Source organism: Papilio xuthus, unplaced genomic scaffold (genome assembly GCF_000836235.2).
Source record: "Papilio xuthus unplaced genomic scaffold, Pxut_1.1 DF827756.1, whole genome shotgun sequence".
Taxonomy (NCBI): Eukaryota; Metazoa; Arthropoda; class Insecta; order Lepidoptera; family Papilionidae; genus Papilio; species Papilio xuthus.
In genome coordinates this window covers 3882932-3955020 of record NW_013530893.1, presented here as the reverse complement: position 1 = coordinate 3955020, position 72089 = coordinate 3882932, and the positions used below count along the sequence as shown (strand labels likewise).

The window sequence follows — 72089 nt, the reverse complement described above, 5'->3', positions numbered from 1 at the left end:
TTATATATTTGGTATATGTTGTATTATGTTTATTATATATATTTTATTTAATTAGACAAAAGAATAATACATAATTATCACAGTTAATACTGCAATACGAGAATAAATATATATATATAAATCTTACTAATATTATAAATGCGATTTTCTATCTACAGAACTTTGCACGGATCTCGCTGAAATTAGGTATAGATGTAGAATACAGTCTGGAAGAAAACATAGACTACTAATTAAGTTTTTTTTTAATTCAGAGACGGAGTTGATAGCTAGGTAAATAAATAAAATAAATGAATCGTGGATGCGGTGGGCGAAAGATATCGTGCGGATGATTTACAATATTAAAATAAAATTGAATAAAACATAAAAAAGCAATGAAGAAAAAATAAAAAATAAATTAAGATTTAAGCAAATGATTTTTGGTATTATTTTATGAATATATTTACATATAAGAAATAAATACGTAACTTTTTAATTAATAAAATAATTTAAGTTACCATTAATTATGAATAAAAAATAATAATAACTAACTATAAATAAAATAAATAACTTAATACTAAATTAATATAAAACAAATCTGTTCTATAAAACATAAAAAAATACTTATATAAAGTCTAAAAATGCATTTCAAAATTATTTTAAACATTAATTATTTTTAGTTGAAATTTCATCAAAATGTCAATCTATTCGGAGTTTATACTCCGACTTAATAATCTTGATACTTAACTAATATTGTCATAAGGCATATAACTATTGTAATCAGCATCATAAGCTCGTCTATAACCACCATGATGGCCATGTTCATGTTCATGGTGTTCTTCATGGCTGTGTGAATGGTGATGAGACACCTCAGGTTTGGTGATAATCTCATATGTAGTAGATTTATGACCACCACCACCTTTCAATCCTACTAATGCTGATAAAAGGAGTGACATTAACGCCGTCATGAGAGCCTTCCCAGCTAGTAACGCTAGCGCACCTAATGCCGCTGCACCTAATGCACCTGAAAACAAGAAAAAACCTTTAATAATATCAAATATGACTGTTATAACTATTTTTTTTTTTCAAAAATTTAAAAATAGTAAAAACAAAAATAATTGCCGATTTTTTTTAACAGGCGCCTCACCAAATTGCTATCGAAATCAGTTTTAGATTACAATATTTTGTTTTTAAAAGTACAAATTTTCTTTACATTACTACATTGATGATGTATATAAGAACTACGACGTTCTTATATAAAAGAGGTTCTGGACATAATTATCTACTGTTAATATTAAAAATTATTGACTGTTTTATTTATAACATTAAAATGTACTTTTGGAAATTTATACTCATATTTAACTAAACTTAAATAATATCGTTCACCTATTTACTAAAAAATAACATAAAAACATAGGTAAGTAGTCTCTACAAAGTTATGTTCCTTTACTATATTAAATCCTAGAAGTAACTTAAGTTACAAATTGAAGCATCTAACTTTGATTCATCTAAATTATTCTTAAATCACAATAGAACAATATTGATAACTATATCGCTAAAACCCTCGAGTGAAACCATTAATAATTACAATATTATCAAAATAGTGTATTTATAATGCTTTTAAATCTTATACCCACCTTTCATCATCAACGCAGCAGCAAGTAAAGCGCCACCGCCACCTCCTTTGCCGCCACCTCCTAAACCACCACCACCTCCTTTCCTCCCCACTGACTCTCCATCACCATTAGCCATATCTAAGGCCTCTTGCGATGTCTTCGGATCCAATAACTTATATCTCAAAGAGTGACCATCCAAATAATCTTGTAAGCGGTAAATAAGAAACCTATTTAATTTCTCTTCCAGTTTCCCAGGGAATTGGCGAGATAATTCCGCAGCCATTTCCTCAGGGCTAGTATTCGATGTGTAGTTTTCCTTAACAATACTCAATCCGGGTAGAAGTGTTAACTCATCTTTTGAACTTAAATCTTCCAAGAACGATAGTACGTGTATTTTTATACATTTTGCGTTAAGGTTATTATTACATTCTTTATTCAAAGATCTTCCAGATCTTTCGCTAGTGTTAGTTTTTTCTGCTTGAATTTCATTAGATATAGATCCGTCTATTGAACAATTAATACGGTACACACATAGCACAAAGGCCGTTGCTTTCAATAAACTTTTAAACATTTTTGACACTTTTTCACAACACTTTTATTCAATTTTGATGCATTTCCATCGATGTTCAAACTTGACTGATACAATTTGAACTAAGCTAGTTTATTTTATACCAATCTGAGTGGAAAAATCAAACAAGAATTGACGTGATTGTTAAAAAGAGCAATTTAAACGGAATAACGATAGAATGGTATCAAACATCTCGGTTGAATGTTGACAGTAAAAAAGTTGATTTTCACTTGAATTAGTTTGAAGAAAGTGTTACTAAATGTATTTTTATTATAAAACCGATTATTTAAATATTAAATAATCTATTGTTATTCAGAGCGTCGATGGCTAAGAAGTCAAGCACTTGACTTGCAATCTGCAGGTCCTCTGTTCGAATCCCGCTATGTACCAATGTGTTTTTCAATTTCCGATTTACATATGTACATTTATTCGACGTTCTTACGGTGAAGGAAAACATCGTGATGCAACCTGCGCATATCTGAGAAGAAATTTAAAGATATGTGTGAAGTCAACCAACCCGCATTGGGCCAGCGTGGTTGGCTATGACCTAGTAATTCCTAACTTAGGCTAGGCTCCGAGCCCCTTAGTGGGGACGTATAGTGAGCTGATGACGAAACCATATGGAGTAAATAAGCTTAACGAATTTAAATTTCTGTCTAGTCTATTGTCATCTTATGAAAGTCAAATACGATTGTTATTTCGAAAAAGATTTCACGCAATGTCTTAGTTCTTACAAAATACTAATATTATAAATGAGAATGCTTAAATGGAGGGAAAAATGGATTAGGAGAGCACTCCAGAATGGTCAAATAATGTCAATGGTCAATGCTAAAATAGATTACTGTATAGAATAACGCATAAGCTACGTACAAAATTGTTGAAATCCATGCTGACGAAGTCGCCACATAAAAGCTAGTATGATAAATCTTACTATAATTTAAATGAAGTGAAATAATACTGTAATAGAAATAATCTGGATTCGATAATTCATCATCAACCTATCGCTATTGAGGGTCGGCACATTATGTTGTACTCCGTCTTTATATCTGAATCTACCCCCTTCCTACGCATATCCTCTTTCACACAGTCATTCCACACTTTTTTTGGTGTTCCTACCTTTGTAGTCTTTGCTTGATTTCGATGTGATAATTATTAAAACAATTTAACTTTCTCTGATCGTAACAAAAGAAATAAGAATAATGAAAAAAGAAAATGACTGCGCATTTCTCGAGGTCAGTTAAACGAAAAAGCACGAAAACTTTTACTTTTTATTTTTAGTTATTTTTTTATTTTATACTATTAGTAGCATCTTAATAATGTTATAAATGCGAATGTTTGGATGGTCGTTACTTCTTTTTCTTGAAGTGCCTCTCAGACTAACGAAGGCTGGCGATCAATTCTCCATATTTGGAGAAGAGGTCGCATCGCTATGGATGTTTGTCTGAAGGTATCAGAACGGTTGAATTCCGCGCCGACGGAGTCGCGGGCGACAGGTAGTTTAAAATAAAGTCCTTGTCCTTTTATTTGACTTTAACTTAACCAGCTAGGTATGGATTCCTGTCCAATGTATATTAGTATTTTCAGCACTAAAATATAGGTATAATAAGTAAATCTAATATTCAATAATACTATTTTTAACACTATTGGATTATTAATTATTAACTATTTAAAAAAAATATTTACTGCATTATTTATTGTGTTTCTCAAACATTGCTTTAAATCTGGCCTTTACCAATAGCCTTTAGGGTCTTCTTTTTTTTACAGTAGGGGGCAAACGAGCAGCGGGAACACCGAGGTGTTCAACGACGCCCATGGACATCAGCAATACCAGAGGAACCGCAGATGCGTTGCCGGATTTGGGGATGGCCTAATCAAGTAATAGCCTTTGACTTCTCTGAAACGCACTGTATATAACTGTATTTGTTCATCAAATAAACTGTCTGATACTATAGCACTAAAGATAATACGAATCGAATGATAACCTCAACCGTTAACATTGATTCAGCCGTTTAGGCTATAAGCGAGAACACTGGATCTTACACACACGTATACATCCAAATACAAAAAAACTAAGAAAGCAGGATACTCAATTTTAGTCCTTCCCTACTTATTTTATGAAACATTCATACATTGTGTTAGTAAAAGAAAGGAATCTCAAATAACTTTACACAGTTTTTTATATATTCTGTATTTGGTGCAAACAAAACATAAAACATATATAAAAAAAATATCACATATTTTACTTAAAAATATAACAATATAAAAATAATTTGTAATACACATTTTGGTTTCATACACATATATAATAAATAATAAATATATATTTATTTCAAAATATACTATTTATATACTTAAAATGAAATACATAAATTTTAATCATTAAAACTTCATATATACATATATTACACGATATAATATATAATAATAAATAGAATTATAATAAAATATAAGTACATAAATAACATTCCGTTAATACACACGAAAACAAACACAATAAAAAAATGTAAGATATATTCAAAATTATTTAAAAAATATATAATACATAAGATTATTATAAATATTAACAAAAACAAATAAATCTCATATTTATAAAATAAACAAAAAAATAAATAAACAAAATAAAATAATGTTTATATAATACATAAATAATAAAACATAAAAAAGTGACACTTAAAGCTTAATCTCAATAAATACTTTTTATACTTAGTCTACTTTAAAATGCAATAACTGTTCGTATTTGTACTCATTCGATTATACAAATAAATATTTCAAATTAAATACATTCGTAATAAAAGTCAATAAAACTAGGAATAAATAAAATAAATAATTCACAGTTTAACCGTCTCCATTCTTTTGTTGTTATATAATGCTATCCAAACTTTATGACGGTTTGTGATCTCACACCATTCGCACAGAACACTAGGGTGAGTTTTCATCTATATATAGTACAATATTGCCATCTCTTTTATTCTCTTTGAAAACACAGAGACAACAATTATGTCCATATACAAATGTCACATCAATAAAAAATTTCTCCATTTAAATATGTCCAGTCATGCTCTCGTAGCTCTTGCATGAATCACGAACAGCCATAAAGTTTGAATCTTGTTGTCGACTCAATAACATTAACGTCTCCTTACTTTTAAATTCCTACCATATCCAGAATGACCGTAACCTCCGACATCTTCGTGCGCGGTAGAATGGGAATGCGAATGGCTATAAACTGGCTTCGATACAATTTCATATGTGGTCGACTTGCCACCGCTTGTCAGTGATTTCAAACCAATGATTGCTGACAAGAGAAGTGACATTAGAGCTGTCATCAACGCCTTCCCCGCTAACATGGCGAGGCCTCCAAGACCAATAGACATGAGGGTACCTGCAAAGATTAGATTAACAAATTTTTAAATAATAAAATTAAGTTTACATGCCTTAATTAAGAGACATAGTAAAAAGAAGACTTAAGAATGTATGGATGAATTGTTTGAAAGAGGATATGAGTAAGAAGGGCTTGACTGAAAGAGATGTATGGAAAAGTAGTAAATAGTATGACGACCCTACATAGGTACAAGGGCTTGAAGACATGAAATACTTGCTTGCTTGAAAGCCTGGTACAACTTTTTAAGTAGGGTTCTAAGTTATATCGAGGTATAGGTAAATATTACGATTCATTGGGTTTCAGACTTATAGTTGGTTTCTGAGTTCTAAATTTCTTTATAAAACTTATCCTCATTATCTTTGAAAACATTAACCCACGGTTAGAGTAACATAAATTAAATAGACAGCGATTGTTGTTCATTGTTCTGAGGTTCGAATAAACAAATGACAACTGGCCGGATACAATGTTAAAAAATACCTTTATAATAATGTTATTAACGCCGCAAAATCGCAGTTTTTCCTACCGAAGAAGGCACATTTTCAAAAAATAAATTTATCAAGAAAATTGCATCCAATCCAAATTCTGTTCGACCAGAATCTAGTTAAAGGACTGAAGTTACACATACTATTATAAAATAAGACTAACCAAGTCTTTTTAAATGTCTTGTTCTAAGCTTTTTAGTAAGCGCATTTTACCTCTGACAGGGACTTAATGTAAAAGTTGTTCAAGATTGTCGTTTTGCGGTAAACGGTCAATGGTTACTCCGTGGTAATAGTAAAATTTACTCGTCATTTTTCTCTATAATTTTAATGCTCTGATTCCGACTTTGTTATTAGCTAGCGTTAGATTACTTTTTAATATGTTATTCTTTGTTTCTATTGAAAGTTGCCTTTCAATTCTGTATAAAAATCCAAACAACATCATGTGTAAAAAACGTAGTGTATAATAATAAATATACCTTACTAGCTGTCGCCCGCGACTCCGTCCGCGCGGAATTAAAAAAACTAATCAATAAAGTTTAAATTGCTTACATTGGAAAAGAAAACGGCTTTTTAGGGTTTTCCCGGCAATTATTAAAATTTTTCTAACCTTTTTAAACCTTCCCTAGACCTCCACGAATATTTCAAGACCAAGATAGAATAAATCCGTTCAGCCGTTTTCGAGTTGTAGCGAGACTAACGAACAGCAATTGATTTATATATATATATATATAGTTTTTAAAAGATTTTCATTTTCATCGAGATATTTGATCAGTAAATCTTTTGGGTTTGTTTTATATATATCAAAAGTCTATATATATATATATATATATAGTTTTTAAAAGATTTTCATTTTCATCGAGATATTTGATCAGTAAATCTTTTGGGTTTGTTTTATATATATCAAAAGTCAAAACTAATACGTATATGTAGTCAAATTACATTGCCGAATCATTAGATTAAAATTTAATATTAATAGTCGTATAGGGAACATATCACATTGTCGTAGAAAATTAGACGGATTACAAGTTTTAGTAACTTTTGGTAATAATTTTTTCGTCCGCTGGTAAATTTAGTACCATGATTATGTAATAGGTTTCAATTTGAAAAAATCAGTTGTTTATTTTTCAATTAAAGTATTATTAGGACTAAAATACAGACGTTCTTGGGTACATGAACTTTTTAGATGTTCAAGCCACAATTGACAATCTCAAAGAATGTTTTAACTAATATTTTTACCGTTTTCTACTTTTATTTCACGATTCTTGACTATATATTTTATGTATCTATTTAGTAAATTGGTTTTGTATTTATGCACAGTGTTTTAATTATTATATATTTAAATACAAAACACTTATTTACTACATAAGTATAACATCTCAACTGACACACAAGAAAACATTTAACTTCACTTGTGTTCTGATGAAAGCTCGAAACTTCAACTAAAATATTCACTGAGTTTTATTGGCAATAGAGCACTCACCTTTCATCATAAGAGCGGCAGCTAATAGTCCACCCATACCTCCTTTCTTTCCACCTCCAAGTCCACCTTTACCTCGTCCTTCACCCATCAAAGCCCTAGCATCCTCTGACGCACCATCATCTAACAGCCTTAGTTTCACTGAGTGTGTATCTAAATAATTCCCAAGTCTATACAAAAGATATTTATCCAATCTTTCATCAGGCTTCGATGGTAAAGATCTTGCCAATTCCGCGGCAAACTCCTCAGCTTTGCTGGCATTTTCTTTTTCTTCCTTAACAACACTAACACCTGGTAACAGTTGCAATTCTTCCTTTGAACTTAATTTCTCCAACATAGATATGGCTTCGATTTTCAAACATGTCGGACTGAAGATACCTCCTGAACAATCTTTTCCTAATACTCTTGCTGAAGATTCTACTTCTATGTTATTTTGTATTCCATCTCTAACTTCAGGATTAGGTAGAGCTAATGTATATCCAATGATTAAGGAACAGATATATAATTTAAGATACATTTTTTTTAATACCAGCCACTCACGTCTGTATGGAAACGAAGACGGTTACAATTTGATAAGGCGAGTGGATCGGTCCGCTTTTATATGTTTCACATAGTTGGATGATTAGTACTGTGTACTCTTGCTCCATTATATTTTCATAGAAGGCTGATTGCAAAAAGTTTAACGTGTGTACGCTAAATTATCCTCTCTTGTTATGTTTTAAGGTTTATTTTTGTTTACATATTTATTTAAAAGTTTTACTTTATTAACTTACGCACTCAGTAGAGTAGAGGGAATGTCCGATTATTTTATTTTACAAAAAATATGTTTTTCTTTTTAATCAAGAATAAGACAAGCATTAGCTGCCAGTGTTAGTTAATTTTATTTTTAAATTAAATAAATAATTTAATAACATAAATGTTTATTTAAAAAGGTTTTAATAAAAGAACTTTTATTTATCAAGTAATGAAAACAAACTTTAAGAATAGTAGAACTGCCATTCAATAAACAACTTTAAAAGAACGATGTAAAACTCATTTTAGAATGGCAAAACAATATAATGTCACGGTTAAATGCATTTGCAATAAATCAACTAAAACTTAACTCTACATAACAGAATGTCGTTGCCAATGTCAAAACCTGAGGACATATAAATTTCTTATTATTTTAAAAAAGGGCTGTAGTAATAGTAATATGTGTTTTGGCAGTAATAACTTATCTATACTAATCTTACTAATATTATAAATGCGAATGTTTGGATGGATGTTTGTTAGAAGGTATCTCCAGAATGACTGAACGGATATCCACTAAATTTTGCCACTAATCATGTGTTTTTATTCTGTGCGGACGGAGTCGCGGGCGACAGTTAGTATTAATATGAATATTTGATTGTTTGTATTGAATAGACTCCGAAACTACTGAATCGATTTGAAAATATTCTTTTACTGTTGGTAAGCTACACTAACCCCGGATGACATAGTCTATATTTCTCTCTACATTTTTTTAATACCGCGCAACGAAGTTGCGGGCAGCTGCTAGTGTTATATAAATTAAATTTAAATAACATTTGCATAATACACTTTCGATAATAAAAAAGGACTACAGAAAATACTTATCAGTTTCTAACATTTTTCCCCTAACTGTAATCAGGCATTTTCCCTTCAAAGAGTCGGCACATTATGTTATTCTTCCAGATTTCTATCAACCGTCATATTTGAATTCGCTCCATCCATCCACACTTATTTAGGACTTCTAAAGCTTTAGTTTCTTTGAAGATCTTAACATTAACATGCATTTCTCATCAATAGCTTATAAGATTTTCTTTCTATTTTTCATTAAATTTAATCCGTAAACTTTCAATATGATTGTAAATCACGACATCTTTGGAAGTCTGATTCGATTAAAAATTAATTGACTGTGTTAAAGTTTCACTTGATTTTATCTGAATACAGATTATAAATTTTGTCTCTGTAGTAAGTGTTTTCATGGTTTAAAGAAGGTGCGTAGTTAGGACTATATAATTTCATCATCAGCTCACTATACGTCCCCACTGAGAGGCATGAGCCAACCTTAAGTTAGGGCGACTAGGCCATAGTCAACCACGCTGGCCCAGTGCGGGTAGACTTCACATATATCTTTTAATTTTTTGGCAGAGATGTGCAGATTGCATCATGATTTCTTTCACCGTAAGAATGTCGAATAAATGTACGTATGTAACTTCACATAGGTAGAATCGAACCTAGGACCTGCAAATTAAAAGTCAAATATTTAACTTCTGAGCCACCGACGCTCTTACCGAGGAGAATTATGTGTCTTAAAATTTTAAATATTTATCTTTTATGAATTGGCAAATATTACCTGCTTTTGTAATCACAATTGTTGATATTAAGTAGAATCGCGTCATAATTTGAATTCAGAAAGCGATACGAAAAATGCCAGGGGCATTGAATGAAAACTGTTTTTATACACATTTTGATACTATGTTATTAACAGTGAAAATATTTTATACCAAACATATCTCTCTGCACACCTTCATTTATAAACAGTCCTAATGTTTGATTAAAATTGTGCAATTGATACTTTAGGCTTTATGTTTCAGTAAATTGCGGAATTAAATAAACACATAATTAGCCTATGTGTTCTACCAGATTATGTCATATATGTATGCCAAATTTCACCAAGATCCGTTCAGCCGTTCTGGAGATACCTTCCAACAAACAACCATATAAACATTCCCATTTATAATTTTAGTAAAATATATGTAACTCTGTCTGAACACTTTCAGTTATGCAGTTAATACTAAAGGTTTGTAGATGGCTTTATTATTTATTAATTTATTTTTAAAATAATTACAAATTCTACAAAAATGTTTAGTAGAGTTTGTTGAATTTATTAATTAAAGCATGGAAAAATAATAAAAATTATAAATTAGCAATTTTCTCCTAAGACATTTCTGCTGTTTCTGATTGTAGGCAGTCGTGCATTAAATATTAAGTTTGGTGGCGATTCGCTCTATATACACGACGTTTATTAAAAGAGGTGAGCAGAAAGTTTGTCAACTCTCTAATAAAATAGATGTTCCATTGAAATATATCAAGATTATTATGAATACTAGCTGTCGCCCGCTACTCCTTGCGCGCGAAATTGAAATAAACTTTACTGACCTATGTGTATGCCAGACTATAGCAAATTTCAACGAGATCCATGCTACCCTTATAAAGATACCTTTTAACAAACACCTATCCATTTATACATCAAACATTTGTATTTATAATATTAGTAAGATTGACAACCTATGGGGTTGATTTTTCCTTTATTTCATATGATAGATGTTAGGGTTTTGTTTTAATTCAAAGCCATACATGAATTCAGAACAGCCTTACTTAACGCGTAGACTCAATTTCGGGATATCTTTGAGTGACCCTTGTTATGTAATTTGTTAGAAAAATTAACCCGCTGGCGATGTGTGAAGGGGCGACTAGCACGTGTTCTTTGCGCTGTTCCGTGGTCTACGCGTGGTCCGTGCAGCGACTAGTTGCTCCCGGGAGGCGTAATTATCTATTAGTTTTAACCTTTAGGCTTCAAACCACCGTCATCGTATATCCAATAATGCTTGCCTTTTCATACATGTTAAGAATATATGAATTTACTAGCTGTCGCCCACGACTCCGTTAGCGTGAACTATTTTTATTATATGTAGTATGTGTTCTTCGAGGCTATGTTCTACATCTATGTTAAATTTAAGCGAAATCCATGCAACGGTCATGGTACCTTCTAACAAACATCCATCCATCCAAACATTCGCATTTAATATTAGTAATATCTGTTGAGTAAAAACAAATGACAGTAGTCTCGTTGTTTGATCTCAAAGAAAATATAAACTTGATAAAAAAGATCTTTAGTTGTAATTGGAAACTGAATGAGCTGCATCATTGCGTTGTTTTTGCAGTTGTCTCGTGCGAGGGTTATCATTAATCGCATACGATGACTGAAAGTGAATGCATCCAAGGAAAGTGGCATATAGTTTGTCTAGAAACTGGTCGATCATTAGAGTAAATCACATCTTTTACCGTTTGATGTCTGTTAGCGTGATAGATATTGATGATATTGAAAATCACTAAATAAACAAGTGATTAACCGTGGGTTTCTCAGACCAAAATCCATGTATGAAACATGTCATCATCGTATTCATATTCTTTGACAAAAACAAAGGTAACATAATGTTTTAATTAGATATTTTGGTTTCAGAAACCAACGATAAGCTACTTAAATTAGATGAGAGCTGAGCTTGTAGTATATTTTTAGTATAGTACTAGCAGCCGCCCGCGACTCCGTCTGCGTGAAAAATACATTATAAATAGCCCATGCGTTCTCTCAGACCATATTCTACATCTATGCTAAGATTCATCGAAATACGTTCAGCCATTCCGGAGATACATTCAAACAAACATCCATCCATCACAACATTCGCATATATCATCATCATCATCAGGTCACTGCATGTCCCCACCGAGGGGTTCGGAGCCTACCCTAAGTTAAGGGTGATTAGGCCATAGTCAACCACGCTGGCCAAGTGCGGGTTGGTTGACTTCACACATATCTTTGAATTTCTTCTCAGATATGTGCAGGTTGCATCACGATGTTTTCCTTCACCGTAAGAACGTCGGATAAATGTACATATGTAAATCGGAAATCGAAAAATACATTGGTACATAGCGGGATTCGAACCCAGGACCTGCAGATTGCAAGTCAAGTGCTTGACCACTGAGCCACCGACGCTCTACTATCTACTTATTCGCATATATAATATAATATTAATAAGTAAGATTTTTACGGGGTCTTTACTTGAGTTTTCAATTTTGACCAACAGATGGAGCTTTTAAGCCCTTAAAAATTTGTTTTATTTACTTTCATATTGAACCTATTTGAAAAAAGATTGTGTATTAAGCTGAGTTTATTAAATATTACATTTTTAGACAAAAAATATTAATGGTTACCTTATAAAAAGAAAACTATTTGGTTTAAATCGTAACACCGCAAAACTTTAACCCAGAATTCTGTTATTATTGTAAGAGAAACGTTGGATAGAGTGCGGTCTTTTTTTACATTATCTACGATTTGCAATAAAAAGAAAAAAACAACACACTCTAACGTCCCGTTGCGGTTTTATTTCAAGCATTCAATGTTTTGTTGTGTCATGTTGAATCTCACCACGAGATGGCGCTGTTAAACGAAAGTGGTTTACGTTTGCGTGATACAGATTGCGCTAGTTGTTTTTTTCTTTTTGTGCAACTGCAATGAATGGTTGATGCGTAAATGTTTTTTTTCTTTATTATTGTGATGTTTATTTCTTTTTAAATTATTGTGGCCAGTCTTCATAGAGTTATGGTTAGTTTTAGAAATTATTCTATTTTAACAATTTCAAATTAGGAATAATTTCAAATAATATTTTTGATAATTTTTTATAAAATTATTCATTTAAAAGTAATTAGTTTTATAGTTATTAAATTTAATGTTATTAAAAAACTGCAATATTAAATTTTATTATTCTTTAAATCTTAAAATATTAAAAATAAAAATATTAAATATTACAACATAATATTTTAAAATCGTTTAAGTATCGTAATGTACTTACAAGTATTATGTAACTTCTTAAACATTTTATTCCCCGTACTTTGATTTACTATTCAAAGTGAAATAGATTTTATTGCTAACAACATACAGGTCATATTTAATTAAACATATAAGTATGATAAAACTGAAAGTTGTGAAAGCTCGTCACTTGCCTGTGTTACGTAAGTGACGAAATTTGACGAATATTATTGAAGTATTCAAGTGGATATATGTATGAATTTGTACATTCGATTTTCATCTATATTTTCTATTATTTAATGAACATAGTTTCGCCTTCAACAGTAAAAGAATTTTAAAAACTTTTTAGTACTTAAGTATTAGTTAATAGACTATTCAATGACAGACAAATAAACAATCATATATACCCATTTATAATACTAGTAGAATTAAAAAAAACTTAATCCAAACTATGTTCTACACGTGTGCTAAGTTTCATAAAAATCAGTTTTACCCGTTCCGGAGATACCTTCAAACCAAACATTCATTTATCCATCTAAACTTTCGCATTTATATGCGCTGTTTTGCGCATTTTTATGCGATTAGCTGAACCCAGCATGCATTGTAATTTTTATAAAAATAATGTAATTGCAAGCAAAATAATTAAATTCCACGAATATACATTGTTATTTTTTTTATAATACTTTTTAACACAAGTTCTGGTGATCTTTAGAAAATGCTACCAAAGTATACAAAACATATACTAAAAACAGAACACCACCGTTTTAGCGTAAAATTTTATCAAAGCGTTGCCTCCAAAACTCCTATTGTATTTCAAAAGTCAATTGCATACATTAGCCCCTAATAACCATTAATCTAAACAAGGTATTAGATAGAATTGTCGCCTCTCTCAACAATGTCTAAGCAATTATAGTAGAAGCATAGTGTAACCGTGCTAGTAGGCCCCGCATTCCATTCCATATCCCAAATACATAAATACATACGCAACGGGATGGAAAATCAGGTCGATACATACTCGGTATGTTACCGTTTAATTGTAAACATTGCCATTTTGTAAGCGAGCAAGACAAAAATTTATAGTAAATTGTATTTTAATCGAAATAAATGCGATATTTTTTTTTAGTAAGTAAAAACTTTGTTTTAAATTTAACATAAAAAGAACATAAAAATTTCGTAAGTAATAACGCAATCAAAATATATATCTACCATTTGGTGATTCGACTCCAATCTTACTAATATTATAAACGCGAATTTTTAGATGGATGGATGTTTGTTAGAACATTTCCAGAACGGATTCATGAATCTCGATGAAATTTGGCATAGATGTAGAGCATAGTGTGAAAGAACACATAGACTTATTTTGTTTTTAATTCCGCGCAGACGGAGTCGCCGGCGACATCTAGTAGCTTATAATATGTCAAGAGAGTAAATTAAAATTGTTGTTAATTATCAAGCCAGCTGTGAGTTCTTCAATAATTTTATATGCTTAGTAAGATTACAAAATGACAAAGCCTACAATTTATGATGGAATGATATATGTGTGAGTAAGTAGCTAGAATGTGTGTGAATGTTAATATCACGCACACAAAGGCACAATGGAAAGTGTAGACGTTCCGTGACTTCCGATAGATTGAAGTTTCATTATTATAAGATTTCCGTAAGTTTTTCTCTGTTATATACTGTTTATTTTTTATAGGATTGGTAACTTTGTAAAGGATGATTAACTTTAGAGCGTCGGTGGCTCAGGGGTTAAGCACTTGACTTGTAATCTGCAGGTCTTGGGTTTGAATCCCGCCATGTACCAATGTGTTTTTCGATTTCCGATTTACATATGTACATTTATTCGACGTTCTTACAATGAAGAAAACATCGTGAACCTGCACATACCTTAGAAGACATTCAAAAGATATGTGTGAAGTCAATCCTCACTGGGCCAGCGTGGTTGATAATGGCCTAGTCACCCCTAATTTAGAGTAGGCTCTGAGTCTCTCAATATGGATGTATAGTGAGCTGATGATGATTTCTAAAACCAATATCTCTGTACACAACATACTGTCCAAGTAAATATCTTTGACATAATGGTTTTTGTCTCAGAAACCCATGCTTAGTGTGACTGCTAGTAATATTTCAATCGTGAAACTATATGTAGATAAATATTCAAGTATGTGTTAAGTGGATACAAAAACGTGATCGCTGTGTGACGCGAGAGTTCGTCGGCCGACTTTCTCGGCGGCCATCTTGGATTCAGAGGAGTGATATAACCTTACCAAGGATGCTGTCACGAATGATGTCATTGCACTGAAACTTTCTCTTACGCTCACGAATTTTTGAACACGTGGGCGTTAAGGTGCTACTTACAAACGAGTCTTGTAATTTACACATGTAGTAATTTTAAAAAAGTTATTTATATTTTAAACCCAATTATTGTAAAAGCAATATAACTTATCTTTATACATTTAACGTAAACGGAGTTATTTTAAGAAGTATATAGCTATAATATAGCACATAATATACGTAAGCAAATTTGAATAAAGATTTTTTCAGTATAAAATACTATAGGATTTTTTCTAGAATCTTGAACTCTACCAAATTATGATAAATTACCTGTAGCTCGCGACCCATTCCTCAAGAAATTAAAAAAAATAATTAGTAGACTATGTGTTCTTCCAGACTATGTTCTACATGTATGCCAAATTTCAGGTTGATTCATGCAACCGTTCCGAAGATACATTCTAATAAACATCCATCCAACTATCAAAATTTTCGGGTTTATAATATTAGTAAGATTTCCATTGAGAAACATAAACATTTATTTTACTTTATACACAACTGTAGCAAATATCTAAGCATATTTTTCTCACTGTTTACTACACATAAGTCTTCTGTGTATGATGAAACAGGCCACCCAAATATCCAAAGGCGTGTCCCCTGTACATTTAATTATAAAATCAACCGGTGTATTTGCTACGTCGCACGTTTGCAAAGAGACTGTCGACTTCACTTTCACAACTTTCGAAGACTTCACTTTGCTTTCACTTTCGACTAGCGAAAAAATACATCCGGCTCACGAAGTTTGAGACACACCTGTTGTGTTTGTTTTGATAAATGTTTTGATAAATGTTTTGAGAAAGTTATAAATATAATGTTACTAAAATGAACTGATAGCGAAGAGCTTCGACCAACATCTCAAGAAGCTCTCGCTACACAGTTGGATTAAGGGCCCGATATAAAAGGCAGTTATCCTAGAAACCGCGCGCATCGTGAGAAGGTTCCTGTCTCTGCAGCCCTGACTACAGGTTGTTTGAGTCATGGGATTCCGCAGCCGGTGGTGTTCTGTTTTTAATATAATATGTTTTGTATATTTTATTTTTTTTGGATATGAAATTAGAAATATGATAAATAAATGTATATGGAAATATTACTAGGTAACATCAGAACGTCTGCAAATATCTCTCTAAAATTTGGCAAATATGTAGATCATAGTCTGGAAGAACACATAAGTTACTACTTATTTTTTCTTTAAATCCCGCGCAGACCGAGTCGCGAGTTACAGCTAGTATTATACGAACATGAATCTACTTCTTATTAGTACAGTTCTAAAGTTGTATTGACGTTTAATAAATGGGTTGACGTAAAAAGGGTCCTTGCACAATACTTAATTGATACTTAATTTATTATAATATTACTTAATTAATTAATACTTAATGGTAATTTACATATGTCATTTAAAAGATAAAAGATATTTGTAGCGATACTTGGAATCCTAAGATGATCTTTGGCTGACAATTTAGTTATGTTGTACACATTGTAATTTTTGTACAAAGGTGATGAAAATTTACTAGTGAATTCCGCCCTTATATTACTTTAAAGGGATAATACTGCTATATTTGTTATAATTTCACCTTTATCCAAAATCGTGGCAAATGTTTGGAGGATGGAAATATATAAATAATTATGATTTTACCACGATGCCATAAAGTATAAATTTTCGTCTAAACAGACTGAAGATATCTAGACATTAATGTCTGCGATTCAATCGTTCTTTAGTTGTTAATTTAAGTTTAATAGTTTAGTAGTTATCAGGGGAAATTAGGGTTGGTCATAAATAGAACTAATTTAGTTTTGTCTACGTACTTATATTGTATATAACATGTACATAAATGTTTCTAGAAGATCTATAGTTGGAATTCGATTTCATTTAATCTTCCCAAATAACGTTCACATTGTAGAGATACATCTCCGAGTTAATCTGCGGCAACTTTCTAATTTGAAAGCAACAATTTTCAATGTCACGCCGTGGAAAGTTGAATTAAAGATCTATATCTGTTATACACTCGCTTTGTAATACTTGATGCAGATTAGAAATAGGAGATTTTCTCAATAGAAATATTATTTTGTCTTACTAATATAAATGCGAATGTTTAGATGGATGTTTGAAGGTATCTCTAGGACGGCTTCATAGATTTCGCTGAAATTTGGCATAGAAGTAGAGCATGGCTTGGAAGGACACATAGGCTACTTATTAAGTTTTTACTTAATTCCGCGTGGACGGAGTCGTGGGCGACAGTAGTTAGTCATGTACTTAAATCTAGCTCCTATACTATACCGTCTGTTAGGTTCATTCCATTTTTATTCAGAGTAAATTCGAACCGGATTACTTTTACCACAAATTATTATAGATGTATCCAATTATTTACACTTTATTAGTTATTATTGTCATCTTAGTAATTTTGTAAATGCGAATGATTGGATGGATGGATGGATGTTTGTTTGAGGGTATCTCCCGAACGCATGCATGGATCTTGCTGAAATTGGCCATAAATGTAGAACACAGTAAGTAAGTCTGTAAGAACACATAGGTTATTTTTTAATTCCGCGCGGCCGGAGTCGTGGACGACAGCTAGTAACTAATAAAGATTAAATTAGAAATAATGATTTTATTTGGAAAAAGATGGAAATTACTAAAAAAGTCAAGTTGAACAACCACACTTGAAATAAAAGCGAGAGACAAAAAAAATTGGAAACTCTTCGTTCACCTGCTAACAAAATAATTACAATAAGACATAACTCATTTAATGGCCAATGTATTTTAAATCGTATTCTTGAAGAATTAAAGGTTATTTTTTTTCGAATGTTATTTGAAGTTATGTCATTTTATAAGGGTTCTTTTGCCATCGAGGGCACCATGTTTGCTCTCTCGATGTGAAAGCAAAGAGAAAGGTGCAGGCAGTAGTGTCAGTGGGCCCCAAATTCCAAAGGCGGTGAGATTTTTTTCTCTCCGCTATGAACACAGGTGTTCCATATGATTTTAACTAATCAAATTATAGTTCAATTGGCTTAATTAAATTAATGTTTAACTGATATTAAGATAACTATGGACGGCTGTTTTTAGATATTTAAAAAAATCTGAAGATGGTGATTCAAAGTAGACAAAATTGTACGTCTTTTATGTGCAAAAAGCACAGAACGATTTTAGTTCTGTGGGTCTAGCAGGAATATTTGCTGGAAAATGTTGGTAGCGTTATCTTAGATATTTGTGTTAGATTTGTGCTCTATTTTACGTACAACGACAAAGAGAATATTATGAATATATTTAAATGCTTAGGTATGTTGAAGAATAACAAAAATAATAACTAGGATACTAAGATCTTTTAGGAACTAATGTAATAGACTTAAGTTTAAGTTACCTTGAGATAAGTTTATGGATTAAGAAATGAGGTGAACTTAGTTTGTAATAAAATTTAAAATCTCGCCTGTATATTCGTGATTTACATTTTTAGACATCGATCCATACTTTATATAGAAATTTATAATTTCTTAATTATTTATGAAAAACACATTGGATTCTTATTTCTTTTATATCCGATGTACGTTATCTTTTTCTTACTTCTTACTTTATTATTATGAAAAAGAGAGCTTTCTTTGCTTGTTTTCCAAAAGTTTATTAAATTTTTTCTATTGGAGAATATGTTTTTTTTTAATTTTCACAAATATGTTTCAAATTATTTTAATATGAAATATTTTATTGTTTATTGTATAAATGTAGAAATTCAAAAAAAGGTTGTAAAATATACAGATTAGAAGTCTATTGATTTCTTCAAGTTTCCCCTACTTTAGTTCTACTTCTCAGTAGCTACAGTCTTTACAGACTGGTCGTGGTCATCTTGTGTATACCTTGACTCATTTCACTAATTGCTTCCACTCTTCCCGGACTACTGCTTTTTTCCTACATACATGCAGACGTCTACTGCCTCTCTGACCTGGTCTGTGCACCTCATGATCTACCTCGTACCCTGGTATCTTCCGCTTTTCTATAATACTAACTTTGGTTAGTAGCGTTAAAATATTGTTATATATTGTTAAAGTATTCTATTGAATATCGACCGACAAAACAAAATAATATCTTCTCTAGTAACTATTAGCAGTTTTGGCATAGTTTTTAGTACTTTTGTTAAAAATGTTGCAGCAATGCTGAGGCGAACACAACTAAATCATTAACTTTTCATTGTATTATTCATCATCATTAATCTTCAGTTATCCCTACGGAGGGTTAGTACATCTCTATCAACCGTCATATCTGAATCTACTCCCTTCCTATGCATATCTTTTACATCCATCCATACTTTCTTTGATCTTTCTCTACCTTTGTAGTTTTTCTTTGTATTGTTCCAAGATATAAAATGTTAGTTTGTAAAGTGAAACTCAAAAATGTATTCAATATTTTTATGTGGTCTATCATGAACTCAGAGGGAAAGTTTTTTAATGATATAACATAATTTAAATACATCATAATGGGTAAAGCAATACGACAAAAATGTGTGGAGTGAAAGTGTCACCCACACTAACAATGTTCTTGTAGTAGTTAAGAAAGTTTCTCGCCTTGAAAATCCGAACAAAGAAATCTACGGAGTGTTATTCTATGATTTCTTTTCTCTAATGTCAAATATAGTTTTATAAATAATTAATCATAATCAGTTTTGAGTTGTATGGTTAAAAATTATGCACATTTAATATTACATTTAAATGTAATGGTAAAAAAATTATTAGCTTGCGTAATTTCCCATTTAACAAATAAGTAGAATTTCTGAAAGATTGTAATTTAAATTTAAAGCAAGCATTTTTTATTCAGCACTTAAGTTTGTATTATAATATTTTTTAAATGATTCACAGAAACACTTTAAAGAAATAAATTGGTGATATAACAAGTAATGAAAGCAACAAACATTATTTACTTTAGAAATATAGAGATACTTAAGTAGACTAAAATGTCGTATTATATATATTTAGGATATATTTTACTTGTACAAATAAATTTGCATTGTTCTGATGGCTAACTAAGTACAAGTATTAAAAATATTTTTATCAGCGCAACTCCGTATATTCCTTGTTCCAACAATTATTCTATGTGTGCGTGAGTGAAAGGCTTATACGTATACAAATGTAATCACGCTGTTCTTTACATGTGTGAGTGAAGATGGCATTCGTTCTTTTTTACACGATCTATACAATACAAAACAAGTATAAAAGTGGGTCTGTCTGTTAACGATGTTTAGTTTCTAAAATGTAATAGAGAGTGGCGCATCTCATGTTTTTCAGGATGAAAGAGAAATCTATGACTTAAGCGAATCCTTAACACATTGAAAATAAGTCTAGTTAAAGATAAAACTAAATTATTTAATTCCAGAATCTATCTTGACTTATAAATAAACATAAATATTCTCTATTTTCGGAAATAAAATAAAATGAACTTAGTTAATTACTTAATATAATCTTCTTTGATTCTAAACTTAAATAATATTTTCTCAAACCTTTGACTAGCTATTTCCATGCAAGTTTACGAAATACTTTTATGAAAGAATTAAAAATATAATATTGTTCACACATAACCAATGAGAAATCAATTTTATTATAATATTTTAAGCTAAATAAATATTAGCAGTGTTTAAGTTGAATAAGAAGATACAGAAACTAAGTCATATTCCTAATACTAACTTAAAACTGCGACTTTTTCATAGCATTAATAATACTATTAAATATTCATATCATAATTTCCGTAATCGTATACATAGTATTTAAGTAACCTTAAGTTATAAGTAAATTGATTTAACTGATATGTCTGAAATCTAATTTTAAAGACATAACTATTACAATATAATAGTGTTGTAGCACTAACTCTTGATTAGATTATGTAATTTTCTTTTATTTAACTAAATACGACACTACGGTATACTAAACATTATTTGTGTTTTTGTCACTAGATGGCGTTAGTTGTTTTTATCGGTAGTTTAAGTTCAATGACAATTGAATCTCTCGTTCAAATATTTGGATTATCACTGAGTTTTCTTTAGAGATATTAAGAACCTAAAGGTAGCAAATAAAAATATAATATTTATTATTATTAAAATTTTTATTTATCTTAAAACTAGATACACAGTCTTTTTATTTACTATAAAATAATTTTAAAATAGAAAGACAAATTACCCGTAATACTTCGAAATAAATAAATCTTAAAAATAAAATGAACCTTTAGTAAATAAATTAATACAATAAAAGATATTGGAAAATTACAAAAAATATACTATTCATTTAAAACGAATGATCTTAGCCATTTTTTTTTTAAATTATTTGACATTTTTAGTTATACTTTTACCCTGTTCTTTCCAAACTTGGTTATTTATACAATGTCTTATTATTAGTGTGGATTTCTACTGCCGAAAAAATTGCACAAAACCGAATATCATCACTCTCATTATCTTCGAAAAGTGACAATGTTTGAAAAGGTATTTCGGTAGTGTTAACTTACGCTTATACAATACTAACCTTATACTATGCTTTATAATTAAAATAATATCCTTGAGATACTGGCCGTTTTTAATCCTTCAAATAAAAAAAAATAACTTAGCCTACGAGAATTATTTTAATTTGTTTCTAAAGCACATTCCTAAACTAAGCATGTTATTCTACGTTACCTCAGGTTTTTACTGCTTAAATACACTAATTTCAAGTTATTGTCAAGTTTTTCGGCAATGTAGATCCACGTTTATAATTAAACGAAATAGTAAATCTTAATATAATTTGAAAACATTAAAATGCACCATAAAATTCAGCTGCCGAAAATAATTAAAGCTTATTATTTAATAATATTAAAACTTTAATAATTGTAAATTATCTTATTTTAATGCTTAAGATCATTGGAAAAGCTTAATAATAGTTTTTTTCTCTTACTTTAAAAGCTTACAGATTCTTTTTTCAAATATTTTTTTGCATTAATAATTAAATTAACTACGTCAATATTTTTGACCTACACCGATCGAATTTACTTTTAATTATTTATTAAAAATAATAATTTCATGAGTTATTTTGGAGAGTTTTATGAGTTTAGTCTTACGAGTTAATTTGTGAGATTTTATGTGTTGATTTGTGCTTTATATGCTAAGTCGTTAGCGTCAGCAACTAAGCTTGCAGATCTTGCGTACGGGTAAGAAGCGGCAGATGCTGTGGGCGACGTCCATTGTTGTGGTGATGACTGGAAACCGGTTATCTGGTAATGTAACATTATGTAGTGAAATATATAAAAGACAATTTTAATCAAGTGACAAAATGTTTAGATGGATCAAAAATTTTCATAGAATTAATTGTTAAAAACAGATGTAAAGGAAAGTTTTGAATTAGGCGGCCTCCTTCCGTGTCCAATCGGCTTAAAAAAATGAGATATACGGGTAACCGTAGTGGTAACCTATTTTTATTGTATATGTAAGTAATGCTGTCACTCTTATTTGACGAACTCATAAATAAATTAGTTAACACAAAAATTACCTTTCCGCTTAAGTTATTAAGTCCACCTCCACTCAGTAACTTATGTAGACCAAGCGCAGCAGCTGCAAGGAAGGCCAACTTAGCGACCACCAGTGCTTTAGTGACGAGAAGTGTTAGAGCCCCAAAGAGTAGACCGATCACAGCAATCACTTTGACTCCAATACCAGCTAGTAGGGGTGTGTATTTCTTTATTTTTCCTCGGGCTGTGGAAGAAAAGTTTTTTGTTAATAACAACATAACTGACGCCCGTAACGTAGAGGCGTAGGTAATCTCCATTTGGCTTGTTCCTAACCCATCTCTCGCTTCTTCTACATTCGTACATCTATGTATGCATGCACCTCGATTTCGGATGCTCTTAACACTTATAAGTATTTCAATCTGGGCGGCACAAGTCCGTATAGGACGTTCCCGACTGCCACTGTTACTGACTTTTTTTATTAAGTCTGTGTATATTATTCATATTGATTTGGTGTTGACATAAATGAGTTATTTTTTAGGATAGAGTCAATGATATTGCCAGTGCCAATAAAAAAATGCTTGATACTTCCAGAGTCAAGGGAAATAAAAATGAGTTCTAATTTTTATACATTATGTAATGTGCATGTAGCTACACCTTAAGAAGTATCATTGCGCGAGTACGCGATTGCATCGGACCCGGCGAAGTAACCTTGACCGAGCGTTGCGTCCGCTCACGCAACAGGCCAACGAACTCTACCAATGACTTTCTTTTCCATCGACGATAAATGCTACGCGCGTACGACACGTCATCGTAGACTTTGCATGGGCGTATGAAAATTTAGTTTTTATAGTTTTTTTTGTAAATATAAGGTGCTTTTATTTAAGGTTTTTTTAATAATTTATAGACAGTTATTGGGTAAATTTTTACGATATTTTTTTATAAAAATTATTTTTTATTTTTATTTTAGTTAAATTGAATTAATGTTCTTTAGCGATAATATCAAGGTCAAGATAAATTCTTGATTTTTGTCGTAAGTAGATATTTACGGTTGTTTATTAGTTTTAGTGTCATTAATTGGTTGGTTTAACTCTTTAAAATAAACGTAAGCGTAACGTTAAATGTCAGTATTACTCACCTTCTTCAAAAGTCCTTGCCGCCTCCCGCAGTTCTCCTGGCTCGAATTTTACATTAAGTTTTTCTTCACCTTTCGCATCCCTAAGTAGTAAAGAAAATAATACTAGTTAAGGTTATTATCATAAAAATAAGCAAGAAAAAATTCTAAATGTGAAATAAATTATGTTTATGATTAAGATAAATTATATCAACATGATTTTATTTCAGCAAAATGACCCTTGTAATATGTTTTGCGCGTTGATGTCTTTTAGTCTAACGAAAATATCCTAAGATTGTAACCGACTGCAAGTTGTACTTAACATTAAGAATTATTATCTGGTACAATTACGTTACTTGACTCATTATATACAATGAAAATGACGTTTCTAAAATGGATAAATGGATTGATATGTTTTCTTCATAAATGAAACAATAGAAAGTTACAAAATTGTATATGTATACATTCGATACGTTTGACTCTACATGTTATTCGTTATCAATAATGCGTGATATTTACTGCGGATATACTAGGCAAGGCTAGTATCTGGTAACGCTCGCTATAGTTAACATAATTTACCATTTTGAAAAGACAACCATGATTCATACGCTATGTGTATACCAAGGAAGGTTATATAAAGTATTTGATTAAAGTTGTACGTTTTCTCAAAGCGCAAAACAAGAACGATGAGCTAACAATTACGTAAAATTGCAAATTTACATAAGTATAATACATGACTTAAATTTCATGTAACTGGAAGAAAAAGTTTTTCACTGTCTGTCTGTCACAATTATCTTAAACATATATTTTTAAATAACCTACTATTAAACTTTTACTAAAGTGCAGTAAAGTATAATATCTATTGTAAGATTATTTAATTAAACTTACCGTTCTATAGCTACTCCTGAAAAAAGCTCTAACCTCCCATCATCTTCAGAACCTCCCGGCGCAGCACTGCAGGCCACCACCGCGACAACAAGTATAGTACACAACACTCGCATAATGTTACTTAATTGTAACTTAGTCTAAGATATTCGGTGGGTCCTACTTAGGCTGTAGTCGAGGATCGATTGAGACGCGTCCGGGATACCCACGCTTTTATATTCAAAGAGGGAAGACGAATAAATTCTGTAAGGCTCAGACCCATTGGATTACGTTCGGGGAATTACTTGGGTCAAAGGTTCTTGATACTTGACTGCTATTTTTTATTTTACCAGATTTTTTCATTCTTTACAAAATATTTAAACCTAATTTGACATCAGTACATTCACAGATATGTTTATTACAAAGAATTTCAAAGAACTATAACCTATAATAATATGCGACTAAAGAAAGATGGTCACAGTTTAAATTATTTTAAAATTGTAGAGTAATTCTACGTTAATTATTAGAAAATTCAGTAGAGATTTATAGACACTTTTATTGTAATTTTGTATATTGTAATAAATAAATAACTAAGTAATCTCCTAGTGTTTAAACTATATTTAAATAATCAAAGTATCAAGACTACGAGGTGTTGGGATACTCTCATTCATATGGGCGAAGACTCACTATCAACAATTCGGAGGCGTGACTTTAGGATATAGAGCTAATCTCATTATTACTTTGGAGAAATGAACTTTATTTTCATGTTATGTGTTCATAAAGTAAACTAGTAGATGGATTTCGTGCACAAAAACATGTTTTGCCAACTCTACATAGAGTAAAATAAAGATAGGGCGATGATGATCAACTGTTTTTAAAATAACTATAGTAGAGTCGTTTGTATTGTCACATAATGTTGTCTCTGTTTTATTCAAAACGAATGAAAAGGATGACAATATTAATACAAGTGTCAGTCCAGTGATGCTCTGGAATAAGGACACTGACTTGTAAACATGGACAGGCTATGTGTTGTTGTGTTTTGTGCTTATTTGATTTTCGCCATTTTAGAGCTGACACTCAGTGACAGCTGTAAGCAGTGGTTACGAATTTTAACGACTCATGGAGATTGTATTGATTGTCAGTAATATCAAGCCTGTTTAAGTTGGAGCTAAGCCAAAACTGACATTTGCTTGGTACAACCTATCCAACAGAAAAATTATTGGGTTACGATATATACTTTATATTGCAAAATGTATTCTCAAGTTAGTGTATATGAAGTTTGTTTTATTACTCCATTGTAACAGTTGGCAAACAAATATTGTGTGTCATAAAAATAAAATATGTCAAACTTTCACGAATACATTTTACCTAAAAGAAGTAAAAGAGATTGTGTAAAAGATGTATGAGGATTCAGATTGTCGTACAGTCTCTATTTTTGAAAGTAAATTAATTGTATTGAATATTATCCTTTATATAACATAAAGTCGCTAATTCTAAAGCACATTTTCTAAATTCGACTAATTGCATCATACTTGCAATTAATAATAAAAATATCAATTAAGAATTTTTTAATTATTGTGTTTTAAATTATTTCAAAATAAACTATCTAAATGTCAATGAACTTTAAAAGCTTGTCATTATTCTTAACGCAGTATCCCAAAGCTTCCGATCGAAGTTTTCTCCATCTTAAACAGGTCAAGGACATTCAACTTTCTCTTATATTAAAGATGCGTTTACACTGACATTACAAAAAAGTTCGATATTTGAAATCGAGTAGGAGTATAAGTCTATTTATAAATTTTATTATCCTGCAGTTTTCACTACTGAACCATTTAATTTATTTATGATTTTCAGTTATTTTTACATTAAGATAAATATTTTTCTTTCAACTGTAGATTTATATCTAAAAACTTTTCGATAGCATGTAAACTTACTCTTAATAGAGATAGGTAGCAGTAACTCTCAAGGACATGACAATGAACTGTCCAATACTTTCTATTTGGGAACTCAGTATTACATCGAATAGATAGGTATATAGGAAACGTAGACGTTACAAGATCTATTTTAAAAGAATATTATGGATAATAAAAAAATATAGTATTTAAAATCATTGGAAAATCGTGCAATAAAAATTATACAAATTAATATTTTAAAAGCTAAAGTTAAGATGAAGTTTATGAATGGATGTTAGTAGGTAGCTCCGGAACGGCACATCAGATCTTGATGAAATTTGGAGTCATGTGCCAACACGTAGGCAACTAATTAAGTTTTTTTAATTCTATGCGGACAAAGTCGAGGGTGACAGCTAGTAAATCAATATATCTCTCCACAAGTATAAATAACATTTCTTGCTTTAATTAAGTTTATACGTAATTGTGAGTTTAAGTTATAATACTAAGTATTTTTATTAATATTTCATTTAACATTAATTGTAACTAATTCTTTTATAAACTGGTACGTAGTCTCTTCTATTATAAATATCATTTTCGTAATCAGCTTTTGGTAGTCGAATGATTTCTACATGTGTGTTTGCGTCGTCCTTTCGCTGTTGATATCCGTGAGATCCAAACATTCCTTTTAAACTGAGAATTGATGCCAGGATAGTTGAGAAGAAACCCATCATGAGACCTATAGCAAATAAACTCAGTGTTATTGGTAAGGAAGTTGTCAGGGCTTTGCGTAATAGACGCAAATGGATATTGCTTACAACTGTAGTTAAAGAACGCGAAACTTTATAAATTTATTAAAGTACTAAGGTTTTACTGGTGTTGTTATTTTCACAACAACAATAAATTTTTTAGAATTTTTTATCAATCTAGTCTCGTCTCTATGTAGAGTTGACACAGTATGTACTAATCATCCATACATCTCTATCAGCTGTTATCTGAATTCACTCTTCTTACGTATGCATATCATCTTTAACTCAGTCCATCCATACTTTTATAGGCCTTCCTTTATCTTTATAGACATATATTCAATCACATTACTTTATTATTAAAATGATCATATTCTTTTCGCATATACCACGCTTTTTTTTTCAATTTCTCCATCACTGGCTCTACTTTCAAAATTCCTTTAATTACGAAGATCCTTAACTACATCCACGCCGCAGAGCTGGACTTACGAGAGCTACTAACGATGGAATGACAGAAGGCACAATACAGGCGACTTTGGCGATCTCTTGTGTCGGAGGCCAAGACCCAATTTGGGCAGCCACTGGTGCAGTGACTAGCGGAGTAAGTAAGTTAACTACATCCTTTCTTGCCACATGCATCTTAACATACGCATCTCAGTCACATTTAGAAAAAAAACTTAGCTACGTTTATTGCATTGTTTGATTTACATTTTTGTATTGTAAATGAACTTACATACCTTTAGCTGATATAATCGTGAGAGCCTTAAGCATTATTGGTATTAATAAACTTTTGGCTAATACCAATCCAAATATTAGTGGCAGCATATATTTATGCAAACCTTTCTTGCCCTTTCCTTTTCTTTTTAAAAGTTTAAGGAAACATTTCTTTATTTTTCCTTTCCCTTTATGTTTCTTTTTAATCTTTCTCTCTCGTCGATTTTTCAACTTTGCTTTATTTCTTTTTTCTGATGCAATTTTAATCATTTTTTCAGGAACAGTGTCTGTAAACATTTAATTTACCTTAGTTAAAATTCTTATTGATATAAAATATTTTACGGATATTATAAAAAAGAATATATGTAGTAAATGTTTTTTTTAGTTATTAGTAAATAATATTTAGTTAGTAGTAGGAAAGAAATCCGACACTGTGCCGGTGTATCGGCGCAGCACTTGCCTTACTAAAATGTCTACATTTATGTCCCCTCACAACCCGACACTTGACTTGGTAACAAAAGCGCGCCATTTGCGCCAAAGGATTCTAAATAATAATGTCTAAAATTCACAATAATCAGCTCACTATACGTCCCCACCGAAGGGCTCGGAGACTATCTTATGTTAGGGGTGACTAGGCCATAGTCAACCACGCTGGCCCAATGACGGTTAACATCACACACATCTTTGAATTTCTTCGCAGATATGTGCAAGTTGCATCACGATGTTTTTCTTCACCATAAGAACGTCGGATAAATGTACATATGTGAATCAAAAAACACATTGGTACATGGCGGGATTCGAACCCAAGACCTGCAGACAGTCAAGTGCTGTACCCCCTGAGCCACCGACGATCACTATCTAAAATTACTTACCTTGAAATGCTCTTTCTTGCAACGGTGATTGATTTAACATCCAACTTGTGTTTTTATTGATAAAACTTGTATTGACAACATTATTTTCAATTTTAGGAAGATAAAGCAAAGTTTCTGTTACTATGCTATAATTTGTATCAAAAACAAGACTATTGAAATAAGACATTGTCAATATTGTGTAGTTTACACACTATTAAGTTTTTATTCCACAATTTTATTGATGGTAAATTTAAGTTACATTTAAGTTGATAACTTAATACACGTGTTGCTTCGTAAGTTTATTTATGAACTACGTAAGTTCGGTCATGGTAACTTATACTTATACGATCTTAAGTAGTACATTTATGCCTTTAAGCGTTATGTTAAGTACAGTAATGCTCGTTTGACCTTTTAATTATCAATTAAAGGCAGTAATATTTAGGGAAAGTAGTAAAAACAAAAATAAAATAAAGCATAGATTGTAATTACTAATTTTCCTGAAATTAAGCTATGTGTATATAAACTGTTAATCCAATTGACGGAAAGATAATACTTATTATTCTTACTTTAAATAATTTTAATGTAATTATCAAAAGATAAAGAATAAAGAAAACATCTTCTGCTCATTTTTCTGTTTTTTTTTTTTTTTTAATATCTAAAGTTAGATTTGGGTCATTACTAATGAAGTATACATACTTATATTCTTTTAATCTACTTTTAGTCTTATTTTTCCTTTAAATAATGGTTAGAGTGTTGGATACACATTCACCTATATTATATTATACTAGCTGTCGCCCGTGACTCAGTCCGCGTGGATATATAAAAAAAAACTTAATTATTGTAGCCTACCCATCCATTAAAGTAAGATAAATCCATTAAAGTAAAGGCATAAATTCTAAAAAAATATGAATAAATGGTATCCTATGTCCGTCTCCTGGCTCTAAGCTACCTCCTCACCAATTTTCAACCATATTGGTATAGCCGTTCTGGAGTTATAAATAGTGTAACTAATATGTATATCTATTAAACTGTAAATCAAAATGTATCATTGCTTTTCAAATTAAAAGCTTTTCTTACTTAGTCATGTATTATTATAACGCACTATTTCTTAAGGTTAACGCAGAAATCAATCTAAATAAACTTTTATCACGATATTAATCAGGGCAAGGCGTTGGGATCGGCCGTTTGTGATTTGTGGCTATTCTTTTTGATGCGAGGTTATTGACCGCTAAGGCACCGATTCTTCAGACGATATGCAATATTTTTAAGGGTTCCGTACCTCATAGGAAAAAAACGGAATCCCTATAGAATCACTTTGTTGTCCGTCAGTCCGTCTGACAAGACCGTTTTTCTCAAAAACGCGTGAAGGTATCAAGCTGGAATTTATGTGAAATACTCAGGTCTGCGGTCGCTAGGTGCTGTGAAAAAATAAAACTTTTAAACCAACGCAATCAAAAGATACAACCGTTTATGTCGCAAATTTACGCATTTTTTTATATTTAATTGCATTACAAAGCGAGATATCCGTTATAAATTATAGTTAGAAGTTAACGACGACTTTTATAAAACAGGCATTAAATGAAAACACTTAATTTTTTCTTTCTTAAGTGAAATGTAAACTGATTTATCTGTTGCGCGAAACTTGATCTCTTTAGCTTCTCTAAAAACTCTAACAAAATTAAACTATAAGTAAAAAAGTATTCTATTCTTTATTTCTTCGCGCTGTTTTATACTAAAACTAGCGGGAACTTCGTTAGCGCAAAAAATATCATGCCTACATAATGCTCGTAAACATCAGCTATCTAAAAGATTCAAATAAAACAAAAAAAAAAAGTCAAAGACTGTCAAAATGGATCTTTCCGGAGAATTTTCCGAGCAAAGACAGAATTGCGGAAAGACAGAGAAAAATTCCAGGAAAAATGGCTCAGGGGTCAAGCACTTGACATGCAATCTGCAAGTCCTGGGTTCGAATCCCACCACGTAACAATGTGTTTTTTGATTTCCGATTTACATATGTACATTTATCCTACGTTCTTACGGTGAAGGAAAACATCGTGATGCAACCTGCACATACCTGAGAAGAAATTTAAAGATATGTGTGAAGTCAACCAACCCGCACTTGCCAACGTGGTTGACTATGGCCTAGTCACCCTTAACGTAGGGGTAGGCTCCGAGGCCTTCGGTGGGGACGTATAGTGAGCTGATGATGATGACGAGAGAAAATTTTCGATATGAAAGACCAATAGTTTATAAGTAAAACAGTGACATAGTTGCATTATACTTTAAAAAAATTTCAATCGTATAAATATATTAGATAGATGAACAATGTCAAAATTTGTTCAAGGTCATCAAGGTCATAGTAAAACAAAATACCAATCTGAGAACATTTATATTATTCCTGTGTCGTAATTAAACAATGATTAATGGTAACATTAGTTTTTCTATTTTACACAATGTGTTAATTATTAAAAATAAATAAATCAAAATTATTATATTCCTTAGCTTAGCTAATATTTACAACAGGGAAATTGAAACATCATTTCATCGAATTATTAATTTAAAAACAAATCTATAAAATGATACAGAAAAAAAAAATCGATTAATCGGACTAGAAACTAAAATGTGTACTTCAAATCAAAAAATAAATAAATAAATCAACAGTTTAAAGAAATATAAAAGAAAAATTGATGAAATTTATCTAACTAACTTAACTGAAATGGCATCTGCGAGCAACCCGTCGACCTAATTTATTTGATTAATAACCACCTTTCTGTAGTCCCATTACTGCGGCAAACAACGCGAAGAAGAAACCAGCCAGTCCTGTTGCTCCTACTAATAATACAAGACCAGCTATCATTACAGGAACTAAAGCGAAGTATTTTAATTTGTAAGCCAATAGTAGTGGCATCATGTATTTGGTCATCTTCTTCGATTTCTTAGCTATTTTCTTCTTTATTTTGTTATGCGGTGAGTGGACGTGTGTTGAGTGACCTTTATCGTCCGTTTCTTCACCGATTTCGTATTCCCCGTCTTCTTCTTCTTCGTCTTCATCTACTTCTTCCTCGTCATCCTCAGCTCCTAAGACTGCAAGAAAAGTTACAGATTAAAAAATATTGTTCAATAAGATGGAGCTCTGCCTTTGAAGTAGGTGGTTTGCCTTTTAGGCAGTGTTTTCTTTGTGACTTTGTGGTCATTTGCCTTGTACAGGCATTTACAGCTTCACCGGGCTTGAGGTGGCCGAGCGCAGATGGCACTTAGTCTGAACCTCGTGTACTGAGACATGATTTTAGTCAATGCCTTCTTGTTTATGGGACGACAATTACATGGTATAAAATTTATGATAAAATGCCTTTTATATGTTCATAATTGTGGGCAATCTTTATTGTACAGTAATATGCTGACTTTAACGAGATTTGCGTTTTAATTATCAGCAAATCTTAATCATTTTGAAAGTGTTTTTATTAGATAAAAACGTGTGTTACTAGCATAATCTACAAGCTGCTGAAAGTAGACTGAAAAGTCTATTAACAAAACAAAGTTGATTGATAGTTGCATTGTTCTAGATTTTGTCACTAAGATTCTTGTTTCTAAATTTTATGCCTAGAATAGATAGAATATAGATAACAAACTTTAGCGTCAAAGCGCCAAAAGCCTAATGGTTAAGGGCATGGATTTCCGATCAAGAGGTCGGGGGTTCGAATCCCGCTATTCAACTATTGTGGTAAACCATGTTCTAGTACAAGCATAGAGCTTAGTTGGAATGGTACAAGAAATATTAGTAAATTTACAAATATCTGCTAATATTAAAAAAAATATTAAAAGAGGCCAGTCTTCTATCGATACCAAATTAATTTGTCAATAAATCGAAATCAATAGTCAGTAGTAATGTTTTAGTATCACGAATATTGGGTTCATTGGAACGTAGCGTGACGTTGTCATTTCATTAGACACGCGACAATAATTCATGATATATATTTACATTTTGCAGGCAACAAGCGGAAAAGATTATAAGTCACATTGATGAAATTTGAGGGTCTCGGGGAGAGTTGATGTTCACTCGACGGTGACTACTAACGGGGCATAATGATAGATTTAGATTTTATATTAAATTGAAATTGTCAACTTGAGTTTTATTCAGAGCAAAATGTAAGTAAAAATTATAGATCATTTCTTTCTTTGATAACGGGTTTTAACTAAACATTTGTACAAAAACTCATTTTAGTTTTTGTGTATTTCGGTAATCATAGTATAATTTAATGATTTAGTTTCAAGACGCTAGCTTTTGTTTAATTTCATAAGTTTAATAAACTTAGCAAATAAATAAAAAGCAATCAAAATTTAAAAGTTGCTAAGCATTACTATTAGTTTTTATGTCATGAGTAAATTTTTCATTACATTTTAAACTCTTCTTATTCCAATATTTTATAATTGTCTACTACAAGATTTAATGTGAATGTAAGTCTTTCTACTTCATTCATTGCTACGTAATCATTGAGATGTGTAACGCTAATGTAATGGTTACGTTATACGGTAATGCACATGTCTCTCTGTTTTATCAGTTTCATTATTACGATTAATTATTTCATTAATTTTATAATAACACTTACATGACAATGATCTTCTCGACGCGGTAACTTCCGAAAGTCCTTCGGGTTTTTCAAGAATAGGTTCCTCGTCTTCGTTCAATGATCTTCCTTGAAATTCTGGATTAATTATTAAAGGGATAGCTCTTGGATGAAATGCACCATCGTTAACATAGTTGTAAGGGGATTCATGCAGGCTCTCACTACCTTTCTCTTTGGCAATATGATAATTACCAGGGAAAGGTACTTCCGATTTGTACTTCACATCTTGAGGATGATAGACATTCTCGTCTTGATGATCTCGGACAGGTATCGTTCGGGGTCTAAACCTGTAACTGTAATCGGAAGGAGTACCTTTTAAATCTTTTGTTCTTCGCGATGATATCTGTCCATTCGGTTGTATCACAATAGATGCACTGGTCACATTTACTATTGCAGATCCATCACTTTTCGATGCACCAGATAAAGACCAAAGTTTCGTTAGTTTGTTATCGTATTCAGCAGTGGATAGCACGGCTAAGCATGAAATGATTGTGATTCGATACCACGTCTCGCTAATCATATTGATTGTTTTAATTATCGATTTTGGGGCGAGTGGTACGTCACTATTTGCTGTTACTACACTTTCTTCTATAATTGTTCCGACCCTCACCCCGTTCGTACCATCATTTTGTATCAAGCGATCGCGCAAAACTGAATCACTATCGTTGGGCGACGTTATATTTATACATGTGTAAGTATAAACTTGCGTTTTTCCAGACGGTTCACGGTCGGATGGGCTCGCGGAACCTACGGCTTAGCAATTCCGATATCGAAATGTAGAGCCCCAAAATAAAAAGCATTTTCATTGCATGTCTCCATAAAACTACGCACTGCTTCTTCCGCTAATGATTCTTGTCTTCATCTGATACGTCAGATATTCTCAAATACATGCCCCACTTACAATAATTTGACAATTCACTATAATTCAACTGTTATTTGATAGTTACCTTGTCAGAGTTTTCACTTTTAAAAAAATTACTTGATGCCTCAATCTCTCAACCTTTAACCATCTCAGTCTGTTATAGATTTTTATGGAGCTTTTTCTAAACTAGAGTTAAAATTATTTCATGATTGTCATATAACAAAAAATCTTACTGGATTTACAATCTAACTAATATTATAAATGCGAATGTTTAGAAGGATGGATGGATTTGAAGTTTGAAGGTATCTCCAGAACGGCTAAACAGATCTTGATGAAATTTGGCATACATATAGAACATAGTCTGGAAGAACACATAGGCATAGGAATTATGTTTTTTTTTTCGTTGAGAGGACTGAGTCGCGGGCGACCGATAGCATTCTTAGCTGCTATATCTAGATCTGCAACAGCGATGCTGTTGTAGAAGACAGTGCCGTGATCAAGAGCAGTATAAAATTTATCTCACATTATCTTGTTCAATTATAACGAACAAATTACCAATTTGTTGCATCTCAAGAAACTATTAAATTGTTTAAGATAAGGTTTTCAAATACTTGACTATGAATCTGTTTTATGATTATCTTTGCTTTATGAAATACTTTTCTATTTAATAATAACACTTATAGTCTAGGTAATCCACATGTTGCAGAATATTTTTATAGAGTGAAATATTCAAGATTCAAATTAAACAATCGAATGGTTCAATCGAACCCGCGATCGAGCGATAGATGTCCGTATACATAACTTTAATGCCGCATATTTATTGACGACTCAAGGTCATCAGGCACGCTTCGCAGTGCCTTCCTGTCGCAACCTGCTACTCCCCGCTATACCTGAAATTGTTGTAATGTAATAAAAAAAAGTTTAATGTAATTATGTCATTTTAATTCACATCGTGGGTCACAGTTGTTACTAATATAAATGCGAAAGTTTAAATGGATCGATGCATGGATGTTAGTTTGAAATTATTTCCAAAAGGCTGCATGGATCTAGATTTTGGCATAAGAACATATTCTGGAAGAACACAAATACTAATTAAGGTTTTTTTAATCTCGCGGACAGAGTCGCGGGCATGCTAGTATTGTCATAAAAACTTGCAGTTTAATTAAATCTGTTTGCTGGTATAATGTAAAATGTTCATTTTTTACCTAATTAGTAATAGAAAAGGAATCCATCAAAAACGTGAAGTTAATATGCGTTTGTATAATGATAGCTACAATTACGTTACTTAATTGCTTTTGATAATCGCATTGACAAATTCTACAGATTCTACGTAATTTGATATCTCACTTATTATAAATGCAAATATTTAGATGGATAAATGGATGTCTGTTTGAAGGAATCTTCAGAACGGCGCCATGGATGTCGTTGAAATTTAGCATAGATGTATAACATAGTCTAGAAGAAAACATAGGCTACTAAGTTTTTTTTAATTTCGCATGGACAGAAATGCGGGCAACAGCTAGTTTTTAAGTAAGATAATGTCGGTGGTGCAGCTGCTAAGTGCTTGACCGGATTAGATCGAAATCTATACGTCTAGGTTCAATCCCTAATATGTACCAACGAATTTTTCAATTTTTGTATTTCATATTTACATTTATCAAACGTTCTTCTTCTTTGTGGTTGTAGTCTTTTCACACTTGTCGTGGTCATCAGGTATCAGTGAACCGCTTCAAGAGACGCCGCTCCCCCCTACTCGCTGCGTTTTAGTACATTGATACAGGTCGGTCCACCTCATAGGCGATCTTCTTGCGGTGAAGGAAAACATCGTGATACCTATACATTTTCAATTCTCTTACATTTCTTTTTCATGGTTAAACTTTTAGTACCATATTAGACTATTACGTTATTAGTATTTGTGTAGTCCTGGCCATGCGAAAAATTAGACGGCAATAAAAAACAACATCGCGGAAAGATCGTGCGTAATTCAGTTGCGTGCGACACTCGACGGAAGCAACGCTTCCAGTTTTAATCGAAATCCACTTACTGTCGTCTATACAAACGTAGGTTTACATTGACGCACATATATGCACAAAATTTAATGTTTTTGCAGTTTTTTTAAAGAGGAAAGAACGTTTTTTCTTATATAAAATTTAAAACGGACAGCGGATTTATCGCTGTTCTTTTGTTTCAAAGATAATTGACAACCTTATGTTACTAATATTATAAATGCGAATGTTTGAACGGATGGTTGTATGTTTGTTAGAAGGTATCTCCAGAAAAGCTGTATGAATTTTGGAATAGATGTAGAAAGCCTGGAAAGACACTTAGGTCACTAATTAAGTTTTTTTTATTGCGCGAAGAGGGAGTCGTGTGCTACAGCGTAAATACATAAAATAATATGTGTTCAGCAATTCCGAGAGTGAAAGCTTACGTTTAGAATATACGGATATGGAAACAACAATAAGTAAGTTTTTAAAACAACAGTTTTTTCTTCTAATATTATTACTGTACAAGTTAACTTTTATAATTTAAAAAGTGTTAGTTATGTCGGAAATAGATCCTCACTTGTCAACAACACAAATGTTCGTATTTTATATATCAATAACTAGATGGCAGTGTTCAAATAAATTCAGTTGTATTAAAAAATTTAAAGTTTAAATTCCAACACGACTTAGAAGCACGTTCGAACGTATCTTTAACTTATTTTTAACTTAATCGAATGGTTTCCAAGTCAATGCCCAGACTAAGGTCAACTTAATTACATAAACTCTTAAACTAAGTACAACAATGGCGTTATTACATTATTAATATCTATTATTTTTATGTTTCCTTTGAATAATAATTCCAATTATTTTTATTATAAAGGTTTTAGTCAAATCTAAATCCTATCAAAACGAATGCAAAAAGTAAAGAATCGTGTTTAAAATATCGTAGTACGGGCATGTTATAAGGTGGAAAGAATCGCACGTGACAAGAGGATAAGCCGAGGTAGAGATGGATGAATTGCGTGAAAGAAAACATGATCAAGAAGGGGTGTCGACGGAGATGACGACAGATCGAATCTGGAGAACGAAAACTTGGAGCGCCGACCCTACGTAAGTGGGACAAGGACAGAGAGATATCAAAATCCATCATGTGATAGATAAATTCTGCGGGGTACGACAAAGTGCATTAGCTCCAAAGTGATTCCATAACTTGAAAAACTGTCACTGACATACAATCACGCGACTTATTCAAATTTATTGTCAGTTCCATACACTTTTCAAGTTCATTATGGTATCGCTTCAAAGCAAATGCTCTTTGTCTTACCACGCAGGTGCTACATTAAGAAGTTTCTTAGTATTTTTATGTTATTCAGCGTAAGAAGTAGTCACGGACAGAGTTTCAATAGAAGCCATATTTGCTATTTATTGGATTACGAGTGCAGTACAATCCTATTATGGAATATTGTTGACACATTACACAATGTTACATGTTTCTAACATCTTACTAATATTATTAACTAGGTGTCGCTCCCGAATCCGTCTGTGCGGAATTAAAAAAAAAACATAATTGGTACTCAGCTTCAGTTTTTCTGCCAGGAGTCTATTGTTTTTATTGTGTATCGTGTAGCAAAATAAAAGAAGAAGAAATAGAGTTCAATGAAAAATACTAGTAAGATATCCTATTCTCTCATTCTTTGAAAAACAGTTATAAATATGTTTTCAAACAAGTATTTCGTCAGTGAGATTTGAAATACTAAGATTCATTCCATTCAGGTAATTTAGAGATGTAAAATAAATACAAAAAATATAAGATAGGATAAATATTTAATAAAATAATTCAATAAATTACTTATGTATAAAACAGACACATTAAACAAACTTATATATTTTAATATAAAGTACATAAAATTGTTCATAAATAAACAATTATATCATTGAAGTAATGATTACTACTAAAATAAGTATAAAATAATTAACCTTACCAAAGAAGTAAATAAAAATAAAATAACGATAAAGAATTAAAATTAACAATAAATTAAATAATTTAATCAATAAACATGATTATCTAGAATAACTTAAACATCATCATCATCAGCTCACTATACGTCCCCATTGAAGGGCTCGGATCCTACCCTAGGTTAAGGGTGATTAGGCTATAGTCAACCATACTGGCCAAGTGCGTTGCTTGACTTCACATATATCTTCACCATTCATATAATCCAAAATAAAAAAGTATAAAAAGGCATGATCGTTTAAAATGTTACCTATTGAGTCTCCATAATATCACCAATCCAAATACTCGTAGATTATAGGATTTTTTTTTAAATATAATATAATATAAAAATAATTAATAGACATATTCAATCTTAAAATAACAATACTTTAGTCAGAGAGATGTCATATAACTTATATATTTTTAATATTATTAAGCAAAGAAAACCCAAACTTGTCTTACTACCACACTCAAAATTGATTACTAAAGCAGTCCTTTAGGGATCAGTTACACTAATTCTTTAATATAGACTTTAAATAAATAAATATTTACTAATTAGAATTAAGAATCGGTTGGCCGAGGTACCGCTGGCGAGACGCCGTAGAGCTGGATCTGCGGGAGCTACAAGCGATGGACTGGCAGGAGAAGGCGCAGGACAGGCGACTTTGGCGATCTCGTGTCGGAGGCTAAGACCCACTTTGGATCAATGCGCCAGCGGAGTACGTAAGAAATAAGAATTAATACTAGATATAAGAAAGCAATACTAAGACCCTTAGTGTAGTAGTTATCTACTAAAAGTGTGGCATTATTCGTTAAACACTTAAATCTATTCAGTCTTGTACGCAGAATATGCTAGATCTGAGACATCGTTATGGGACCTCTTATCCCATCCGCCACTGCCGCCCCCTGATGACCAGCCGTGAGTCTCATGACCTCCACTACTCTTCTGTGATATTATTTTCTTAATAGCGAGGATACCGGCCAGTAATAACGCGATCTGAAAATATAAATAAGTAGGTTAATTGCAATCGATGATAAAAAAAATAATGTTTATAGCTTGTAGTGTTTCTGAGTTTCTACGGTGAAAAAAAAAAATTAAGTGAGTTTTTTTAAAAAAGAATAATATTACAGGTTAGTCATGAAATTCCTTTACATGTTGTTATCTCTGTTTATTTCAAAGTGAATGACAAGCATGACTATATTTTTGTAAATTTATTTCGGTAATGGTATGTTAAGATCGTGTTTGTGACCTTGACCTTTTTATACGATTTAAAATTTTTATAAAGTTATGTTAATTCATGAATATTTGAATTTTTACAGCAAAAGTAAATTCGTTCAAAACACACGATACTAAGTTGTTTAAATGTTTTTGCAGTCTTTTACAATGCAATGTTTAAAGAAAATTCCCTTGAATGTGTGGTGTTAAGGCGTACAATTTTCAAACATGAATTAATATTTTGCATAAAATAGATGATTCATTTTTTATGGAATATGATTATTTCTTTATTATTTAGTGCTGGCACAAAATAATACAAAAGAAAAAGGTAACAAAATAACCTAAACGACGAAGCCACGTGTCTTGCGGAGCTCTTCCAACATCAATCGAAATAAATCTCGTGCGACTTAAATAAACAAAATAAGCCGCACGAGATTTACTTAGAACGACGTTGGAATGTTCTTTCTTCAAATATTTCAAATGTAGCGCGCGAAATGATGTTCTTTTTTCATAAATTTACGCGGGATATAACGACCGCTTGCTACTAAGGCGGGAACAATACTGGCTACTGATATAATGGTTGACTCACGAATGATAATAAGAATCAAGAACAGGTTTTACATAACATTGGTTACGTATTTAGAGCAGGTAAATGCTCGTGTTAATTTGCTTAAGATTAATATAAGACATTGTATGTAGGTTATGTTTGATAGGATTTATTTTCATTGAATAATTTATATATATAAAAGAAAGTCGTGTTAGTTACACTATTTATAACTCAAGAACAGTCCTACCGATATGGCTGAAAATTGGTGAGGAGGTAGCTTAGAGCCAGGAGACGGACATAGGATACTATTTATTCAAATTTGTAATTTTTTTTCGAATTTATGCCTTGAAGAGCTGTTTTTGTTTACCTTCCTAATATTATAAATGCGAATGTTTAGATGGATGTGATGTGGATGAATGGGTGGGCTGCACTTATTTTTTTTTATATATCCACGCGAACGAAGTCGCGAGCAACAGCTAGTATTTGATAAAGATATTTATTTGTAAAGATATCTTCATACTAACAAACGGTATCTTATAAACGTTTTGTTGCTAACAGAATTACTTTAAAATATATATTCATTTTATTCCTAACCTTAAAAACTGTTTGAGACAAAAACTTATTGATATTCCGGATGGCATCAAAGCATTCCATGGCATTTTTTATTGCATTGTTGTACATACCGTGGGTTTCTAAGACCGAAATATCTGTACAAAACATATCATCATCCCTATCATTATCTTTTACAAAAAATTCTCTTTTAAGAAAAAAAAACTCAAAACCGTAACCCAAAGGGGTCGGCAGAGACCACGGACCTCTATTTGGCTGACATACATCTCTTGCTTCTACATTTATACATCTACACCTACATAATTAAAGTTAAGTAACCTTCTACTAACTTGCAATAACTTTGAAATGCTTGAAATTAGAATGTTAGACATCTTAATAGGCGAGTAAAAATAATGACGACATTAAAATACCGAATGCAGATTCTCTAGTAAAATTATTCCAAATAGTTAACAAGAAAGTAAACTGTATTTTAGAATAGTCTTTAGACATGCAAACGAAGGAAAAATATCTTGAAAATGGAAATTTTAACTACGATTTATAATGTTACTAATATTATAAATGCGAATGTTCAGATGGATGGATGCTTGTCTGGCTTTAATTTGTTTTAATTTGGCATTGACGTACATCGCAAAAGAATACACAGGCTACTTATTATTATTTTTTGTGTAGACGGAGTCGCAGGCGACAGATAGTTTTATTATATTCAAAGAAAGATAAAAAAGAAAATAATTAAATTTATTGTAGATTGTTACTTTAGAAGAGTGAAGAAAGTATCTTTGGATTTTGTTAAAGTTGTTAAAATAAAGAGACTGCCATGTTATATGTTTGTAAATTTAAGAGATATGTTCTATTGATATGTGGGTTTCAACTGCAATAATATTGACACGTATTATGATCCAATTTCAACAATATGGGTGCAATTGTCACGGAATTCGACATCCACGATTCAACCGTGATTGTATATAACGTGATCGTGTAAACTTTCTATAATATTATCCGTATCATCATCAGCTCACTACACGTCCCCACCGAGGGGCTCAGAGCCTACCCTAAGTTACGGGTGATTAGGCCATAGTCAAACACGCTGGCTAAGTGCGGGTTGGTTGACTTCACACATATATTTTGAATTTTTACGCAGATTTGTGCAGGTTATAACAATTTCCGTCATCGTAAGGACGTCAGATAAATGTACATATGTAAATTAAACATATTGGTACATCTAGGATTGAACCCACGAACTGCAGATTACAAGTCAAGTGCTGGAATGAATGCTCCTATGATATATTATTGCACTAAAAAACTTTCAGATCAATCGATCAACGGGAAATGGGTCTAATTTCAATTATTACATTTAGCGCTTAATAACCGAGCAAATTAAAGGACCATTTGAAAAGATTATTAACCTGTCAATCGATTCATAAATAAAGTAATTAAATAGAGATTCCTATTACATTTACAAACGATTTTCTCATCGTTGTTCCATATTTCTTGTCACAATAAACTATGTCATCGGAGCATCAATGTCATCGGCATTAAGAGCGCATGTGTTCTGTGAATTTGTGAAAACTGTTTTTCTGTGCATCATTAGTATTTGTTTGATGTGGGATTATCATGTCATCAGTCATTGTGGTTGTTAGTGCGAGGGTTTTTTTAAATAATTGTTCGACTATGTACAATGATATATCTTGTTTACTGTCTTGTTTGTTTCTGCGCGATATATATGAAGTTGAATTACGAATTTTATGTGTGTTTTAAAATATAATTATTTCGTTCAATTCGCATTCTGAACTCGAGTACCTTATAGTGGGTTTCTTAGACTAAAACCCTCGTTTTAAAACATACATTATCTTCGTTTTGTCAAAGATAATGATAGGGGTGACGATGTTTTCGAGTTTTTGGTTTCGGAAACATATCGTAAGACGGTTACTTTAGTGATATAATTTTCAAATAAATTTACATTTTCGTATAATATATGGAGATCTACAAGTAGGCGAATGATTAATACTAATCAATATGTGTGATTGTATCACAAGCAACCAACCAGCAATGGGTTAGCGTTGTTGATTATGACCTATTCAACTCATAGGGTAGGCTTCGGAGACACCTAGCGAGGACTTATAGTGAGCTGATGATTATATGTGACTATTAAAGCTGTAAATGCCTCCTGAAGGCAAACAGTGGCAATTCAGCCACAAATATATATACTACTTAAACTCATGTTTTACTTTTTATCTTATATTTTTACGAAATTAATGTTAATATTTGTGTTATACTACGTGTTTAAGCAAGTTAACATAGTTTTATCTAATTAGATTACTGTGTTTTCAAAGCGAAACGTAATGTTTAGTCGTGATCGTGACTGTACCGCTCTAGAAATAAAACGGAACATCGTTTTCTAGCTGCAATTGGATTTTACTAAGAGTATAATAGAATTTATTGATAATATAAAATATATTTTAAAAGCGTTTAATTCTTATATTAACCAACCGTTTATTATTAAGTTATTCCACAAATATGTTTGGTTTTCATATCTCTATAAATATATAATAATTACTTTGATAATAACAAAAACAGGATATTTTCATTGCCTATGTGTTCTTCCAGACTATGTTCTACAGCTTTGCCAAATTTCATCAAGATCCGCTTAACTATTCAGGAGATACCTTCTAACAAACATCCGTACATCCAAACTTTCGCATTTATAATATTAGTAAAATATAAAAAAAATCTGAAACGAATTGGTTTAAGCTTCTTCATAAATGAAACTGTTTTTAGGTAATAAGTTACTTACTGGGGGTTTCTTAGACTAAAATCCTCGTTTAATACAAATTGTCATGTCTGTTTAAAGAGACAGATATGACGATATGTTATATAACAAGACTTTTGTCTCAGAAACCAATGGTTAGCAATTCAGTCAGAATATTTGTTAAATATGTTCTCGACACATTTTACAATTTTACATTATTCGCTCCTAAGTGCGTCATTTGCGTGCGTTGTAACGAATTAAAATTTTCACGCTTTCGTGATGTAAATGCGATATAACATTTGACGGTGGCTGATGATAAATGCGTCTTGCTATTGTTGTAAAATTGTAAAGTCACGGGCGTATAAAGTTATTTATAACTGGACTAAGGTGAGAATAATTTTTGCTCTGATTTTCAAAGATCATTAAATATTGCTTAACATAATTATAGATGCAAGATAACAGTTTGACATGAAACTTACTAATGTTATAAATGTGAAAGTTTGAATGGACTAATTGAGGGATGTCCAGGATGGCTGGACGGATCTAGCTGAAATTTGACATAGATGCAGAACATATTCTGGAAGAACACATAAACTACTTATTAAGTTGACCTACTTGAATACTTAATTTACAATTAATATATGTTAATTAGAACAAAACATAGTTCCTTATACCAGTCAGTAATGTAAAGACTTTTGAAGACATTTTTCAAATGATTTGTCAAATGTCAGATGAACCTTATTCATAATTTCACTCACGTAGACACGTAATGGGTTCAAGTATAATCTTGACATTAATCAAAAGTACACAACACAAGTTGTTCTTGTAATAAACGAAGTAGAATAAAAGTAGAACATGCGAAGAATTTTCTCAAAGAAACTAATTACATGTCCAAGATTCCGTCACCAAATCATCATTATCATCATCATCAGCTCACTATACCTTCCTACCGAGGGGCTCGGAGCCTTCCCTAAGTTAGGGGGTGTCACTAAATAACAGTATAATATTATGACGTTGAGTATAAAAAAGATATGACAATATGAACTTAAAGAAATAATTTTATCAACAACACAACCATCTCAAAGTCCTTGTCACACTCTGGAGATATTCAAGAACGAAAACATTAATAAAATAAAGGTAACGTTTCCTAATAGTGGCTGTCGCCAAAAACTTAATTATTAACCTATGAGTTCTACCACGATATGTTCTACATCTATTCCGAATTTCATCGAGTTCCGTAAAGCCGTTCTGGATATATTTTATAAAAAATAACGATCCATTTAAACTTTCGCATTCATAATATTACTAGCTGTCGCCCACGAACTTTCATGGAATTAAAAAAAACTTTATTAGTAGTATGGTGTATAGTATAGACTATATTTTATATGTATGCCAAATTTCATATCGATCCATCCATCTAAACTTCCGAATTTATAATACTAGTAACATAGTGGTAGGAATAATTAAAGATTTTGCATTGAACTTTACTTAAGTACAAAAGTAAGGTACAACCTCATAAAACGATTCTCACGTTACGTATGTTTGAATGGCTTGGCACTATTATTGAAGTAGAAGCTATGCAATTTATTTAATTATACTGAAGCTGTCAGTAAGATTTTAAAGAATTTCATTCATTATTTCAATGGAAAGTGTAATTAAAATAAACAAAGAAATAAGAGAAATAGTTTCATAATTATGATGATTAAAATATTTCGTTCGTTAACGTTTCTTAGACTCAATTACTTTAGATATATTTAGGGTTAAATTTACACTTTTATTTGACAATATATTCTTTACTTTCTTGAATCCAAATATTATCAACATCAGCTCATACGTCACCACCAAGGAGTTCCGAGCCTGCCCTAAGTTAGAGGTGATTAGGCCATAGTCAATACTAGCCCAGTGCGGGTTGACTTCATATCTTTGAATTTCTTCCCAGATATGTACAGACTTTACGATGTTTTTAACCTGTTATAAATCGATGTTTGTTTTGACCCAAATGTCTCCTATATATTATATTTTTGCATTCACCTTTGTATATTTGATGTTATTTGTTTAATTATATTAAAAGTGTCTTATAGAAGTTTTACCAATATTAAAGCATCTATACCTTTGACACAATTAAAGCTTTTCCTGCCAGCACGAAGAGACCGGCCATGGCTAATGGTATCATCGCTGCTAACTTCATCACACCTCCCATCATCATCATCCCCATCATTTTCTTCATCTTGCCGCGACCTGGAATGATAAAGGTTATAATTTTAAAATAATGACACTATCAGCTTTACTCAGATAAGTCAATGGTCACTGAGGTGATCCTTAGTGTATTTTAATGAGCAATTTTTACACTAACTGTTTTAGTAACTATGAAATTACAATATAAACAATTGATTAAAATTTAATGCGAATGTTTGAATGGATGTTTGTATCTCCAAAACGGGTGGATGGATCTCGATGAAATTTGGCACACATAAAGAACATAATCTGGAAGAACACGTAGACCACGTTATGCTTTTTTTAAATTCCGCGCGTACGGAGTCACGGGCCACAGCTAGTCTATAAATAAAATTGTTTCCAACATCTCATGCTTTTGTGGTTACTTTTAGAATGATTTTAGTAAAAGTTAAGTATTCAACGATTTGTAAAATGACATCCGCTATAAAATTGCATTGTTATTATGTTTTATGGGACTTGCAGAACTTATCGTGAGTTGACTAGAATATTCAAAGCGATGGGAAAACTACAAGCAGCCAAGCATCTATTATAATATTATTAGTCTTAAAGACAATCTGGTCTGTGACCATTTTAATAAATTGATATCCATTACGTTTTACCTATCGTAGTTATTTTGTGGTTTGAAGAGTTTTCTATTATAAGCGATCGATGGAATTGATTTAACTTAAATAAATTGTTCTTCTAAATTATGGTAATAATGTGGTCACCTATTTTTGTTTAAATTTTACATCATTATGCAGATATACAACAACTATTTAAACGGAAACCTACATACATCGATTATGAATCGTTTATTTTCTTCATTCTAATCTCCATAGTTTATCCTAAAATCATAACAAGATACTGAAAAGATCCTTAAATTTTAAAATACCAAAAAGAATAATATGCTTTATGAAATTGTACATTTTTGAATTGTGTTTTGTTTCATTTAATCTGTGGAAATATGAAATGTAGCAACATTTATATTGTGAATAACTTGGTTAGTAGCTTAACTTAGCTTTCACTGAAGTTCCCTTTAAGTTAGAAGCTGATAGTAAATTAAGTTCAATCGTGTTCAGCTTTCGAGGACACGATGAATGTTAAATTAATGTATTATTTACTTCTAGACGTTATATTATGTATAAGAAAAAAGGTTGTATTATTGATTTTTTTTAGCTTAATTTATTACTGTGATAGATTATAAGAGAAGGGGTATCTGTGTGTTAAAATAATTAGATTAATCTTGTTATATATAACAAATTAGTTTTAAATATTATTTTCAGATAGTAATTATAAAAATACAAAAGCCTCTTCTAATTGGTTAAATAATAATTTTGAACAAATCACAAATAATCTTTAATTTTATAACGAAATTTTATTTCCAGTCTTACAAATTAGTAAGTATGACGACTTAAGTTTATTCAAAATTACATACCTTCTTCAACTCCTCTATTGAGTTCTTCACCAGACATTTTCGGTAATGAAAACTGAACCGTCCTTGAATTAGCGAATGCAGCAATCCTATCCCATAACATGGCTGATAATATTTCATCTTTGCTACCAAATCCTCTAGGCAAATTTGAATCTATGTCATTCTCACTAATAGGTGCAATTTCTACTTCCGATCCTTTGACTATATCTATACCATTGACTACAGGAATTGATTCCATTCTTGCTGCACGATCAAAGAACAATATAGCCTTCTTCTTCAAACATGGTAACAAATCTGAATGTTGACAATCTTCATATACTTTTACTATATATTTCATTCCTAGATCACCCTTTATTTCAACTAAACCTAATAAAACAAGGATGATTATTTTAGTTAACATTTTTTTTTAAAGATGTACACGGGTTGTGGTTATAAAAAAGACTGCAGATTTGCACGTGAACGTCTACCGTATTTATAGGCTATGCAGCGAGTATAAACAATCGTGTCTTAGATCGGGGGTACCGTATAAAGGAGATTATACATTAGTAGTAACGAGAATCTTCTTACATTTATTGTAACTATCAAGTAAGCAACAGTAGTGATAACTGCGAGTGTACAATACCCCTTAATAATGAAGATTTGTGTGTGTTTATAGGAACGGAAAGGTTGAATGTAGTTGTGTTATCAGATTGTTTGTTACGATTGTTGTAGAAGGTAAGTCCCTTAACTTTTAGAATTAGAAGTATGAAATAAATCAAACGGTCCAATTTCACATTATTTAGATAATTTTAGTAACTTATAAATGAATGTTAAAGGTTTTTTGGAATATTTTTTGTTACTAACTTATTAATATTATAAATGCGAATGTTTGGATGGATGGATGTTAGGTAGAATGTATCTCCAAAACGGCTAAACAGATTTCGAAGAAATTTAGAATGGACGTAGAACATTGATTTAAATTTAATTCTGAAGAATCTTCTTTTTCTATAATAAATTACTGAAGATGAAATTATTAATACAAATATCATAAATGATAAAGATATTCAATCTAATAAAATAGATATTACAATTCTTATTGAATTATAAGAAATAATTTCCTACTCTAAAAAAAAACTATAAATTTCTATAATAAAATATAATAAAAAAAAAAAAATCTAAAAAAAAACAAAAAAAACTAATAAAACAAATTGATTTTTTTTTATGATTTAAAATGAAATTTCAAATATATGACTCCACAAATCAATATTTTTTACTTAAAATATTTAAATTAAAATCAAATTATAAAAAATCTATTTTTAAGATTAATTAATTTAAAGGTAATCAAAATCAATGTAATAGGAACATAAAATATTCCCGAGAAATACCTGTATAAAAACTATAGACTCTTATATTATCTTAGCATCGCGGGCGACAGCTAGTATTTTATTTTAATTGTCAATTTTTTTGTTATGTTTTAATAGAATTTCTTTAAGTGATAGATGAAGAGAATTACAATTATAATTATAATTATTATAAAAAATACCATATCCAATTTTTTTTGGACTCTGTTATATTTTGCATGTTTACAATACGGAATTCGTCTATAATTAGCTTTGTAGTAATTGAGCATGATGTAACGTTTCCGGACAACTTTACTCCAATAAATAATACTGAGTTGTACTTCTGGTAACACAATTATTAAATAAAAGTTGTAGACTACACGTGTGATTGGTTAAAAGTAATTTGTTTTTTTTTATAACAGAAGGTGGGAAACGAGCAGCGGGAACACCGAGGTGTTCAACGACGCCCATGGACATTAGCAATACCAAAGTAACCGCAGATGAGTTGCCGTTATAGTGATACGCTCGCTTCTTGAAGGACCCTAAGTCTAAGTATCAAAACTTCTTTAAATTTAGACAAATGTTTGTTTAATGTTAAACGGAAAATATACTGTAAAGCTTCACAAATCGTTGAAAAAATATTTCTTTGTTAAAAATATTTAAAATGTGAATTTACTTATTATATTTTGTATTGTTCAATTTTTCCAACTTGAACAATACAAAATATAATAATTAAATTTATTTTTTACCCCGCGGCTCCGTCTGCGCGGGGTAAAAAATAAATTTAATTAGTAGCTTATTTGTCCTTCCAGGCTAAGTTCTACATCTGTGACAAATTTCAACGTGATCTATGCAGTCGTTCTGGAGATACCGTCTAACAAACATCCATCAATTAAATAATTCGTATTTATAATATTAGTAAGATTGGATGTTCCAATTTTAAATTTTTGATATGCACAGAAGCATTAAATTAATATTATTATTGTGATTTTCATTAGGTAATTTAAGTTAAAAGAAACTAAATCTTACTTCTCAAAGTCAAAGCTAATGTTAATAGCTAATCGCATGTAGTTAGGAATGAAAAGCTATGGGAAAGTATTAATGCAACATGCCCTAGACTTGTGTTGACAGTTGACAATTGACTCAAGTAACAAAGAACTATTAAATGTAAAAGCGATTTAAAAGTTCTTAGTGGTAAATTAATCATATATATAAAATTCTCGTGTCACGATTCTCATGAAATTTTGTTAGCATATTGAGTACGTCTGAGAATCGGCCAACATCTATTTTTAATCCCGCGCGGAGGTAGTCGCGAACGACAGCTAGTAGTCATAAAAATCTTTTTAAATTGTATTTTTTATATCTAGGTAAATAAATCAATTCAGTATTATAAACTCACTTATAATTCACAAGCAAATAAAGACCTAATGCGATCGGAATAAGGATTATTTTCATTATTACAGTGAATCTTTGGTGATAACATTGTACACTCGTGTAAAAAAGTCTTTATCATATTTGAATATGAATTAATAATTGCGTTATTTTACAAAATGTGTACAGTATAAAATAGAATAAAAAATGGGACACACATGCAAGCAAAACCGTTCGATCAAAAAAAAAAATCTCAGCACCAAGGGCGGAGTTACCCGGTAACACACATAAAAAAAAACATACAGACGAATTCATAACCTCCTTTTTGAAGTCGGCTAAAAATAGAATAAAATAAAATATGAAAATGTCTTCATAAATATTTTAGAAATGCGTAAGTGAAACCGCAGATGCGTTAGCATGCCTTAAATTAATAAAGTTTTTGGTAATAATACGCCACTGAACAATTACAAGACAATTTTACTTAATATTATTTTAAAAGCTAATGTTTAGATTTATGTATGGATGCATATTTGTTAGAGGATCTCCAGAACAGCTGCATGGATTTCGCTGTATGTCATAGATATAGAGCATAGCCTGGAAGAATATATAAGTTATAATTCTGCATGGACGGAGTCATACTAATATTATGATGCGATATTAAAATAATCCCAAAATGACAACCACTATATATACGAATTTACAAAAAAACAATTCCATGATCTTAACCTTAAAGTCGTATGTTACATTGACTTATTACCACTTCGCGGTGATTAAGGCTTGAACACACTAAGTGCGTTCACTGGCATTGTTGAATGTCCATTATGTTTGTGTTATTGTTCGCTTCGTAGATGTAAATAATGAATGTCAAGTTTGCTCGTCGTTTACTCAACAAGATTGTGTTTGCAAGCTTTTCTTTTAACAAAAAAATGTTAGGCTCGCATCAAGGCCTAAGGTGGTCAGCAACAGCGTTTACAATGGACCAGGGGATCCCATTTAGAAACAATACTAAGCACTCTTTTAAGAGAGTCGGTAGGCTTAAGGGTCAAGCACTTGACTTGCAATCTGCAGGTCCTGGGTTCGAATCCCGCCATGTACCAATATGTACAGTTATCCCACGTTCTTACGGTGAAGGAAAATATCGCGACGCAACCTGCACATACACTTGGCCAACGTGGTTGACTATGGCCTAATCACCCTTAACTTAGGGTAGGCTCCGAACCCCTCGGTGGGGACGTATAGTGAGGTGATGATGATGACTAAGCATTCTTTTAACTTTTTTCTAGATATACAACCAGCGTCTTCTTTGTTTGCTCTGAGTCTAATAATCTTGTCTTTTAGACCTGTTATTTTGAGTTATAAGAGATTAAATTAAATTTATTAAAACATTAAAATTAGTGAATCCGTACCGAGATGTGTTATCACCATGTCATAAAATAAGATCTCATAGTGGTGTTATCTTATAAATTAAAGATTATATTAAAGAACGGATTAAATATGCAATTAGCCGCTAAACGTAATTGATCACAGGTTATGCGTTCAGTGTGTGTTAAGGTGACTTTATGAATTCGGTCAATATTCAAAATTACTAAGTATATGTATAATAAAAAAATTAAAAAAAACTTTTAGCATGACTCAAAAATAATTTAATAATAAATGTAGCTTAACATACGCTATATTTATTACTAGAATCAGTAACAATGTAGCTTTCTTATGGCAAAAGAGTTTTTAGAAAGGTGAGGTAGTTTTTGAGTTTATTCGTTACATACAAAAATATAAATGTTTAGTTTTACAAATGTTATAATAAGTGTAGATAACTTAAAAATACGAAGTTATTTATTTAATTTTTCAATCAAAAATAATTTTCAGAAGACAAGAGTGAAGTACAAGTAAAGTGCCTTTTTCATTTCAAATAGGATTTTTAAAAACTATACTTAAAAAAAATCTATAGCATTTCAAGCTACGTTATAAAACTGTACAAGTTAAAAAAATTAGACGTTTTAAGAAAAGTCTAAAATTATAAACTGACCTTGACATAAATGCGTACCCGGTGCAAATGCGACCAGCGTTGGTCAGCAGCTGCGACTCACACAGTCACACAACAAGATCACAGACGCAAGCATGCACGCCTCAGTGCACGAACACACGATGCAACGATTGCACGCTCTAAAAGATTTATAGATAAATGCAGTTCCCGGTGAAAATAGATAAATGCCAGTGCTCATGTGTTTTCTACACATTTCAATAGACACAACCGCATTGACTGGACATTGGTCCATTCAATTTCCAAGGGGCATTCCATTATTATATAATTTAAAATGCGGTACCGCGCGACCATCGTCCTTTCTATCTGTATCCTTGTGACCGCATCAGCGGATACCTTCGGAGCCGGTCTCAAACTGATCGGAAGGATGTACGAGAACTGTGAACAATCTCAGGAGATGCTCAAGTGTTTCAAGATCCAAGCAGCAAAGTTAGCAGATAGAGCAGCTCGGATGGATACACTGCCTCTATTCGACGGCGTCGCCCTGGTCAGAGGAGTGAATCAGGAGCGCGCATACCCGTCTTCTCTGCCGGAAGGTGATTTAAATGCGCTGACGTCAAACGAAGTCGACAAATGTCTTCAAGAAGCTACAACAAAGTTGATGCAGACACATCGAGTTATTATATCACCGGCGAGCATCGGTGATGATATAGGAAGGTCATTGAGTCAAGCTAGAGGGAAATTGAAGAAAATGATAGGACCGATATTAGCTGGTGTTGCTATTAAAGGTGGGTTCTTGGCTATGGCTTTCCAAGCAATTGCTCTAATAGCTGGTAAAGCTCTGCTTATAGGTAAGATTGCTTTATTACTGTCGGCTATAATTGGTTTGAAAAAGTTAGTTTCTGGTGGAGACAATCATGAGAAGACTACGTATGAGATCGTGAAGCATCCTCAGGTATCCCAGAGTCATACATATTCGTCGTCTCATTATGGAAGTGATTTCGATACTACCGGTCCAGGAGGTCATTATAGGAGAAGCGTAGAGGATGAAGCAGCCGCCCAGGACAGAGCATATCGAGCATACGCCAAGACACAATAAGAAGCTTACGACTCTAGAATCGCAACTACGCGTCGGATACATATCGCATTGACAGGTTTTGATTAACACAAGAATAGGAATATTATTAATTTATTATTATACTATTTAATAATTTATTATTTTACTCAATAAGTTGAGTTTATTATTAATTTGTTAATTATTAAATATTGTTAATTTTATATCCACTTTATCGCACTGAATATTTTAGTATGTAAATAAGTTTAAATAATAGTTATTTGTTTTAATACGATGATATTTATGGTAATATTTGTGGTGTATATTATTTTAGTAAATATAATAATTATTACAATTAGGTTAGTCGACGGGTACTGTGCATTTCTGTGTTCTTAATGTTCATATGTCCAATTTTGTATAGAATTAGTTTAAGATTATAAATAATTTGGTGCTGTTAAGTTTATTATTAAGTTTTTTTTTGTTAATGCATAAACTTTGCTTGTTTATTTTGGTGGTTACGCGTATACCATATAAGTGGTATTTAATTTATTTATCCAAAAATTTTTTTAGGTTTTATATCGATGATGACAAATATCCTATAAAAAAAACCAATGACTAATTCATAAACTATTCCACTCTCGTTATTGTTTTATTTTAGTTTACTTAAGAGGTCAGTAATATTAAATTTAATTTTAATTGACTTTGAAAAATTGAATTTTTATTCCCACTCTTATTTTTACTTAAATATGGTTTTTACTCATGGTAATATTCTCTACATGCCATGTGCCAAATAAAATATTATTTAGTTGCACAAAATGGCTGACAATTTAAAAAGTAAAGCATAAGAGTTTTTTTAATAGCGAAAAATATCTAAAGAAAAGTCTACTCTTCTCTAATCCAATTATTAAAAAACCTAATTTTAGTGTTAAATTTTAATTATTAACTTAAATGTTAATGATTGGTTTACACTACGCCAGTACAGTAGGACAATAGCGCTGGCCTGTCATGAACTGTTTTGACTCACGGGCGCCAGTTAGTTTATGCCAGTTGTATGCCAGCGTTGATTATAGCGCTACTGTCCTACTGTACTGACATAATGTGAACCCGACATTAAGGATAAGCAGAGAATTACTATAGTAGAATAATTGGCATTTGTTTTGCAAGAAAAGCAGATGAATAGGTCATTTTATTCCTGAGGTGCCAACTCCAAGCGCCGGGTACTATGATCCATGTCATAAAGTTATATCTTGAATCTGTTTAAGGGTTATTGTTTTGTCGTATTCCAGCCTTTACCCCTAAGGGTCGACACAGCATGTACTACTCTATCATACGTTTTTATAAGCCGACATCTCCCAAGTCCCTCCCTTAGACATGTTTCAGGGTTAAAAGTAAAGATTATTATGAGTTATTTCAAAAATGTTCTTTCGTGATAATACCTGGTTGTAGCGTTACATTGTCGCGTGTCTTTTAGATTCGCGAGTACACGAACAGGGAAGACGATCGATTGATTTACAAGATAATTGACTTTAAATTCTCGCTACGCTGCATTCTTCTTCGTGTGCGGAATTATTGAAAATAAGTTCATAAACAAAAATTATAAATTTGAATCTAGTTAAAAAATAACTTAAACTGTAACTTTATTACATTCCAGGTAATACAAATGGCAACACACGCTTTAAAAAAGTGGGCTTTCATTGTTAAAAACTTCCACTGCCGGCAACACCTAAGTTTTATTGTTTTCTCTCTCATACGTTTTGAAAAATCGAGATAATGATATGTTTTAAATAAATTTCAGCAGTGGAAACTGACGTTAAATATTAAATTAATGTGTTGTCGTGATACAACGTAATTAATCTATAAATTTCATACCGATAAGTATTTTTGAACATGTTCTGATTAATCAAGAATGACAATTAGATTGACGATAGTTTTTTGTTGGATTTTTTTTCATTTTTAGAGTTAATTTATTTTCATGTTAAAATATTGTAATAGTTTCTTGGTCATTTTTCTTTTAGTATAGGGTCTTTATATTACGTACACGAATCCTATATAAATTCAGAATTCGTTGTTTCTTCAAAAAAAACTTGAAAGATGAGATTTTATTCTGGTTTTACTGCTTATATAGTGTTTCCACCGACTACGAAAAGGAGGAGGTTCAGAATTCGTCACTATGTTTTTTGTTACTTCGTAACTCCGCTCCTGATTGTCAAATTTTCATAATTATTTTTTTATTCGAAAAATTTTTCTTGTCATTTGGTCCAATTGAATTCGGATTCCTACTTGGAATCATATTTTTTGCTTCTCACTTGCAAAAAACTAACGACTTAAAAAATACAAGTTATTTTAATTCTTAAGCTCGTTAAACAACAGTACCAACTAATAACACTCTTTTTAATAAAAGAGGATTAAAAAAAATGGTTTTTTATCAATAAAATCATTATGAGAACGTTATTAGACCGATATGATCTGTGGTAATAAACAGATTGCCAGTTGGAGCGTCTCTAGTCAGTTATTCATCCTAATTCTATTTCCCCAGTTAAATGCAAGTAAATGCGTTTAACGAACATGAACGAAGATATCAAGGTAACTGGGTTAACATCGGATATGCTTAGAAATATTCATAAAAACAGGAAATATCACCATGGATATAAGTAAAAGTTATTGCTGGATAGGTCTTTGTAATTCTTCCTTTGACCCAATTGGTAAAAACCAAACATATCTTACGGGAATCCTACACATTTCTGGGATCATAGGTAGCCTATTTGCCCTTTCAGGCTAAGTTCTATATGTATGCCAAATTTAATCGATATCCGTTCAGTCGTTTTGGAGATAACAGCCATGCATGCATCGAAACATTCGCATTTATAATTTTAGTAAGAGGTGAGATGTAGATTATTTTAGGAAGCTTTAATAGATTGATTGAATATATTGAATTCATTATTAGTCATTCGTAGTACGAGATAAAATTAACCTAATTTAATTGGTGATAATTGAAATATTAAGAAAACATAGACAATTATATTTAATAAGATGAGCGTGACGTTGAAACGAAGAATTATCACGCGAAGATGAAAAACTAGCGAACGGCATCCGTTGAAAAAAATATGAAAGTACAAGAAAACTGTGCTACGGACGCAAATGTGAATATAAATAAGATCAAAATCCATACGCGTTACCGCAGATTTCCACTGCTATTTCTCCTATAGACATGGTTGTCCTTATCTTGTTAAATAATAAAATTGACAGTATCAATACAAGTAATAACACAGTGGAAGTTTACCTTTAAACTCAGTTGAATACATTTTGAAGGACGTAAACCTGGATGTGATTTATGAAAAATTGTAATTTGGATACAGAATTAATGTATTTTAAAACTACATTTTTAATTTAGAATTTTATGGTGGATTCAGAATTTTTTTATATTTGTAGATATACATTTTTCCAGCAGCTTAGATAAAAAGCTTTTGGTGAAGGAAAACATCGTGATGCAACCTGCACATATCTGAGAAGTAATTCAAAGATATGTATGAAGTCAACCAACCCGCACTTGGCCAGCGTGGTTGACTATGGCCTTCTTCTTCTTGAGGTGCCTCTCCGACTAGCGAAGGTTGGCGATCAGTTCTCCATATTTTCCTTTGTTTCTTGCGAGGCGAAAAAGTTGACTATGGCCTAATCACCCTTAACTTAGGGAAGGCTCCGAACCCCTCGGTGGGGACGTATAGTGAGCTGATGATGATGAGACTTTTAATTATCATTTCATTTCAACGACGACACACAAAAAAGCTAGACTATCTTCAAAGCTTTATTTCTTCATGATAAAACCAAAACTTAGCTACGAATCATACTTAATCCACATAATCATTTAACATAAAGTAGGATAAGTAAAAAATAACACAAAACTGTTCCGGCTTACTGTTTGGATGACTGAATTCAGTACGTCAATATTCCGGATTCAACAAAAAGTAGCATTACAAAGAAATAAATAACACATGTTCACTCTACTCGCTTTCCCTCGTTATTTCTTTGATCGGAAATGTATCCTAACGCGAGGCGAGTAACTTAGACATCAGAGAAATGGACTAGGCTAGGCTATAAATATTTACCTACTAATTCAAGTTTGCTACTTTTTCCATAGGGTGATGTAATGCACGCAATTAACTAAATTTCGAAGTAATTTTTATTTGACTGAAGAGAATGTCCTCGTTTGACAGGTCCTGTCTTTTAATAGTCAAAGTTACTTAGCGAATAACAAGTGAATTAACAGCCGCTTTGTAGCAATTAGGGCGTGTAATCGGCCTCATAATGTGGGGTACTTTTAAACGGGCACATGTGAAATGCGATTAAACGTAAGAATGGGAAAAATTATATTAAAGTTTGTTATAAACGTATATTTTCTTGATAGAATTTCAATCATAATGAAATAGAATTTAAAAACGAATACAATTAAAAACAGACCTGACCTTAAAGGGAAATGCTTATTAATTATTTTATGGATAAACTCAGACCTATTTAATAAATTTTTTAACTCATAATAAGTTGTGTTAAGTATACAATATGGGCTTTAGTTTCAATATTTTAAGTTACAACTCTTTAAAAGAAAGAAGAAGAAAAATACCATGACTAGTAATTTTAACAATAATAGACAAAAATAATTTAAAAATTCATCAAAGAGTTAGATAAAAATTAATTTCAATTATGTCGAATATTAATTGGTGTCCAAGCGTAATTCCTTGCATTGCGAACTTTCGTTTCCTCTCTTTTATCATCAATACCCTTCTTAGATGTAAACAATCGTTCCAATCTATCTCTTAATTCATCAGGAGTTATCGGTGATGCTGTTGTCTGTTCTGCTGATTTCTCTTTATACTGTCTTCTATGGTAGTAACCTGGGAAGAAAGATTTTATTTAAAAAAAATGTACAATAATCAACTAGTAGTTAGCGACACCATGCGCGAGGAATTAACAAAAAAAAACTTAATTAGTATCTTATCTGTTCTTCCAGGCTATGTTCTATCTATGCCAAATTGCAACTAGATTCATGCAGCCGTTCTGGAGATACCTTCTAACATCCATCCATCTAAACATCCGCATTTAGTAAGATAGGTTTTATGTTTCATGTCTCTAAGAAATATTAATACTTACGTGGTACGAGCTAATGTTTAGGGATAACGTTTTATTCCGTAAGGATTAAAGGGAGTTTTGGCAACAGTGCACCGGCAGGAAGTCAATGGACCTGAAGGGAAAATTGGGAAGAATACGGGACAAAAAGAATATTTACAAAAGTTGACTTAATTTAAAACAAAATTATGGTCGTTAACTGATTTATATATATTTTTATCGTTAGAATTAAAAGATTAAATTGTTTGTTTTTAAAATATTTTTCGGATTATTTTGTTCAGAACCGAAATAAGGCTATGGCACAAAATCGATGTTGGATCAATGTAAAATATTTTTTGCAGATAAATGATGACAATCCCCTTAAGGACAATTTGTCAAAATTTACAATTTTAATATAAGTGTATCCGTATTACCTCCAGGATAAGAATGGTAATGTCCGAAGTCTTCTTGTGAAGTAAATGTAGGAGACGGTGTTGTCCCAAATCCGGAGAAATATTGACCACCGTAACCATTCACAGAGAATAAAGTTGCAGCAGCCAGTGCTATTTTAGCGATAAGAAAAGCCTTCTTACTCGCTAGAAGTACCAAACCCAATAATAATGGTAGCAAAGTTGCAATGTGAAATTTAAGACCAAGAAGAAATGGGACTAGTAGATTCCGTACCAATAGACGACCTGAAAATGAAAGAAATTAGTGTCTTAAAACTTTCATATATATTTTTGTTAAAAATTAAAAAAGTATCTTATAAATTGAAGTTGAATTTCTCTAATTTGTTAGCCTTCACGCAGATGGCGCTCTTCAAGTTCAATGTTACTGAAGCCTTGACTTTTCTTTAGCCATGAAGTTTTATATTTAGAACATAGATGGCGGTGTACAATTATCTTAAAAAGTCATCGATCAGAATCGTTTAAAGCTAAATGTAAGAGACTTTGTACCTAAATTATTGACGAATTATGAATTTTTAAGATAATTTGGCAGAGAAACCTAAAAAATTTGATTACCTGTCGTTAATTCCCCATGATTTTGATACCCTCTATCTTTAATTCTCGGATCTAATACAAATTCGAGTACTCCGTTAGATAAAGTTGGTCCAATTCTCATTGCAAGTCCCGGACATAGACCACTCATGTCCCAATGTAACGATCTCTTTGATATTAATTCGCTCGCGTCTTCCATTATCGATCTGAAAATATTGTAAGATGGATTGTTAACAGATAGATGAGGACCAGCTTAACGGATTTGGATAAAATTTATTACAGAAATAGCACGTTGTTTGAAATAGGTCATTTGATTCCTAATTTACGTTCCCACGGTCCCCGATTTGTTTTCGTTTAAATAGTAAACTCTACAACGAAACTAACTGTTTATCTTTTGTTCATTCCTCTCAAAAAAGATTAATATACTCTGAATTAAAGACATCTAACGTTTCGAACAATTTCTATTAAGTAAGTAAGCAATTTCCACGAACGTAAATCCTATTTTCACAGCATTAACTGCAGGTTATCGGAATAAAATCCCCTTTTTAAACATATTGTTATCTCTTTTTTGTTAAAGATAATGACAGGGATGGCGATATATTTTATACATAGATTTTGGTATCAGAAACCAACTGTAAGTGACCTAAATTAAATCATAATTACCTATAATCCAGAGGATCCTTGTCTAAAAAGTTTCCCAAACCTCTTGGTGTCTTTTCATCACGGAGGAAAGAAACTCCAGTCGCCAAACTGAATGATTCTGTTTCATCATAATGATTCAAATTAGCTAATAACTCTTCACCAAAACACACACCTACTTCTGCACCTCGTTTAACACTTAAACACTTATTCAACTGCGATGTTGGTAGTTGATCTTCTATTATTTCTCCATCATGACGATCCAATTGTATTGGTATCACTTCAGAAATCAAAACGACTATTAAGAACACATATTTGTTGATTAAAGACATTATTATTTAATGTTTTAGTTTAATTCTTTCTACATTTCATCCTAATTTAGTAATTTTATTTGTTTCTTCTGCTTCAGCTATGATAGTTCTTCCTTTGTGAACTTTATTATTACGTATAACGTTATTGTAAGAAGTGGCCCGTTTTATAAGCTTTCCTTGTTATGTCTGGTTGAATTCTGTCCATTGTTTTCTGTGGCCCGTCACGGGTGGTTCCCACAGAAACGACAATGGGGTGAAAATTGGACGTAGATTCGCGAAGCAATCTCTGAGAGCTATTTGCATTGCGAATACAATACGTAATATGTTGTGTAATTTGAGTAACTTGGATGTGATTTAATTTGTAACATTAGGTACGGATAATTTAAGTCCCAGAATTGAATTTATTTTTGGAGTATGTGACTACAAACAATGAAAGTTTTATCTAATTTTAATGTCCGTTACATTTCTTATTCTTACCAGATAAAACATCTTACTAATATTATAAATGCGAATGTTTGGATGGATGGAGGAATGAATGGATGTTTGTTTGAAGATATCTCCGGAACGGCTGCATGTATCTCGCTGAAATTAGGCTTAGTTGTAGAACATAGCCTGGAAGAACACACCTACTATTTTTTTTAATTCCCTGCAGACGGAGTTGCGGACGACAGCTAGTAATAATATATATGGTTATTTTACTGACTTTATGAGTAAATTAGCAATGATGTGCAAAAGATCTTAATTTTTTTTTGTTAATTTCTTGAGTCCTAATTTTCTTGAAGTCTTTAAATACTAAAATTATTATTCAGAAATTTTTGGGGTTGAATAATACCACAAATGAAGCGTTGAATAGATATATATTCGAGTTAATACAGCTTTAGGCCGCTGGATGATGGTGGCAAGTGTCATATGTCCATTCTTGTGGTTGATAAATTTGTTTATAGTTCGGAGATAAAATCGAATGGTTTCGAACTCTCATAGTACGTACAGGGCCTCTGACCTCTTCATTGTCTCACAACCTGCTCGATCGATCGCGTCACCGTACATTTGAACATATCAAATTGCCAAGCTAAAGTCAACTCAATTTCTTAGTCTATAGGACCTAAATTTGAAGGCCATCATGTTGTCCGATATAGCATTTAGGAAGGACGGATATGATGAAGTGAAAGTGTACATTTTTTTCTTACATGTCCGGTTTGGTTTAGTAAAAGTTTTGTTTGTCTGACGTAACATATTCCCAGACTTAACGCGGTGTTGTTTTAATGTAATTACCTAAATATAGACGGAAATTTTTATTAATTAACTAGCGGTCGCCAGCAACTCTGTCCGCGTGGAATTAAAAAAAAACGAGTACCCTATATGTTCTTCCAAACTATGTTTTATATGCATGACAAATTTCATCAAGATCCGTTAAGCCGTTCTGGAGAAACTTTCAAATAAACATCCATCCATCCATTCATCTAAATTAATTAATAAGATTTTTTACGGCAATTTGATTTGCAGTTTTAAAAAAAATTGAATATATTTGACTATAATAAATAAAGTTTGTAGTTTATACATGTAAAAAGCTCCATATTGAAAAAGTAACACTGCCTAGTTTCCACTATACTTAAGCCTTATAATTATCTATGATTTTTCTTCAATGAATAAAAGGAATAACGATGTGTTTTTATACGAATATGGCTTTTTAAGGCAATATAAACCCTTTGTTAGAAATACACTGAGCTTTTTTTAAAGGACAGGTCATTCACCTATCGTAAATTTTATTGAACTTATCTGTATCTTGTATTTTAATATTTCATGAAAGGATTAAAGACCATGAATGAAAAGCTTTTTTCATTTATTTTTTTGTAATAATTTGTAAGTTATTTTGTAAGGCAATTTGTAAATGCCTTTCCATTCCATGACCTTAAGCGGCCTCCCATACATTAGTCATCGACGAGCTTTCGCCTCAGACGCCAGAGGCGCTCAGCCTTTCTGTGTCTCACGTGTTTTATGTAATATCCCCCTCTTTCCCCCTTTCTCGTACATACAAAACAAGTCTTACTATACAAGAACTATATTTCAAATCAAAATACACCTAATCACTAAAGCATAAGACTCAAACTTCAGTGTAGTTCAATTTTGTAATGAATAAAAAGCTGTACAACAGGTTGCGTCTTTACGTAGAATTGAGTTGGAGATTTTATAACGATTGAGTCGGGATTTTTCAAAGGGAATAAGGTCTATAATCGCTTAACTTTTTTCGAATACGTATATGGCGATACAACTTTAATTATGCGGTTATGAAACTGCCGTCTACAACTTTATTTCATAAACGTTAAGGTTCATTTTAGTATGCCTATAGGTTTTTGTGAATTAAGTTTGCTTTGTATTGTTTTAAAAGAAAAGCGGATGTAAACCGGACATAGGGACTCGTGTGAAGAGAAACTAAAGACGGTTTTTATACAATTTTCTGAAAAGGATGTCGTGGGTCGGCACACTTATATCTGACGTCAAATTACGTGTACCATTCAATAAAATGCTGGTAAATTTTACATAATACAAGACTTTTGTGTACTTATGTGCTACTTTTGTGTGACTCAATCTTTTTGCATTTGGTATTCTTTTGTTTTCTTTTTAGATTCTTTCTGACATCTGACATTTTTCCTAATAAATCGTAAAATATAAAATTAATTTCAAATTTATGACGATAACATCTCTCGGGTTTTGTCGTTCAAACCAATAAGTTAAATGGGTTTCTGAAACTAGAATATTGTCATTATCTTATTCATTCGTCATTCACAAAACAGATATAACAATATGGTTTAAACTAAGATTTTTATCTCAGAAACTAACGGTTAGTGTTTTAGGACTACAATTTTTAGTTTATCGTTGTTTTATTCAATGTATGAATATTAAATTCGCACTTTTAAATAAGTATACTCTCTAATTAATTATACAATAACCGCAAAGAATTATAACTATACACCGTGCGAGTTTCATTCATGTTTTTGATAATGCAACGTATTACTCGACTACTTAAAACAGATCGCTTAGTTCAACTGTGAAAGAATATTTGATATATTTTGTGTGGTGCCCCACAGGTAATTTAGTAGAATATTAGCAGTTAAACTATTGTAGTTTAAAAATATTAAGTACTTTTAGACATTATTAGTGTTAGAAGGAAATCCGAAAATGTGCCAGTGTATTGACGCAACACTAGTCTTACTAAAATGTCGATGTTTTTGATTCTGACACTGAATTTGTAAAGGAAACACGTCAATCGCGCCATAGCGTTCTAATTAATAATGTCTAAAATTAGTGAGAATCATTAAGAGATAATGGCGTGCTTTCGTTACCAAGTGTCAGAATGATTAGTGAGGGGACATAAATGTTGATATTTTAATACGGCTAGTGTTGTGCCGTTACACCGGCACAGTGTCGGATTTTCTTCCTAACAGTACACGCGATCGTTTTGAACCAGTAATTTTATACAACTTAATTAAACGAGAAAGCGAAAATCGATTTGTAAAAATTATGGGTGTGTTCAGCGTGACATTAAATTACATTTTTGAGCTACTTATTGGTAGTTTAATAATTTGTAGGAAATTCTACAACTTTCGATTAATTTACAATCAAGTTTTTCTGACACAATGACTTATGCCTTTATTAGATGTCGCCACGACTCCGTACACGCGCAGTAAAAAAATAGGCCTATGTGTTCTTCCAGACTCTTCTATATTTGAGCCAATTTCATCAAAATCCGTCGAGCCGTTTCGGTGATACTTTGTAACAAACAACCATCTAAACTTTCGCATTTATAATATTAGTAAGACAAATAATCCAAGTTCTAATTAATAACAATTATCCCAGTTAAAAGTCAATCGTCAGGTTATTACAAGTCCCCATCGAATTCGAATCTGCCCTAGTTAAGGTTGTCCTCCCTCCCTCACTCTGTCACCGACGCGTCGGTGGCTCAGGGGTCAAACACTTGATTGCAAAATGCATGTCCTGGGTTCTAATCCCGCTAAGTACACCGGCGCATGGTATTTATGTCGGACATGTTTAGTGTTTTTCGATTTCCGATATAAATATGTACATTTATCCAACGTTCTTACGGTGAAGGAAAACATCGTGATGAAACCTGCACATATCTGAGAAGAAATTCAAAGATATGTGTGAAGTCAACTAACCCGCACTGGGTCTGCGTGGTTGACTATGGCCTTATCACCCTTAACTTAGGGTAGGCTCCGAGCCCCTCGGTGGGGACGTATAGTGATGCGCGATGAGCTGATGATGATGAGGTCTCTGTCAACCACGCTGTCTTAGTGCGGATTGTGTACGTCACAATCTTTGAATTTATTCATAGATATGTGCAGGTTACATGATATTTTTAAATTTAAAAGTGCCTTAAAGAAAATGAGATGGTTTTAATCTATTGTTAATTTTCACAAAAGTGAAATTAGTCTGAACACCGCATGCAACAATTTTCCAATGAAATGTGATAATCGGCTCATATTTATAGTCATGTTTCACTTTTTTAATTAAAAAAATATTTGTTACATTATAAATATTTCGATCACTCTGAGAATATCATTGTACTAGATGTCGCACGTGACTCCGTCCAAGCGGAGTAAAAAAAAAAAAAACTTAATTAGTTACCTATGTGTTCTTCCAGGCTATGTTCCAAATATCAGCCAGAACTCAGCCATTCTGAGGATACCTTCAAACAAGTATATATCCATCCATTCATTCAAATATTCGCATCTATAATATTAGTAAGATTTTTCGTCGGGAGAAGTGACTCTAGAGAGGGACAAATGGAAATTCGTAATATCTGTTCTATTTTTCTGGATTACATACGTGAGGTGTCTATTTTGACAGTGTGATATTTGAAACATAAGAATATTGAATATGAAATATTAGAATTTTATACACGCATTCTTGCTTAAAATTAGTGTAAAATCATAATAAAATTGTAATAGATAGGTTATTTCTTGATTATTTTATGAATGAGGATTTATTTAATCATAAAGTTACATATGAAGGTTCGTACTATACATACGCGCGTTATTTTAAATGAAGCGTCTCCTTCATTTAACTTGGTAATGCGTCGTTTGTCCGCTAGAAGCGTGATCGTTGCATATTACATTGACTGCTAATCTACGCTAGACAAAATATGTTGTATTTTTTTATCTTTAAGAATGTTTATCTTTCAAAAGAATATAAAATATGGACGTTACATTACCTAACTTACTAATATCATAAAAGGCGAATGTTAAGATGGTTCGATAGATGTTTGTTTGAACTTATCTCCGGAACTACTCAACGCATATCTCTATAATTTGGAATACATCTAGAACAAAGTCTGAAAAAACACATAGGCACAAAGGTATCTCCTAAACGGCTTAACGGATCTCGATTAAATATCGTATAAATATAGAACATACTCTGCAAGAACACATAAGCTATTATACTTTTTTATTAAATTTCACTCGGAATGAGTTACGGATGACACCCAGTTACAATGTAGTATCATTAGTAGTATATTAAAATAAGTAACAACATAATATTGACTAAATAATGGACTGAATGGAATTAAAATATTTTATTTCTGTGCATTCTTTCCTCCGTCGATTAAAGGTAGGCAATGCATATGCAATTGCGTATGTCTATGGGCAATGGTCACTTCGCTATTTCAGCGATTTCAAGTGGCAGCTCGCTCGTTTGCCACCTTATGATATAAAAAAAATGGACACAAAACATGTTATTTAAAGAAGAAATTAATTATTATACTTTCAGTAATATATCAAAAACTTTAATAACCCAACAAATTAGTTACATCGAATCACGTGACAATAAAACTGCTTAACAAATATAAATCGAAATCGTGCGTAAAATGAAGTATATGTACATTTCATGCGATGTTGTTAAATATAGAACATTTCCTAGTTCATGTATTTTGTTCGTGTTATAAGCAACCGAAAAAAAAAGTTGAAGCGCCAATATCCTAATAGTTAACAGTACAGGTATCCGATCACATAGAACTAGATTCGAATACGAGTATGCGATTTTAATCTTTTATTTTAATAAAGTGTCAATAGGCTTATTGTCTAGGGTACGGATTTCCGATCACGAGGTAGGAGGATTCGACTATTATCCTAGCACAAGCATAGAGCTTAGTTTATGGTACAAAAATATTAGTAAATTTATAAATATCTGCTAATATTTAAAAAAAAATAGCATTATGTTGGCACATAAATAGTAAGTTTATGCTTATATTCGATGTGCCAATTCATGCATTGGGCATTGTACTAACGATTATTCAAACTTATTATTCACATATTGACACTAGTAAGGTCGGCATTGAATCACGTTTGAAATGTTAATCCAATGTAGAATACTGTCCTAAATACCATCAAGAACATAAGTAGAATACATGTGACGGATGTATAATACTAATACATTTTTATTGTTTTAATATTTACTATCTTTTTATAAATACTATTTTTTTTTATAAGAAGGAGGCAAACGAGCAGCGGGAACACCGAGGTGTTCAACGACGCCCATGGACATCAGCAATACCAGAGGAACCGCAGATGCGTTGCCGGCCTTTGACTATTATACGAGTCAAAATGATATTATTAATAATATGGTCTAATAGTCTTAGGAAGGATAGATTGAAACCACAGATGTATATTTTTTAAACGAAAACCTTTTTGCGTCTTCTACGTGCAAACATTACAGTTTATAAAACCTACATATTTCTTTATGATAGTATCAACGCAAGTCAAGCAAAGATATAAATGAACTTATTGTTAAACGAATTATTTTTTAATATATAATTACGAAAAATTCGTGGCTACGTAATATTAGGGAGTGGACGGGGATTAGGTCAGCGGAGGAACTGTTTCGCCTAGCGCTTGACAAACCCAAATATTCCAAGTTAGCGGCCGACCTTCATGACTGAAGAGGCACAAGAACAAGAATACAAATAGCATACAAATCTCTGGGTGACAGATATGTCAAATCGCCATATTTATTACTAGATTTTATTATTACTTGCGAACAAAGTCACAAGCAACTGCTAGTATATATAAAATGTGTTGCTTATAGTAAAATCAGTAAAAGAAATATATTATTAACAAACTACTTCCCGTTACATTTTTGTTCTAATAATGTACAGATTAAATTATTCTATTCGATCAAAGCATAGCTGTCGACGTAGAATTGGAACCATTTGTACAGTCCCGTGAAAAAGTTTTAATATTTTACCTATTTTATTTTACTATAACTATTTATATAATATTTACGTTAAAGCGCTAAGGATAAAATCAAAGGTAAATTCTACAGATTTTTTCGAGATTAGGAACAGAATTAATTTTAACATTCTGACACCTTTGCAAATATTTATTAATTCTTATAACATTCATTGAATTATTACTTTATTTTAAAATCCTACGTAAAGAATGTTACTAAATCTTTCTCTAGTATATTAAATTATAAACAAAAATCATATTACATATTTTGTAGTCCATAGATATTTTTTATAACGTCCGCTAAGATATTCTCATTCCAAATATGAAATTTATATACAATTTAAATTGCCTTTATAAGACTTTTCTTCCCGATTGTACAACCAACTGCATAAATGCATCAATGCATCCCTCTCAGTAACACCCACTGTAGCGTGAAACTAAGCGCATATAAACGCTACCACTGTTCTAATTCCGAACAGAGTGCCAATAGGCAACGAAGTGCGAACGAAGCAAAAATGGTACCAAACTACCTCCTTATCCTGACTCTGGCAGTCGCCGTAACCGGTAGAACAGCTTCAACGCATCAGAACAAATTAGAAGAGGCGAGAAGTTCAGAGGACGGTGTTCTAGGCGATTTGAAGATAGCATACGAAACATATAAAGATTGCAGCGGCAGTGATATTGGTAATTGTCTCAAATTGAAGTTAGCCAAAGCTCTAACAAGAATAACTAAGAGCGATGAAATAACTCTACTCAACGGAGTTACAATTTCAAAGGATAAAAATGCAATTGAAAATGTTGAGGCTGAAGAAGCGGTTCCAAGGAGTCTTGACGAGAACTCATTGGACAGCCTTATTTTGGACAAGATCGTTGGATTCATGCGAACTCATACCATCCAGGTAAAGTATAAACATCATACATACATTAAAAACCATAACTATTTTACCATCGGGCGTTTAGACAGACGCAAGTATCCATCCATATGTTGTTGCCGTACCGCGCGTTCGAACGAAAAGGTTAACTCATCGTTATTTTTACTGAAAAGGATTGGAACAAGTTGTCAGCGTTTCCCGTCCAAGTATGACTTGGGGGACTTCAAGAGTAAATTGAACAGGCATTAATTAAGCTATCGCGTACCGTCTTTCGCCTACATCATCACTTCTATCTGGTAGTAGAATGGTCAAGCGTCTAGCTTATTCAATATAAAAAAAACTAACTGTAAATTACTCAGTAAAAGGAATAAAAGACTGTTTAAGTAACTATTATTCAATTGAAAGTGTAGCAGGAATCCATCGCCTTATAAAAAGCTAATGGTGGGTTTTCGTTACTACTAATCAAATTCCAAACATATTATCATCAAATACGAATTAATCTTTAAATATTCTTACTAAGGTGGTGCTAAGAATATCCCATACTGATAGAATTACTGTAGGTTTTTGAGACCTAAAACTTAGTATGATAAATATCATCTCTAACATTATATTTGACAAAATTATCTATCTATTAATAATACTATCATATTACACCAAAAACTCCGCTTTCAAAGTTTTTTTTTTTAAAACACTGGTTTGTAATAAACAAGACGATGTCAATTACTTTAACCAATGTCAATATTCAAGTGTACTATTATGACGTAATATAACTATGAAGTAAGCAACGAGGTTAATGTCAGATTACCCGTCGTTAACAATAGAATTGAATCATGTTAATAATTATTCAACACATGTAATGACAATAAAAAATGTCAGACTATTAAAATGTAATAGAAATTAAATTTGGATCCATGTCGTATTCAAATGAATATTAATTACACACTTGTACTGTCGAAAGACTGGATTCTAACTAAAACTATAACAAACTTATATTATATAAAAACGGCTTAAACACTAATTTTATAGATGTACTGAGCTAAAGCTAAAGTTATTATTAATTTCTCCATTTCGAATAAAGATTAGTGACACTTGGCAGCACATGACAACTAGTGGTGTGCAAGCATTTTGTCACAGTTCGTGAAGCGCTATAACTAGTTAAATTAGTTATAACGAGATGTGATCAAAAGAAATTATTAACTCCCACTTTGCCGCACTGCACTATAGCTGTAGGCTTTCATTGTAAAAACTACAGCTCTTTCAGAGAACTGGAAGAAAGATTGTATTTTATAAAAACTCACAATACTATTTCTAAATATATTTAATACTAGCTGTCATCCGCGACTCCGTCCACGCAAAATTAAAAAAAAAAAAAACTTAAGTACCCTATGTTTTCTTCCAAACTCTGTTCTATATCTGTGCCAAATTTCATCAAGATTGGTTCAGGAGATACCTTCAAACAACCATCTATCCATCTAAATATTCGCATATATAATATTAATAAGATAAAACTGCATGCTTCTATTAATAATAAAATTGTGAACAAATAAATTATAGCCATGTGCCATTTACTATATAATTATTACAAAATACAATCTGATATATCTCACAAAATTTATAGCATAAAATAAAAGGCTTTAATCAATCGATTAAGTAAATAGCTACCATAATCTTGTTAATATTATTAATTTTAGAAGCGCCAATAGCCTAATGGTTAAGGTACGAATTTCCGATCGCGTGATCGGGGGTTCGAATCCCGCCATCCGACTATTGTCGTAAACCATATCGTAGGACAAGCCTAGAGTTTAGTTGGAATGGTAAAAGAAATATTAGTAAATTCACAAAAAAATCTGCTTGTTTTTTTATTAAAAAAAATGCGAAAGTTTAGATGGAAGCATGTTTGTTTGAAGGTATCTCCAGAACAGCACAATATCTTTATGTAATTTACTACATAGAACATAGTCTGGAAAAACACATAGGCTACTTATTAAATTTTTTAGTCACGGGCGATAGCTAGTTTCACTATAAAATTATTTCTATTTCTTCTAATAAATATTCATAGCGAAATATCTGTAAAAAAACATCACCACGCAAATAAGGGAAACCGTATAATGATTATTCGAATGACTAATAAATCACATGAAAATCAATTCCATCACGTGAACGCATTAAATATAACGTACACAACGCACCGTGACCGCTTTCACGGATCTTTATAATTGCACATTATTAATTCATATTAACAAGGTTTTTTTCATTAACACACTCTATTAAACCTCTCTTGTGACGCCCTACTTCACTAACAACCGTTACTAACTAATTACCTTGGACTTACTTATTAACGCTATTTACTATATATACTCTTTATAAATCTAAATAATTAAATTGATTTATTTATATATTTCGATAGTTAATTTTGCCTTAATAAGATCACAAAATAACAAAATACATGGATTCAACAATTATGGTCCAAGAATTTCAGCGCAACTTACAAGCGTTAGAATTCATGAATTGTTAATTTTCGTGTTTGGACGCATACACGGATAAGTTGAGGAAAAGATAGATTGCGTGAAATGTTACTTGACTAAAGAGAATAAAATCCGGTACGCACCACATAACATAGGATAAGGAAAGGATGACGATGACGACGATGATAACAATGAAAGTTTTATTAACCACATTAATCATGAATCGACATTTCTAATACATTTACGCGTAATTAAATATTTCATTATATTACAGATCAAATTCCCGACCGGTTCTGATTTGCAAGGCGCATTCGAAGAAGGCCGAGGCAGGAGAAGGAAGATCGCTCCCCTGTTAGCGATTCCCCTGCTCATCGGCGGTATGATGGTACCCATCGCATTCGGTGCTCTTGCGTTACTAGCGGGCAAGGCTCTTATTGTATCGAAGCTAGCGTTGGTGCTCGCCGGTATCATCGGTCTGAAAAAACTGTTGTCCTCTAGCGGTGGTGGAGAGGCACATGAGGTTGTTGTGTCTGCAGGACATGGTGGCTCTGGGTGGAGCAGGTAAAATTATTGAATTTTATCTTCAAACTATTGTTTATTGAGTACTTCTAAATAATTAAAACTTGGCCTTTTAAGAAATATGGTGACTTCATCGTTCAGGAGTATCATATCTCACTTTCAGAACTATCTTCTTATCTAACCTCGTCGTGTCCTAGTTAAAATAGTTGGCATTTGCCATTTAATTGCGAGTTTTTTTTTGAGTCATTAAATTGGACTCTTCAATACTTTGCGTCTTCTGCTTGTCCCTTTCATAATAATGGAACAATTGAAGTCAACAAATATTTTCGTGTGTTCAAATATTTGTTATTTATACTTAGGTTTTTCACTTTTTAACTTTCTTTTATTCGTGATTTACTTTAATAGTGTTTCTTCTTTTCTTCTTTGTTGTATCAAAAGTCTTTTGACTCTTCTTTCTTTAGTTTTTGATAATAAATATCAAGGGAGAAATAATTATCAATTCTTCTTCTTGAAGTGCCTCTCCGACTAACGAAGAGGTTTTGCGACGGGTCAATCAAAAACGGGAACTTTTGCAGACCGTCAAGATGAGAAAAGTATCGTATCTCGGCCACGTGCTCACAACAGATACAATCTGATTCAACTCATCTTGATGGGAAAAGTTCCCGGTAATTGTCAACATTAAATTAAAATTGCTAATATTTTTTTATAATTTCTTTCAGATCACTCGACAACGCCCACGACCTAGCTTACAACGCGTACGCGCATTAACCAAAACCCACCAAAGACATCGAATAAATTATACTAAATGAAAACTAATTTATAATCACTATTTATTTACACGTTAAAAATATGACACATGCATAATAAATAAATTTGAAAAAAATATATACAGATAGGATACGAAAATATAAAAGAAATTCTATTTGATTTTATAGAAATAAGTACAAGATATATAAAAAGTAACAAATTCAATATACATCGGCCATTTCGGATT

The 72089-nt window shown here is 31.9% G+C and overlaps 7 protein-coding genes across 8 annotated transcripts; 2 read left to right on the top strand and 5 right to left on the bottom strand.

Annotated features, from left to right (window-relative positions):
- Positions 1–719: 719 nt before the first annotated feature.
- Positions 720–2217, bottom strand: LOC106116101 (uncharacterized). Its single transcript, XM_013309841.1, has 2 exons — positions 1614–2217; positions 720–1000 (listed from the first exon to the last, which is right to left on the bottom strand). Exons 1-2 carry the CDS (start codon positions 2161–2163, stop codon positions 720–722), a joined length of 831 nt encoding a protein of 276 aa, XP_013165295.1. The 5' UTR covers positions 2164–2217.
- A 3007-nt stretch (positions 2218–5224) lies between these two features.
- Positions 5225–8024, bottom strand: LOC106116267 (DUF1676 domain-containing protein Osi16). Its single transcript, XM_013310028.1, has 2 exons — positions 7502–8024; positions 5225–5539 (listed from the first exon to the last, which is right to left on the bottom strand). Exons 1-2 carry the CDS (start codon positions 8013–8015, stop codon positions 5286–5288), a joined length of 768 nt encoding a protein of 255 aa, XP_013165482.1. The 5' UTR covers positions 8016–8024; the 3' UTR covers positions 5225–5285.
- A 14470-nt stretch (positions 8025–22494) lies between these two features.
- Positions 22495–24997, bottom strand: LOC106116100 (uncharacterized). The gene is made up of 4 exons (XM_013309840.1): positions 24863–24997; positions 23999–24078; positions 22905–23107; positions 22495–22629 (listed from the first exon to the last, which is right to left on the bottom strand). The coding sequence occupies exons 1-4, from the start codon at positions 24973–24975 to the stop codon at positions 22495–22497; spliced, it is 531 nt and encodes a 176-aa protein (XP_013165294.1). The 5' UTR covers positions 24976–24997.
- Positions 24998–38728: 13731 nt separating this feature from the next.
- Positions 38729–47579, bottom strand: LOC106116252 (DUF1676 domain-containing protein Osi12). Of its 2 annotated transcripts, XM_013310013.1 has the most exons (3): positions 47232–47579; positions 45693–45820; positions 38729–39500 (listed from the first exon to the last, which is right to left on the bottom strand). In XM_013310013.1, the coding sequence occupies exons 1-3, from the start codon at positions 47563–47565 to the stop codon at positions 39330–39332; spliced, it is 633 nt and encodes a 210-aa protein (XP_013165467.1). In that variant the 5' UTR covers positions 47566–47579; the 3' UTR covers positions 38729–39329. The 2 variants fall into 2 exon arrangements, 1 of the variants encoding a protein (XP_013165467.1); XR_001227792.1 differs by lacking the exons at positions 45693–45820; positions 47232–47579 and adding an exon at positions 40061–40269 and having other exon boundaries at positions 39420–39500.
- Positions 47580–52233: 4654 nt separating this feature from the next.
- Osi11 (Osiris 11) lies at positions 52234–52998 on the top strand. The gene has a single exon (XM_013309839.1). The coding sequence runs from the start codon at positions 52234–52236 to the stop codon at positions 52996–52998; it is 765 nt and encodes a 254-aa protein (XP_013165293.1).
- A 4369-nt stretch (positions 52999–57367) lies between these two features.
- Positions 57368–60100, bottom strand: Osi10a (Osiris 10a). The gene is made up of 4 exons (XM_013310003.1): positions 59712–60100; positions 59073–59254; positions 58485–58745; positions 57368–57839 (listed from the first exon to the last, which is right to left on the bottom strand). The coding sequence occupies exons 1-4, from the start codon at positions 60017–60019 to the stop codon at positions 57643–57645; spliced, it is 948 nt and encodes a 315-aa protein (XP_013165457.1). The 5' UTR covers positions 60020–60100; the 3' UTR covers positions 57368–57642.
- Positions 60101–67739: 7639 nt separating this feature from the next.
- Positions 67740–71885, top strand: Osi8 (Osiris 8). Its single transcript, XM_013310009.1, has 3 exons — positions 67740–68138; positions 70851–71137; positions 71815–71885. The coding sequence occupies exons 1-3, from the start codon at positions 67755–67757 to the stop codon at positions 71861–71863; spliced, it is 720 nt and encodes a 239-aa protein (XP_013165463.1). The 5' UTR covers positions 67740–67754; the 3' UTR covers positions 71864–71885.
- Positions 71886–72089: the final 204 nt, after the last annotated feature.

Coding starts and splice junctions, on each gene's coding strand:
- LOC106116100 (XM_013309840.1), bottom strand. CDS start 24,975: ATGCGAGTGTTGTGTACTATACTTGTTGTCGCGGTGGTGGCCTGCAGT. Junction 24,079..24,862: donor TCAGGAGTAGCTATAGAACG/GTAAGTTTAATT, acceptor TTTACTACTTAG/GGATGCGAAAGGTGAAGAAA. Junction 22,630..22,904: donor TTAATAACTTAAGCGGAAAG/GTAATTTTTGTG, acceptor TTACATTACCAG/ATAACCGGTTTCCAGTCATC.
- Osi8 (XM_013310009.1), top strand. CDS start 67,755: ATGGTACCAAACTACCTCCTTATCCTGACTCTGGCAGTCGCCGTAACC. Junction 68,139..70,850: donor TGCGAACTCATACCATCCAG/GTAAAGTATAAA, acceptor ATTATATTACAG/ATCAAATTCCCGACCGGTTC. Junction 71,138..71,814: donor GGTGGCTCTGGGTGGAGCAG/GTAAAATTATTG, acceptor AATTTCTTTCAG/ATCACTCGACAACGCCCACG.
- LOC106116101 (XM_013309841.1), bottom strand. CDS start 2,163: ATGTTTAAAAGTTTATTGAAAGCAACGGCCTTTGTGCTATGTGTGTAC. Junction 1,001..1,613: donor TGCTGCGTTGATGATGAAAG/GTGGGTATAAGA, acceptor TCTTGTTTTCAG/GTGCATTAGGTGCAGCGGCA.
- LOC106116267 (XM_013310028.1), bottom strand. CDS start 8,015: ATGTATCTTAAATTATATATCTGTTCCTTAATCATTGGATATACATTA. Junction 5,540..7,501: donor TGCCGCTCTTATGATGAAAG/GTGAGTGCTCTA, acceptor TAATCTTTGCAG/GTACCCTCATGTCTATTGGT.
- LOC106116252 (XM_013310013.1), bottom strand. CDS start 47,565: ATGAAATATATAGTAAAAGTATATGAAGATTGTCAACATTCAGATTTG. Junction 45,821..47,231: donor CAATAGAGGAGTTGAAGAAG/GTATGTAATTTT, acceptor TTATCATTCCAG/GTCGCGGCAAGATGAAGAAA. Junction 39,501..45,692: donor AAGCTTTAATTGTGTCAAAG/GTATAGATGCTT, acceptor TTATATTTTCAG/ATCGCGTTATTACTGGCCGG.
- Osi11 (XM_013309839.1), top strand. CDS start 52,234: ATGCGGTACCGCGCGACCATCGTCCTTTCTATCTGTATCCTTGTGACC.
- Osi10a (XM_013310003.1), bottom strand. CDS start 60,019: ATGTCTTTAATCAACAAATATGTGTTCTTAATAGTCGTTTTGATTTCT. Junction 58,746..59,072: donor TCATGGGGAATTAACGACAG/GTAATCAAATTT, acceptor TTTCATTTTCAG/GTCGTCTATTGGTACGGAAT. Junction 57,840..58,484: donor TTACCATTCTTATCCTGGAG/GTAATACGGATA, acceptor CTTTCTTCCCAG/GTTACTACCATAGAAGACAG.